Below are 72,089 nucleotides of genomic sequence, written 5' to 3' on the forward strand. Positions count from 1 at the left end.
GTAAGATTGAGGGAGGAAAAATTCCTCGGCAGTTTGCTCAGCCAACATTCACCATGTATAATAGCAAAACGGACTCTGTAGAGCACGTTAGCCACTTCAACTAGAGGATGACTGTTCACTCAAAGAATGAGGCCTTGATGTGCAAGGTGTTCCTATCCAGTTTGGGGCCCGTGGCAATAAGATGGTTCGATGGTCTAAGGGAGGGTTCTATTTACTCCTTTAAGGAACTCACAAGAGCCTTTGGTTCTCGTTTCATAACTTGTAGCAGAGTCCCTTGGCCTTTGGACTCCCTGTTGTCCATGGCCATGCGAAAAGGGGAAACCTTAAAGACGTATTTCGACAGATACTAGGGGATGTTTAATGAGATAGATGAGAATTTCAATGACGTGATTATAAGGGCATTCAAGGTTGGCTTACCTGCTGAGCACGATTTGAGAAAATTTTTGACTGGGAAACCTATTGAGAGTGTATGCTAGCTCATGGACCGTATTGACAAGTAGAAGTGGGTTCAGGAAGATCAACAACAAGGTAAAGGGAAAGCTAAATTTGTCCCTCAAGATAGAAGGGATTTTAGGTCGAACCGATACAACAATAACCATCCTAGGAGAGATTTTGTTAAGCAATCTGGGTCTATCGCTGCTCAAGCGGTCAACAAGGTGTTTCGAGAGCTAGTACGTCAGATCTTGGAAAAAATTAAGAATGAGTCATACTTTGAGCGGCCAAATAAGATGGGAGGAGATCTCGCAAAGCGCAACCAAAGCCTTCATTTCCAATACCACCAGTAGCGAGGACACACCACAAAATATTGCAGGATTTTGTGGAATCACTTGGAGCAGTTGGTCTAAGGTGGAAAGTTAAGGCAATTCTTGTACCAACCCAGCGGGCTTGGTGGCCAGACTGGGTCAGGGGCTCAGAGAAATGCTTCTGCAAGACCACCTTTGGGTACAATCAGTGTTATCCTGGCTGCCACAGGGAGGACTAATTCTCAGCCATCCAGGGTGATGTCCGTAGCTCGGTTATCCATACGGGAATCTCCCCTTAGTTCGAAGAGGGTTAAATTGGAGGGCCGACTAGCTTTGAGCTTTTTTGATGAGGATAAAATTGGAACCTTGCAGCCACACGATGATGCCCTGGTAGTTACTCTCATAGGGTACGACGTTTAGAGGATGCTGGTAGATTAAGGTAGCGGGGTTGAGATCATGTACCCCAACCTGTATAAGGGGTTGAAGCTGAGGCTTGAGCCAGCTATGACTCCCCTCTGATAGGGTTCGATGGAAAATTTGTCTTTTCGAATGGCCAAATCAGGCTACCTGTTCAGACTGGGTTAGAGGTCGTGGAAGTGAACTTTATTGTGGTAGACGCATACTCCCCTTATACTGCTATTGTGGCAAGACCTTGGCTCCATGCCATGAGGGCCGTGCCTTCCACCCTGCACTTAAAGGTGAAGTATCTATTAGGGGATCAAGTCAAGGAACTTGTAGGAAGCCAGTCCGTAGCTAGGCAGTGCTTGGTGGCTACAGTGAGGCATCAGGCTGAAAGTGAGTCCTCGGCTACTACCGACCAGGGTTTATAGCAATCAAAAGTGTTAGTATGGTCCGCAAACATGGTAGTAGGAGAGGCAGAATGTGAGAAGCTAGAAAGAATTATTGTTGGTGATGACGAGAGTAAGTTCTTTCAAATCGAATTTCAACTGCTTCCTTGAGAGAATGAGGAACTAGTAATGTTTCTTAGGAAAAACCTCAATGTGTTTGTGTGGAATGCCTATGAAGCTCCTAGGGTGGATCCAAGCTTCATTTTCCATCACTTGAACGTCAATCCATCCACCGTGCCCAAGAAGCAACCACCTCGGCGACCATCTCAAGAACATTCTGATGTCGTTAGAGAGGAAGTGACCAAGCTTAAGCGGGCAAAGGTTATTAAAGAGGTGTTTTACTCTGAGTGGTTGGCCAATACAATGGTGATGAAGAAGAAAAGCGGGAAGTGGCGAGTATGTGTAGATTTCACAAATTTAAATAAGGCCTGCCCAAAGGATCCCTTCCCCATGCCTCGGATAGACCAGTTGGTGAATGCGATGGTGGGCCATCCTCGAATGAGCTTCCTAGATGCCTTTCAAGGGTACCATCAAATACCAATAGCCTTGGAAGACTAGGAGAAGACAACTTTTGTTACGCCTAGAGACTACCATTACAAGATGGTGCCCTTTGGGCTGAAGAATGCAGGGTCTACTTACCAAAGGATGATGACCAGGATGTTTAAGCCACAGTTAGGAAAAAAATATTGAGGTTTATATAAATGATATGGTGATAAAAAGTAAGGTAGTATCCAAGCACGTGAGTGACCTTGGGAGTGTCTTTGAAATACTTAGGGGGCACAAACAACGTCTCAATGCTTCCAAGTGTTCATTTGGCATTAGCTCATGTAAATTTCTGGGCTACATGGTCACCCACCGTGGAATTAAAGTCAACCCTAACCAGATTAGGGCAATTAACGATCTGCAACCTCCTTAGAATCCCAAAAAGGTCCAAAAGTTGACAGGAATGACTTTTGCTCTACACCGATTCATCTCTCGGTCGGTAGACAAGTGTAAGCCTTTCTTCAAGTTGTTGCACAAGTGGAAAGGGTTTGAATGGACTGAGGAATGTGTCCTAGCCTTCCAGCGGCTGAAAGAATACCTTTCTCAGCCACCGATTATGTCCAGGCCCAAGGAGGAGGAAGTCCTTTTTTTGCGTACATTACAGTAGCCTCCTATGCAGTGAGCCTAGTACTGATACAAATTGACAACGGAGTGCAAAGACCAGTCTATTCTGTGAGCAAGTCATTGCATGAGGCAAAATTTCGCTACCTACCACTGGAGAAGGCCATTTTAGTAGTGGTTTATGTTACGCGTAAGCTCCCTCATTACTTCCAAGCCCACATGGTCGTAGTTTTAACCCAACTTCCCCTTCAATCCTTACTTCAAAGAGTTGATTACACGGGAAGGATTGCCAATTAGGGTACGATCCTTGGGGATTTTGATATCAAGTATATGACTCGTACCTCTGTTAAGGGACAAGTCCTTGCGGATGGCTGAGTTTGCTGAATCCCCACTAGAAAGGGAAGGAGAAAAGCAAAGCATGGATGGAAAATCAGTTAGGGTGGTGTCCTTGTAAGAATCTCTGACCTAAAAGGTATACGTTGATGGTGTAGCCAATAAAAGGGGATCCGAAGTGGGGCTAGTTGTGATATCTCCTGAGAAGATTACTATTAAAAAATCCTTGAGGTTGGGCTTCTCAGCCACAAACAATGAGGCCAAGTATGAGGCTTTGCTAGTTGGAATGGATATGGTTTAGAAAATGGGAGGAATAATAGTAGAGTTGTTTTCAGATTCAAGGTTGGTTGTTGGCCAGGTAAATGGAGAGTTGGAAGCCAGGGATGCGAGGATGCAAGGATATTTAGGTCAAGTTATGCACCTGCAATCAGGGTTCAAGTCTTTCGCCTTACAGAAAATCCCTAGAAGTAGAAACACACATGCAGACTCTCTTGCCACTCTCGCAATCTCCTTGGCGCAGAGCTTACCTTTGATTATCCTAGTCGAGGGTTTGTGTAAACCCACTGATTTGAAGAGGGAGAAGGCCCAGATTCATCAAGTTAGAGTAGGGCCTAGTTGGATGGATCCTATCATGCTATTCCTTAAGAATGACATCTTGCCCGAGGAAAGAATGGAGGCCGATAAGGTGCAGAGAAAAGCTCCTCGCTTTTGAGGATTTATGTAAATCCACTGATTCAAAGAAGGGGAAGGCCCAGATCCATCAGGTCCGAGTAGGGCCTAATTGGATGGATCTTATTGTGTTGTTCCTCAAGAATGATGTCTTGCCTAAGGAAAGAGTGGAGGCCGATAAGGTGTAGAGAAAAGCTCCTCGCTTTTGGTTGTCTAAGGACCAGAAGTTGTACAAGCTCTCTTTCTTTAGACCATATTTGCTGTGCATCCACCCCGACGCAATGGAACCACTCTTGAAAGAGCTACATGAGGGGATTTGTGGGAGCCATATGGGAGGCAGGTCGTTGTCTCACAAGGCCCTCACTCAGGGATATTGGTGGCCAAACATGTAAAGGGAAGCACAAGAGTACGTGAAGAAGTGTGACCAATGCCAAAGATTTGCTCCACACATTCATCAGCTGAGGGGTATGTTTAACCCTCTATCTAGTCCCTGACCTTTCACTTAACGAGGCCTGGATATTGTAGAGCCCTTCTCTAAAGCAGCAGGGAATATGAGATGGCTTTTGGTCAGCACTAAGTACTTCACCAAATGGGTTAAAGCGGAGCCACTGGCGAATATTAGGGACGTAGATGCCAAGAGGTTTGAGCAAAAGAATATTGTCACTCGATTCGGGATTCCCCATACCCTCATCTCGGACAATGGATTTCAGTTCGACAGCAAAACGTTCAGAATGTATTGCTGTGAATTGAAGATTAAGAATAGGTACTCAACTCCGACTTACCCACAAGGGAATGGATAGGCTGAGGCCGTCAATAAAGTCATAGTAAATGGACTCAAGAAGAGGTTGGATAACGCAAAAGGTAAATGGGTGGAAGAGCTGCCACATGTTCTTTGGATTACCCCTCGTAGGTCCACAGGAGAAACACCCTTCTCAATGACATTTGAGGTCGAGGCTGTGATTCCTCTTGAGACTAGATTCCCAATGCTAAGGACAAGCTTATTCACTTCATGGTTCAATTGGCATACTATCAGCAAAAGCTCAAGCAGGAGTATGACTCCAGTGTGAAGTTAAGACCATTAACCCCTAGGGACCTGGTATTAAGAAAGGTTATGGGTACTGCAAAAAACCCAGGGTAGCAAAAGTTAGGGCCCAATTGGGAAGGGTCATATTGTATCACCTCGGTAATTGGTATAGGTGCATACTTCTTAGAAGATCTGGACGAACATGTTGTACCACACCCCTGGAATGTAAATAATCTGCGAAGGTATTATTATTAATGAAAGACAATTCTGCCATGTTTTTGTTAAAGTTATATGTCATCTTGATTATTTGTTTGAATATTAAACAGAACCTTGGTCCTGCCTAGCTCCTCAAATCACATACTTTGAATAAATTAATATTCTTGGTTATTTGCTTAAGTGTTAAACAAAACCTTGGTTATGTCAGGTCCCTCAGACCATATGCCTTGGGTAAATTAATACTCTCCATTACTTGTTTGAATATTAAACTGAACATTGGTCATGCCCAGCTCCTCGGATCACATACTTTGGGTAAATTAATATTCTTGGTTATTTGCTTAAGTGTTAAACAGAACATTGGTTATGCCAGGTCCCTTGGACCACATGCCTTGGGTAAACTAATACTATCCATTACTTGTTTGAATATTAAACAGAACCTTCGTCATGCATGGCTCCTTGGACCACATAACTTGGGTAAATTAATATTCTTGATCATTTGCTTAAGTGTTAAACAGATTCTTAGTTATGCTAGGTCCCTTGAATCACATGCATTAGGTAAATTAATACTCTCCATTACTTGTTTGAATATTAAACAAAATCTTGGTCATGCCTGGCTCCTCGGACCACATACCTTGGGTAAATCAATATTCTTGGTTTTTTGCTTAAGTGTTAAATAGGACCTTGGTTATGCCTGGTCCTTCAGACCATATAACTTGGATAAATTAATACTCTTCGTTATTTGTTTGAATATTAAACAGAACATTAGTCATGCTTGGCTCCTCGGACCACATACTTTGGATAAATTAATATTCTTGGTTATTTGTTTAAGTGTTAAACGAAACATTAGTCATGCTTGGTTCCTTGGACCACGTGCCTTGAGTAAAATAACACTTAGTAATTTCACCAAGGATGGGACCTCGGCATGTGCATCACCAAGAAAAAACGGGGACTCGCCTTGGATTTTGGTCCAAAGACTCTGAAGGTACACTCATAAAGTACTTTTAACATTAGAAACCTCAAACACTCCTTTCTCTGCTAAATGTTTTATTATAGAGATTTCAATACCAACACTTAGTTATTTTTCTCACTATCTACGTGGGCTTAATTAGTTGATTTAACATCAGTTCATTGTTGTTAGCTTTTTGTCAAGATATGGGTTTTCACCCTTAGAAGCTTCACTAATTTAAGCTCTCAGCAAAAGGCAGAACTACAGCCGATCAAAGATAAATATTGCAGGAAAAACAAAAATTTCATAAAGCAAAAACTGATGTCTTTTCATTAATCGATAAGAAATATACATCACCAACCATGGCAAACTGCTGCAACAAAAAGAAAAGTATAGAGAAAGAAAGAAAAATCCTAAGCTAGGCCTTGGTTAAAGGTGGGTCTTCTTTGCTGCCTGACTGAGGGACAAGAGGGTTAGTGGCCTTAGGATCAGCTTCCTTGGATTTGGGATCAACCTTCTTTGCCTTGAAAGTAGCATCCTTGGCCTTGGGAGTGGCATCCTTGGGCTTGGAAGCAATCTTTGGACCCTTGGCCTCTGGCAGGGGCTTGGTCTCCTTACCTTTGCCCTTATCCTTTGGCCAAGAACCACCTTGACCAGCCCCCTTACCTTTGGTCACCTCCACCTCTTGGCTTTGGTCACCAGCCTTACCAGGCGCTTTGGAGATCTCAGGAGGAGAAAGAGAGACCTGGGTGGTAGAAAGCAGCTTAGGGGCAGTTGGCGCAGGGGCAACATCTGCTCCAGGGCCCATAAGTACTGCTGGAGCTTCGGATGTCGGGGGGGTAGTAGATATTTTCAGCTTCCCTCCACTCCGAAGCAATAGGGACTCCAGCCAGGTTGAGTGCCTCTGTCCACACCTCCTGGCAGTAATCCTTGCAAAACTCGGGCAACTCCTTTACCAAACGAACCTCAGTCTCCTGCACCCAGAGGGCGTAGGATTTCTGCTCCGAGGGCTCCGCAGCTTCCTTAACTACCCAAGCAGCCTCCTTGGCCTTCTCCAATTCTACCTTCAGATCTAGGACCTGCTGCTTGGCCATGGCCAACTCTATCCCAACATAATGGAGCTTTTTGCGCTGCTCCTCAGCTTAGTCCTAAGCGTTCTTCAGGCCAGCCTCAGCACTTTTCCACCCCCTTTCCTCAACGGTCAACTTCGTAGTGAGCTCCTAGTTCTTCTACTCAGCAACGCCCAAGGCCTTGCTGATCTTGACGCGGAGGTTGGCCTCGACCCTGGCCTCATTCCAGGCATCTTTCACGTACTCCTCGGCCACAAATACCTCTTGGATGGCCTGCACAAAAACAACAGAGGAATACGTTACTAAATAAGAGAAATGTGGCCTAACATGATGCCCGTAAGGCATGCCAAGAAACTTACCAAGGCCAAATCCCTCTTTAGGGACAGAATGAAGTCTGGCTGCCTCACATTCTTCAACGCAGCCATATCCTTTAACAACAAGAGGGGCTGCTCCAAGGCTTCGGCAAGGTAATGGGCGTGCCCTTTCTAGAACTCCCTAATGGTGGAGTTCCATGGTATAACTATCCCATTCAACTCCAGCTAAGGGTCCCATATCTGATTCTAAAGGCGCACCTCAGCCACATTCTGGTCCTTCTTGCTTTTGATCGAGGAGGCCCTCCCATTGCCCTTGGCCGTCTTTTGCTGCTTGGGGGGAACCCCCTCCTTTTGAGAGACCAACTCCCCCTCCTCAACCACCTCCTTCTCCTTCTTCCTCTTCTTCAGGTTGACAGGAGCAAATGGGTTAACTAGAGGAGGAGGAGGAGGGGTAAGAGTCAGAAGAGGCTGAGACCCCGAGGTGTCATTGGGCATCAACCCTTTGGCCTTGTCCGCGAGGAGATCACGCAAACCTCTCTTCCTAATCAAAGACATTTCCTTCTTTTCTTCCACTGAGTTGATAACTGCGCGCACAACAACGAATCCGAAGGTACAAACACCTAAAGATCTATTAAGCTTGTCCTCCGAATCTGAAACTTGAATCTCTCCCTTCTTCTCTCTCTCTTCCTCGAGCTGGAACTGGTCTATCTCTGCCTCGAGTGACAGGCGCAAGGAAGCAGTCTCTTCTTTCAGAGCTGCTACTTCAAGGGGAGAGTGATGGGATGGCAGCTCAACTTGCACAACATCTTCTCGAGCCAAGATCTGGGTGTTGAGACGTTAATTCAAGCCAGCCGAGGATCACCCGCCCTAATCATGTTGCCTACGTCCTGGAACGTCTCGGACAGAGGCTTGAAGTCAAGAATGAGATGGATAGCTCTCAATGGTTTGTCCTTACTTACGAACACTTCGAATCTCAAGACTCTATTGAGGTCTGGGACGTTGACGAAATTAAGGTTGTGAGCCACGTATCTTTTATTTGCAAAAAGAAAAAAGAAAAAAGGAGCCGAGAAACAAAACCGCAGTTAGAAAAACGAATCATCAGACAAGAAGAAGCTAAATACAAGACTAATACTTGTGCTAAAGGACCTAAATCTAGGGTACCCCACCTGGTGCTTTCTCCTAAGTTGGGTAGTGAAGACCATCATGCCATTCACCTGAGATGATTAAAAAGTCATCCTTCATGCCCTTGTTGGACTTGGAGAGACACGAGATGAGCCTAACCACAGAAGATCTAGACTTAAGGTAATAGCTCGCATCTGCAAGCAGATGGCACTCGTACATCCAAACCACGTCGTGCCAAGTGAGACCCAACCCCATATGCTCGTTGAGAGCATCCACGCTACCTAGAACCCTGAACAGGTTGGGTGTGCATTGGTGGGGGCATATCCTATGGTCGATCAGGTAGTCCCTAGTCACTTTACCCGTGGGAAGCCTCATTCCCCCCTCTATGAATGCGATCATTGGAATCACGACCTCTCCCTCCCCTATGAGGTCGTGCCAACCACCTTGAGGGCATTACCGCAAGGAGACCCCTTGAGGAATGTGATATAGGGCCCTAAACCCCTCCATGCCTACGGAAGTATTTACCAAATGAGCGAGCCTACCCATCGAAATAGACTAAGGAGCAGAGAAAGAAACTTTTGTGAGGAAAGAAACGGAAGATGGAGGGCCGAGGAGACTGGCCAAGGAGAAGAGAAACCTAAAAATGAGGGAACTTACGAAAATAATGGCAAAAGTCACTTTAGGAGCTTCTTGAAGGTCTGAAGATTTGGAGAGTCTTGGAAGTTCGAAGATTTGGAAAGTGGGAGAAATAAATCCCCTAAACACCTTATATAGGAGGTAGAGTTGGGCGGGAGTAATCCTGCCCCAAATTTCGAGAAGAAATCCCAGCCATAGGATCTCCATCTCATCGTAAGATGTGGGAGACACAGCACTACTTGGAGCATTAAATGAAACGTTGCGGACTCTGAAGCGCTAGAAGTGGTTACAGGGCATGCGAATTGACAATCTCACGTGGGAAATTCAAAGAAGCATGTGGAAGCAATTACTCAAGGTTAAAACCCCATTTTTCTCCTTGGACAAAAGGGAAAAAATTGGAGTTTTGAGTGGCCATTGTGGGGTACAACAATTTAATAAGATAGCAATGCCACATGTCGTACCCACAGCCGAGGAGTCTAGTGCAGTTCCGAGGAGACCATCCCCTCGGACAGTGCGGCTAGGAAGGCGAGCCATGGCCACGTCACTGGCACACCATTAGAGGGGGCCACACTGTAGGGGAAAGACTTCAGAGAGGGGGCTAAGCTTGTTGTATCTGAAGGGACGGAAGGCACTACAACATTAATTGCACCCTACCAAACCCTCTGGCTGCATTTATGTGGAGAAAACCCTTGAATAGTGCTATCTTGGTTGCCATAACTCATAGAAGATTTAGGGGAACGTCTGATGGGACAAGCACTAGGGTGATGGCCTGCGTGATCAACAAATGGAGGGTCAAGATCAACGGAAAGAGGCTATATAACGTAAGAAACCCACCAAAACAGGGGGATCGAAAAAATTGTGGAAGAAGACACTGTAGCATCCTGGAACATAAATTATAACCAAGTCTGTAGAAATATATTCAAGAACTACTCTTCTTGGACTTTGTTGAGGAGTGATTTTCTTCACATATAGCTCAATTTTCTTTACTTTCCTACTATCCTTAATTCACTGTGTGCATTGGTCCTTCCATTGAAGCCCAGGCTATAAGCCCACTTTCTACAAATTTATTGTATTGAGCTCTCTAGGCTCTAACCCTGTTGCTTTTTGGGCTTAGGATCCAAATCTATCCTTACCATTTTTAAGAAGGTTAGATTCTCGAATAGTTTTGAAACACTTTCAATTTAAATAATTATCATTAGAATAATATTATCTTTACAAATTTTGCTTACATAAAAGCTGGTTTTGCTATGTTTTTTGTACCTATGATCTACATTTTTTTCACTGCAAAAAATTTTAGGGATTGGAAACATCTTGAATGCTACTTCAGGTGTGTTCCAGGAGTCTATGGCAATGGTTTCGTCTATGTATGTTGGAAACATCAAACTTACCGTTTTCATTTTCAGATAAAATCAAACAAGAATAATCAGCACCAGTCTCAGTTGTTTAACTAAAAGACTTATCTAAGGTATGCATAGAATTTAAGGCTAAGCATTAATGCTTTCTGAACGATAACAATAAGTCAGAGAGATTGATGACTAATTGGTAGATTTCAAATCCTTATACAGACTTTATTAGACAAGAAAAGACAACTATACATTCCAAAGCTAGAGCAAATGCTAATATAGAAAGACAAACTACCCATAAAAACAAAGCCATTTCTGCCACAAATCCCCACTCTACTAACGACTTTTATCACTTATCACATACTCAGGTATTTACATGGCCCCTCATGCACACCTAGCCATATAAAAGACCCTTCTCTCCCAAATAGATATACATTTTGTTTGTCCACAAGAGAAGGAAAATCTCTACTCTGTGGCTGCAACAACTGCTGGCCCTTCCACCTGAAATTCCATCCCAACAAATTGACCAATCAATACAACATAATAATGTAATAATAGTGTGTGGCTAAGTAAATTCCATGGAACTTAACACACTTAAATCCATGCCACAAAAAAATTATGTAAAAATAAAAAAGCATCATCATTCATATAAAAAATTACTTGCACAAAATATGGAAATTTTGCATATTATATTCAAAAATAAGATTATGATATTGGATTTTATAATTTTCAAATAACTCCAAGAGTTGAGTCATCTAATTTGTTGGGTGACATTTGGAAATATCTAAGTTCAACCTATGGGACTAAATAATAAGACAACAAATAGGTGCTTTTTACATTTGGTTAAAAAGGAAAGAGAGAAGAAACAAAACAACACAAGAAACTCATACTTCATCAACACACTCCATCTCCAAAAGAAAGAAAGTGACTTCATTTGTTATTCTCAGTATCTTAAGTGAATACGTTTCTTTTGAAGAGGACATCAAATGTCCATATTTAATTCACACCATAGTTGCAACTTTTCAAGGACATATCTTACCATGGTTAGAATCATATCATGACACATCATTTTAATATTCACAGTAGTCTCTGTTACTAAAAACTTACATTATAGTTTATAGAGACAAATTCCATTATTTTTATGTGTATAAAAGCGACAGCGTACAAGTGACATAATTAATACTTTCCTTTATGTTGGTGAATTATTATAATATGTTATTGAAAATAGATTGTTATGTCCATTCAATAAAATAATAGCACTTGAAATATTTACTAACAACACCCTCCTGCACTATTAAAAGTCTAGTATGATAATACTGATGCTATGGTTAGGACATCAAACACAAGAGGAGTCACGGAGATTCACAGAGAATGATCTGGAACAGAAAATAAACTTGTTTTGTATATAAAAATTTGTCACTACCTTGAATGTTGCACCCCAGATCTCTTCATCAGTAGCAGGAACTGCAGTGATCTTGTTCTTAGGATTCTCATAGCTCATTAGTCCTCCTGCTGCTGTTGAGAAGAAACATCCTACAGAATCCAAAGTAGAATTGTCAATAAATTGAATAAAATACTGATGATGGAGCAAATGCAAAATCAAATTGACTGGATTGGGTTCAAAAGGATGTTAAGAAAATTTTGTTCCAAAAGAATAAGGAGTAGGAAATTAGCAAGATCATTGGGTGACCATGATAACAATCCTATTTTATTGTACTCCAACATCCTCCATGTTTATCCCTTCTATATAAGATTTTTATCCTATGGCATTTGCTATATGATTATTGCTTGTTACCATCAAGTCAAGACACCCATAGGGTTCTTTTTGGTGTAAGCAGGATTCGATCCTCGGTAACGACAAGAGATTATACTAGTTGAGCTAATTAGAAGCCACCTCTATTATCTTTATTAAATCATCAATAGTATGATTCGAATCATATGTAGTCACGGTTTTTTGGATACACAAACACATATATATTGTTCACCCACCTTGAGGAAAAGAAGCAAGTGACTTGCCACAAGAACCTTTAAGCAAATCTGCATCATCAGCGAAGGCCACATATCCATCAGCAGTGATTCCCCAATACAGAGGAACCTTACCATATTGGTCCTGTCACAATTAACACCAACCCAATTGATGTTAGAAATAAACCAAATCTATTAACCTTACTAAGGCATTCGGTAGGTGAGCTAACTTACAGAAGCAACAAACAAGGTAGAGGTAGACTTGTCAAAGACTATGAAAGCAAAATTCCCACTAAGGTGGCCAACAACATGGTTGGCAGGATAAGGTGCACGGTCACGGAGTGCCTTGTAAGCCTCAATGACCAAAACCACCTCATTTGCAGATTTTGCAAGCCCATACTGCTGCCTCAAACTTCCCAAGTTGTCTAGGGCTCCCTCGAACAAGCAGAATATCTCATCCTTCACTGCAAACGACCTGCCATTCCCATCCACAATTGTTAGATTTCCATATGGTTAGCATGAAACTCAAAGCAATGAAATAACAATTTTTTTGGTTAAAAGTATATAAGGGGATTCAACTAGAAACTAAACCTCTATAAAAGGAACTGGATCCTCACTATTTCAAGCGTGGAGAGATTAAAGAATCCATTCATAATTAAGATTTTATTTCTTGGATTTGACAGTATATAGAGTGGTATGTCTTTTGAAATTTTAAATGGCGTGACATTTAATACGTCTTTAGATTTATAATATTTAATTTGAACCATGAAATTAATCCATTTCAAATAGAGAAGATCCTAATACGTATATGGAACGGAATCCAACAGCCATATCCACTAGCCCATACCATGTTTATTGATTATCATCACAAGACGCCATGCCCAACATATGAGCCTTGCGAAATACATGTGCCACATGAAGCATGAAAAATTGACAATAGTTATAGTCCCATACATAACATAAACATGATTTCAAGTCACACTTGTAACTTGGTTGTCAGACCAAAGTCCATGACGAAACATGGTATCCCCGTGATTAGAGGCTGAACAAAAGTTACAACACAATAATAGATTGTGACTCACACTCATTTTTTACACCATTCATTGAATATCCTGAGGGGCTTAGGATTAGATATCCCTTTTTTTCGGGTCCACCCCCAACTTAGAAGTCATGTAATCCTTATCCTCAATTCCTCATTCCAAGTCTCAACCACTTTTTCCAGTCCAAGTCCAAAAGAGCTTTTATTTTATGGGCACATGGCCCTGGCCATGGCCATCATGTCCCATCCAACTTCATCCTAAATAAGTAAATATAAGTTTGTCATTAACCTAAAAAACGAGAACTAAAAATGCTCGCATACAACACAATAGTCAATGGTTTTATTCATTGCTATTTGATGGCAACCAAATATGAACCCACGAATAATTCAAACCTCTATACCAACAATGATTTAGAAAGATTGGTTGTGACTTGTAAGTCTATTATGACCATATGTATACGATAATTGGTGGGTGAGACCACCATAAAGTGGCAGTTGATGTGTATGATATGACAAGATATAGTTAATTGCATCCACATGCATATGCATATGATATGCATTCCTCTTGTATAAATATTAGATCTCATGTACATTATTATTTGGAAAAAGAAAGTATATGGTCCAAGTGAATCTTTAAAAGGGCAAAAAAAAAAAAAAAAAATTCTGACCATCAAATTCTATTATATAATAAATTATTTTAAGAGTTTAATTATTAATAAGCATTCAATAGAAATAGTACAAGCAACGTATCCATTAAAAAAGTAATAAAAAATATGATCTCAGGTAAAATAATATGACAAAAAATACGTATGACTAATCCCAACTATTTTGTTGAAAATCCATATTCAACTACAAAATTTTGAAACTATAGTTTCATTGTTGTTGTTGTTAAATTATCAATAAATAAAATATTTTTAAGAATACAAGAAATAATATTTTTCATAGCAATTTTAGTGTATTGACTTGTTAAATTAATGGCACCGCATTTCATGATACATGTTCTTTGTCATCATCCAAAAATCAATAAATTTCCTTATATTTCGACATTAACATTTTTTTATTTTTTATTTTGAAAACTATCTTCTTTTTTTTATAGGGTTTAAAAAAAAAAAAAAAACTATCTTATTTTTCAAATGTTTGATAACAACCTTAAAATAAATTTTATTACTATCTTTTGTTCACTTTTTTTTTTTTTTTTTTTCTCTCTTAACAGACGAGTGACCAGATTCAGCTTATTTCATAAAACAAAAATTGGTTTCATAAATCATAAACACAACGACAAGAAGTCATATGGTAGTCAATGTCATCTCACGCAAACTACCATCCCGACCGTCCACGTGTTGGAGATTCAAACAAAAAAAAATCCTTAATTAACGAGATCTAACGTGTTGTAGAAGCCTAGTTGTACACTGTACACACAGAATCTAACTTCAGTTCACCACGCGGTAGACCATGGCGAAATCTTAACCGCTCATCACTCAAATATGATTGATTGTAATAAAATCATGACTGTCTGATCTCCACACCCAAGACGTGTCAAATAATTTTTCCACTTTTTTAAAAAAATAAAAAAATAAAAGGAATTTTGCTTTCTCTTTTTTATCAATTGATTTGATTTGATTTAATTGAACCTGATAATCAGACTTTTGTATTAATCATACGACAGTTACAATCGTAGTTAAGCCGTTAAAAAGAAAAAAGAAAAATATTCCACAGATCAGACGGTCCAGATCATTTAATCAGAGACTAATTTAGTCTACCCAATTTTTTCCCGTGTTTATTATCGGTGACGCAGTTTGTAACTGTAACTGTAACTGTAACCGTAACTGTAACTGTAACTGTAAGCCTTTATTTTTGTTAATTTGATATATTTACCTGGGGAGCAAGGGAGACTCTTTGTGGTGAGTGAAGGCCAATTGCACTTGGTCTCCGGCTTGTATGGACACCGTGGATGCATTGGTCTCCACGAACCGGTTCACCAGCGCTGCCGAAGTTGTCTTCGGCGACGGAGTCCGGCTACCGGCAGCCACCAGCTCCTCCGGCGGCGACACAATCGAGCCACTGAAAACTCCTAGCATCTTCACCAACAAAAACTAAAACAAAAACAAAAACAAAAATAAAAATAAAATGAAAATGAAAATGCGCTCTCTCTATCTGTGAATTGTTAGAAAAGTTCAGAAGCTAGAACATGGGATCAGAAATAATTCGCTGGGCTGCAATTTATAGCGAAACAAATAAAATGAGTGAGGGTGTTTTCGTCTTTTCAACCTTGTGCGTGTGGGGTCCTTTTATTTTGGGCGATGATTTTTGAGGCTCGGGATAAGGACGAGATGACGTGCTAGGATTCTGGGGCCCACCGGAAACTTTTGTCTTTTTTTGAGAGTAATGTTATGGACAAATAATTTCGCAACTTTAGTAGGTTTGAATAATACTTATTTTGTTGGAATATAAAATTTTATTATTGAAAATATTATAGTAAAATAATTTTTAAACTAATGGGACCTAAGATTTACTGTTTATTGCTGTGTTTTTTTAATACTTGGCTAGTCTGTGAACAATTGTATGGGACCCAGTAAAAAAAATGCAAATGGACGCTTTATGTTTGACAAAAATTAAAAAGTTATCTTATTTTACTATTTAGTTTATTTTTACTATTATTTATAAGTTCTATTACACTTTTTGGTACTAATCATGGACTTTAATATACTATTTCAGCTAACTTTTACCTTTATCTACAGTATTTTCAAAAAAAAGTTTTTTGTTTTAGTAAAATAAACGGATATCAAAAGACCTTTTGTGCGTTTAGCTTCAAATTAAAAAGACAGCTTATTTTATTATATAATTTATTTTTGCTATTATTCATGGGTCTCACTGTACTATTTTAGCTAACTTTTATCTTTATCTACAGTACTTTCAGTAAAAAGTTTTAATTTCAGCAAAATTAACAAATTTCAAATAAGTCCTTCATATCGTAACTCGCCATGTAATAAGTTATAATTGGTAAAAGTGTATCCTCACATTAGTAAAAATATAAAGAAGGGCTATGTGAGGATATACTTTTACCAACCATAATTTATCACATGGCGAGTTGTAGTACAAAATTCTGCCAAATTATACTTTCCTAACATTACTCTTTTATTTCTATTTTTTAATAGGGATGCTTGATTGTTTTGTGAGACTTTACTCTTTTAGAGGGAGTATTTGTCAAGCCAGTCAAGCGACACCAAATTTCGCTATTAAATTATCTTTTTCCTATGTAAAATGAATCGATAATAAATTGTGATAAGTGACGTGTAAAATAAAACTATAAAAAAAATGAGACAAATAATTTGTATTTTAATTTTATAAAAATAAAAATTATATGTAATATATAAGATTTTTAAATTTAAACTTTTGTTGTTAAATTTAATTCTCCTAAAAGAAATAATATTATTTATATTTTATTAGTTAGTGCAAGCAAGCGGTGAAATTCAGTTTGAGAACCTAATGTCTCTAAATTTATCATTTCACAATTTGTTGATTTATGTAATTATAAGTAATAGTTGGTTAATAAAATGTGGTAAGTATATAGGAAAATGTTAATCAGTGTCCTTAAAGCATTGATTTAGAAACATTTTATTGGGAAAATAATAACACAATAAATATTATTAATAGCTTTTACATTATCTATGAAAGTGGAATCAAAAATTTTCTTTTATAATTTATTAACAATTGCCCTTAACATCTATTAACATGACCCTAAATAAATAAAATAGTTCATCATTCATCATCCCACAAATCAATAAATTGAGATTAGAATTATTTCAATGGCTATGGGCTATAAAGGGTTTCAAATTGGCTGTGAAAGTAGAGTAGTTTTAGGATCATAAATTATTTTATAATTTTTTTATCACAATTTTAATATGACAAATTGTTAGTGGTTAACTATCACTTATACATAAACAAATTATTTTTTATTTACCAATCACATAAAAATTATATAGTTTTAAACTTTTCAGTGAAAGAATCCAGATAGTACTGACTACAAGGGTTTTAAATTAACTGCGAGCTTCTGACATGTCAGCAAAATGATTACATTGGCCCCGCTTGTTGCTTTCGTGGCCCTGCTGAAGTCACTTTTACTCCTTGTCTTATTACGTGGTGCAATTTTATTGGCACATGTTGACTCATGACTGCGTGAAAAATGCAAATGCACATTGTTTGATAATTAAATTTTATTTTTTAACTGCTATGACTATGGGCTAATTCAATATTTTACTTAATTGAGACGACTTTTGAGATTGATGGAGAAGATGCTAGTAAACTACGGAAAGTGAATTGCAATTCTGAGTTAACGAGTATGAGATTAAAGGCAGCTGTGGAAGAGATTTTTAGTAATGTTATTATTGTGTTGTAAAAATATGTTTGTTGTGAAAAAATGTATAGAAGTACGTGTAATATTGTTTAAATATTAAAAACTGTTGTTTAAATAACAATAACAAACCATTCCTAAAATTTCTAGCTTTTATTTTACTATACTTTAATTTACACTTTTTTCTTTTTGAATTATTAAAATGCATGATGGACTTCAAAAGTAATAGTTTTGTAATACTTATTCCTATGTCATCAATTATTAGGTTAAATTTAACGAAATTTAGCATTAAAAGACTAATCCACGCATCTATCCAAAATAGACGATAGAGAATAAATTGGTTTTGTTAATAAGACATTTTATTAGATTTAATTGAGAAAGTGACGAGAGAGGGAAAATATCACATCTATTTTAGTTTAAGGGCATGTATAATCATGCATTATTGTAATTCAAGATGTAAATATAAAATGAGATGTAGTTTATGATGGAAAAATGCAAATTTTCCTAAATTTTATCGTGATTCAATGTTATCCAATTCCAAGAAGCTAGGTAATTCATTATTATGTTGACTAAACAAGTTGATGCCCAAACAATCTTAGTAGTAAACAAATTGATGCCTTAATTAGCAACACGCGAAACATCTGATGAAATCTGTAAGTACACAATTGCACCTGGACCCAAAGAAAATCACGGGCTCAGGCCCAATGAGCCTTAAACAATGAAATTTGTAGAGTGTAGGCTTGAAATTTAGATTAGAAGTACTGAGAACTTAATAACAGGCTAAGATGTGCAAACAATTGTAAATAACAAATGATAATTACAAATAGACCTCCTCGGACGTGAGCCGATGACTACTTCTGTATTATTTCTCTTTCTTTCTCAAAAGTTACAATTCTTCCTCTCCTTTTTAGTTACAGACACCCCCTTAAATACTTCATTTTCTGATGCTTTATCCACATGTTTGCTCAAACCCCTTCCTCCCGAGATATTTCTTCCCTTAGTGCCTTTGAATAGTGACCAAAAGTTTCAGCCTTACTGTTCAGGGGTCACTTCCCCATTAATGCGGCCAGGGAGGTAGGTGCAGAGTCTTTAATGTGAAGGTGGCAGCCTTTGCTCTTGGTGTTTCTCAAACACTGGTGTATCTAGAAGGTTCAAGGTTTCCCCCTTTTAACCAACAGTCTTTCCAGAATTCTGTCTTGGCCTTCGTACTGAATTTACGAGTTTTCTTGGGTCTGTCCGAAGAGAAACTCACCCTCGAATGTGTCCTCGGACCCTCAACGTATGGGCCGATCCGCAGTACTAACAAGTTCTTAACCCAAGAACAGATTGACCCTCTTTGCTAGAGCCCAAGGGCCCAAATGCCCACTTGGGTCCTTTTACGCCCCACAAAATCAATAATGATGCATTTAGGGTCAAATAAATTTTAATTTAAAACCAATACCCACACAATTGCTCTCAATGCAATTTTGATTTATATTTTTCGCATATTTTCTACACTTGCATTTGCTCTCAAAGCAATTTTGATTTCCATTTTTGGACCCGTATTATGCTCATATTGCATCCATTGCACAAAATTTTTTGAGGGAGCCAAACTCTTTTACTATTTCCGTTTCTTTAATTTTTAAAAGGTACAAACTACATCAAGAACTATTAGTTGAATGTTTTTACCTTGGAAGTTTCAGCTTGGTATTTTTCTTTTCTTTTTTTGTGGGTAGTTCGAACTGGAGCTGAATTGAATTGACCTATTTAAGTTTGGTTTGAATATTAAATTATTCATTGAATTCGAGCTTGCTAAATTTGGTGATATCTAGCTTAACAGGCGGTTACATTGATAGAAAATGTCAAAATTATTACTTATTTTATTATTTATTTTTTTTAAAAAGATCAATACATGTGTTTAGTTTCATGATATAATAAATATACATAATTTTATTTTCAAGCATCACTCAACATGATTTGGTGCTCATAAATAATTAATTGTGAAATGATCATGTGATCAAATATTATCCAAACGTGTAATTTTCAAGTTTTGGTCCGAGTCATTGGTGATTTTCTAAGTGTATGACATTTTTTCAAAAAGGAATTCAATCATAAAGAATTAAGAACAGATAAATTATTGATGGACATTTTAAAAAATGATTACAATAAGTGAGTGAGGGAAATTCAAATCATATTTCTTCTTTCATAGTAAAATGGTTACAATAAATGAGTGAGAAAAATTCAAATCATATTTCTTCTCTCATAGTACGCCACGTTACTACGTAATCACAATATTCACCTTTTATTTTTTGGAAGAATAAATAATAATACAAATATTCACTTTTAACGGATAAAGCTTATGTCCAACGCCTTTTTACACCGAAAACGATACGATTTGGACACGTGTTCAGTTTTGGACATGTATTTACATTGTAGCGTATTTAGTGCAAAAAAGCAGTAGACAAAAGCTGTATCCCACTTTAACAGTGTTTTATTTTGGCAAAAAATTAATGTCACTAAAGTTCCAAGAAAAATTATTTTGATGAGAACCACAATCAAATTTGGCCATAATAGCCTTGTCATATGAGTTATAATCGAAGGAAGCTACCTCCATAGCATTTTTGGCTTTGCCTCTGCGGTCCTATGCAATATGCATAGGGGACAGTGGGACACAATATGCAATCCTCTCTCAACTTGCCACAACATGCCACCTTCATCACGTTGAAAGCTTAGTACCATTTTTTTTTTTTTTTGAAAGCTTAGTATCATTATACTATTAATATGCTACAATATAGTGCTCAAATATAATCTTTAAAAGTGGAATTAAAAGGGAAAAAAGCTCAACTGGTTTTCAATGTTTTATATAGTCTAGCCCCTGAACTAAGAACTTTGGATGGTGGCTTGATTCATTCAATCATATTTTTAAATTAGTTGGGTCTAAGTTTCTCACATTCAAAACCATGGGTGGGTCCAAGGTTTCTGTGTTCTGATTGCAACTTGGACCTAAATTAAGGGTCCGAGCACCAAACAAATAGTATACTAGAAGACATATAGTGCGGCTGAGTATCAAAATGTCCATAGGAATAAGATGTTAAATTAAACTTGTTAGAGATCTTATGCCAATTACATAGGACAGGCAGAGCTGACACCAGAGATTCTATATGTTGGGTTTGATAATTACAAATATTATAGATGTTAATGTTAAGTGCTTTTCCAGGTCATAAGCAAGGCGATAGGGTAATTATATTCTTCCTTAATTAAGTACTTTGAACTTTAATAAATTCTGGTTTATTGATGCTTCAAATATATGCCAATTTTGAAATACAGTTTGAAAAAATGAACATGTAGTGTTGTGTACGATATTTTCTATGAACTTTTCAAGATGGGGTTGGAATAAAAGCTGGAAATTTCTGTATTATATTATTTATATATGCTCACGTAGAAAGATTAGGGGGGGGGGGAAATAAAAAATTCCTCCCCAACTTATATAGTAATTATTATTATTTTTTTAATAGATAAACTTATATTGACTCATTGTCATTGATATATAAAGGGTGTCACCGTGTCAGCCCTGAAAGGTCAGGATCGAAGGAAGATGGTGATGGAGTAAATATCCCAATAGATTGAATAAGAATCTTGTGCTTTGTTTCTTCCAAAAACGAAAAAGGAAAAGAAAAGAAAAAAAGAAAAAGAAAAAAAGGAATCTTGTGCTTTCAGTCCTCCTCAGTGGCAGTAGCAGGTGTGTGTGTGTGTGTGTTTTTTTTTTTAAATATATATATATATATATATATATATAATAAAAAGTTTTTGGTGTGGACTCGTCCTATTTACAACAGGTGACGGTAAGAGTACTTTGATGAGATTATTATACTGAGTACAATATATTCATTGAAGCGTAACTACTTGAACCACTCAATTTGAAATGACAAGGTGTTGATAATCATATTTAAAAGTCTTTCACATGTTAGTTATTTTCCTATCCGTTGAAAAAGAAAAATAAGAATTTTGTTGAAAAAGAAAAATAAGAATTTTGTTCTTGACATGATTTTTAATAATATAATTTACTATCTTGCTGAAATACATTTTTGTCTTATATGATTTTAGGGTGGTTGTCATTATAATCTCTGAAAGTATTAAAATTTATAATGAATTTTATTAATATGTGCTCTAATGGCACACAATAGTATATAATTTTTGAAAAAAAATTTATCGCAAATTGAAATTTTTTTACAATTTTTTTAATTTCTCATAAAATATTTCAAAAAATGAATGGTTTAATGTATGCCCTTAGGGCACACATTAACCTGACTCATTTATAATTACCAATCCAAGAATAAAATCACTATTAATGTGGTTCTTATGTCAAGACTGGATTAAAGACCCTAAAATGATTTTTTTAATTGCAATATTTATGAAAGAATGACATAATTTTAAGATATTTGAGGGCATTAATGATGAAAGGATTACATTTTTTTTATTATATACAAAATAGAATTTCTACTCTAAGCTAATCTAAGTGTATATGTGTGTAAAACTCATTTATGAAAACTTGAATTTTGACCCTTACCTCCACACTCTACAAACACTAATACTTGTCGTTATAAATTATACATTTTGACATTCATTAACGTACATAACAGTCCAAAACTAAAAAATTTAAAAGAGCCCAAAGGTATTATAGGTCTATAGCCTTTTTTTTCCCAGAAAAAAAAATTGTATATAGAAAATTCATATTAAAAAAAAAATCAAGATAGGGAGTGCAAGGAAAATTGTGGTGGTATTGGGATCGACCAAGTAGAAAGGATTTTTGGACCTGCATTAATATGATTAACTTGTGATGTAGTTTTAGGTGGAATTTCTATGTTTGGTGTGCAGTAGAACAGTAGATACAACGGGGACTGGCTTGTCCAAGTGGTGAAAAATCTAGATCCCAATCGCATCTTCAAAAAAAAAAAAAAGAAAAAAAAAGAAAAAGAAAAAGGAGTAAAAGGAAGAATATTAATGAAAGTTAAAGAAATGACGTGTAGATTCATTGTGGATAAGTTTCATACCAGGGACTGTGATGGGAGGACAAGTGAGCGTGGTGCCCATGGTTTTGTTGATGGCCCATTGTTTGAGAATGATTGGTTCCGTGTTATTATTTCATACATCGAATACATTATACATGCATGTTTACTCATACTCGTATGAGACAAATAGCTTATGAGAGACTAATCTCTACTTATTGAAAAAATTGAGAACATTGATTGTGATCGTCCGCTTGTATGTGTGACAAGAATGTGTAGAAAATATGATTATAAAAAAGGGTCAGGCTGACAAGTGCCCTTAAGCCTTAAGGTATTGGTTAACAATTTATTTTAGAAAAATTTTGATATCACTTTTATGGGAAATGAAAAAAGCTGTCAAAATATTAATTACTTTTCTTTTTTCCTCCATAAAAATTTTCTTTAAATGAATTATTAAACAATGCCCTAAGGGCATTCATTAGCATTTCTCTAATAAAAAATTTAGAACTTCAATTTACAGTAAACTTGACAATTAATAGGTTAGAGAAAAAGTATTTTGTATTAAATGATACCACGTCATACGTATCAAAATTCAATAAATAATAGATATGTATGAAAATAATTACTTATTAACATATGTCTTTCATTTGTTAGTGAGGTAGTTAGTTTTTGCTAATATGTCATATACTTATTAAATTTTGATATAGCTAACATAGTATCATTTGATACTAAATACCTTCTCATAGGTTAGAACTCAAATAAATCGAATTTAGGTTTAATTTGAACATGGTTATATCCAATCGTGTTAAAAACAAGTTGTCCTAAACTGATTACAAAGTTTATACCTCTTACCTAATTTTATAAGGGTTAGGTCAACTTGGTACATCTTGTATTTTTTTTCATCTGCCCCCCCTCCCCCCCAAAATAAAAGAAAGAAACTTGATCATTTGTTGTTTGTCATTAATTCTTTCAATATAAATAAAAGAAAAAATAAACGAAACACTCAAAAATAGAAGTTATATAATACATAAATTATTAAGTTTATATATTCCAAGGTTTATTAATCTTATTATCATAAAAAAAAAAACTAGGTGCACTTGTCACATGTAAATAATGACATAAAGATAAATAATCTACAAAGATAACTTAATATATAAAAATTTTATGAGTAAAATATAGTAGGTTAAGTAAAGAAAAATAAGTAAATATTTAGTATAAATTAAACCTTAATCTACTAGAAATATTCATATTTAAGAATTGCATCGTAAGTTGGTGAATAATTTTGTTAATATTTTCATTTACAATATATAATTTTAATATAACTTTATTATACAATAAAAATGGGTCAATAAATTACTATAACTATTCTATAAATGGATTATATGTTACTTAAAATGAATTTTCAAGAGATTGCCTGCAATTAAATAGAACTCAAAAAAATAATTGTAATTCTTTTTTTTTTTTTTAATCGAAAGATAACATCCAACTTTATATGTAGCTTGTGGTTAAGTTTAGACTCTTCCAAACTTATCTTTCTCTTTAACAAAAAAGTTTTGACTCTTTCAAATACACTGTGTCAAGTGTCAACTTCAAATTCCTAATACAATTACACAAAATTAGAAAAAAAGAAAAGAAAAAAGTCTACCAGTGTTACCCATAAGTTGATTCACCCTAACTCGCCATTTAAACAAGTCAAGTATGGCACCAATTTGTTACGGGACAGTTTTAGATTTATATATGATATATTAATCTTTATTTGGGGTGTGGTCTGTATGTCCAAATAATATAATGATGCTTAGAGTGAATTTGGTTAGCTTATACTTTGATAATTTGCTTGTTTAAAGGCAAGGTAGAAAATGATTTTAAAGTTTAAACAAATAAATTAACTTATGTGCTTAAAGTCAGCTTAAAACTGTTGTCTACTTCAGTCTTAAGCAAATAAATTCTCCACAACATAAGTCTAGCCCAATGCCTACTTAATTTCCTTTGATTAATGATTAGTAATTGAATATAATTTTGAAGAACGCGATACATGATTAGTTTTCAGCTAGTTCTCAAGAATCTTATAGAAATTGTTTGTGTTCTAATTAAAATGTCTTTGCACAATTAGGTGGCCGGCTTAACAACTTTGAAGGTCTTAGGCGAAAATTTTAAGTGGAGTCTTTTTTATATTAAATATTTATTAAAAATTTTTTATTTAAAATCTATTTTCCTTACTTTTTGAGACGCAAAATTACCGATTGGTTATTGCAAATTTTCTAAAGCCATGATCACTTTATACTTTAAAGTCTAAAAACTCTAAACCTCCACAGATAAAAATTAATTTATTACATGGTTCAATAAATTAGTATCACTATAATACAATTGACATGATATGATATACATCAAACTATTAGTTAGTGTGATAATTTATAATAATCCATAAAGTAAAAGCTTGAATAAAAAAAAAAATTTAATTTGAGTGGGTATACATTGGGTGTGGGTGTGGCCCATGTGGGTGGGTTACTGGGTTAGTGTATGTGTAGGCCGTGTAGCTGTGTGAGTGGAGGCTAGCTAATAGCTATATGCAGAGATCTCTTGCACTTGCATAGTAGCTATGAAATTTTTTTTCAACTTGTTTAGATTATAAAATATTATATACTCATTCTATCAAGTTGTATGCAATGTGCACTGTCACTGTGGAGTGTGACAGTGAGCAGATTGTGCATTGTTTTTTTTTTCTTTTTTAATCTTCTACAATTTAAGATAAAATGAGACATTTTTAATGAATTTTATTGACCAATAAAAAGATTAAAAAAATTTATTTTTGTAATTAAATATATAGATAAATATTATATATATATATATATATATATATTTTTTACAAATGGGGACCTTAGGTGATTGCATCAATTGTATTTATTGTTCAGCCGGCTCTGTGTACAATAGATACAGAGAGGAAATAAAGATTGACAAGGTGAGAAAATTATTATACCTTTATTTGTCAAACAGACTAAATTAGGGTATAATTATTTTATAAAAAATAAAAAATTCACAGTCATGGAATCCATATAAATAAATAAATAAAAATCCATTTTTCCATAGAAATCCATTGTTAAAATCGGAATGCCTTGGGTAATTCCCGCTAGTCAGAGATTAATAAAATAAGAATCTTAAAAAGTCTGGCACTCAAAAAAAAAAAGGTCAGTATTAAAATGTCCAAAATATTGAAACTAAGATGTCGTGAATCAAACGGCATGATAACAAAATCGACCGGAGTACTCAAATTAAAAGGACCAACAAATTAATGAACTGAAATTGATGGCAACACTGGAGGATATATTAAATAAATAAATAAATAAGAAAGTTTCAACCTATATATTAAATAAATATATAAATAAGAAAGTTTCAACCTATATATTAAATAAATAAATAAATAAGTCCCATCGAAAAAAAAAAGGAGTAATTATTGTGTACTCTGGAGTATCATAAATGCATACTCATACTTCTCACATAATTACAGGTTCCACTAATTAAATTTATTGTGAGACTTACAATTTATATGAGAGTGGGGAGTACACATTTATGGTACTCCCAGAATATTCAATAATTTTTCTATATATATATATGAGAGGTGCTACGTCCACAACATTTTTACAACATTTTTACAACAAATCATAGGTGGTTAGTTATTATTGGTTCAAATTTGAACCTAACACTAAGATTACTTTTTTGCTCCAACAATAACAACCAGTAACATCCTGCCACTTAAGATTTGTTGTAAATGTGTTGTGGACATATCATTTCTCTATATATATATATATATATATATATTTATGAGTAATACTATCAATACAAACTATTTTACAATATTTTTACAAATTGCTGATGTGACTTTAACATTTTCCAAATAGTTATTGTAAATAAAAATGTGATGTTAGTAATTAACCCATATTAGAACTAGTAAAAATTTGTCACATCAGTAGTTTGTAAAAATATTATAAAATAATTTGTGTGTGTAGCATTACTTTATATTTATTGTATAATATAATGTAAATTTACATTGTAGGTCGGTAAAAGATAACAAATATTATATATATATATATATATATATATATGTATATATTCTAAAAATTGTACAATCACTTTTTGTGTGTCTACTCGTATAAGTTTACATTGCAAGTATATAAAAAAAACACAAAATAATTAATATATATTTATTTATTGTACAGTATAAAGTAAATTTATATTGTTGACTCGCAAAAGATGGCAAACATTATATATATTTGCAAACAATTGTACAATCAATTTTTGTGTGTCTACTCCTATAAGTCTATTGTAAGTATAATGTAAGCATACAAAGATAATTAATTAACATATATATATATATTTTTTTTACAGAGAAAAGTTGTGCCAAAAACTTAGAAGCATTTCTTTATTTATTCAATAAAAAATTAGCAAGAGAGCATTTCTTGCAAGCTGATTGCTGACAGAATTTGTGACACATTTATTAGCACCATATTTACGAGTTGAGTTTTTAGGTAGAGAAGAAATCTAGCGAGAGAGAGAGAGAGAGACTAATTAACAATAAATATGGCGAGTAATAAATGGTGAACAGTCAACGTCTTCACCAATAATTACAGGGATTTAACTAAGCAATCTGCTACATGGTGACGTTTTGGCTGGGTTCCCCTAGACATGATTAGGTTTTATATCTTGTTCTTGTGCTTTGTGGTTCAAGATAAGTAGCTAACCTTTGAAGTATATTAGAATCATTAACATGCCCTGATATTATATTAGCAAAATTTTAGTAAATTTTGGAAATACTACTGTAATCAAAATTCTATTACTAAGAGTTTTTAGTATGTAATTTAAAGAACTTTTATTATTTATTTTATACTATATTAATAATATATATAATTTTTAGTTTTGATAGAAAGTTAGAAACCCGAACTCATACTATTTGCCTTCATTACGTGTCTTTTTTTTTTTGAGAAATCCTTCAACTTAACTTTATTCAATTAACTAGTAGATCAACTGGCACAATATTGAAAATGTTTGGAGGAACATTCTCTATCCAAACTTCATTACATAAGTTAAAGTAATATTTATTCTTTTATATTAATATCTTTTTATTGTTAATTTTCAATAATGTCATCAAAATATTTTATTCAGTTTAAATATGATTTTTAATCTATTTTCATAGTAGGAGAATAGTGGGAGGATAGAAAAGATTAGTCTCATTGGGCCTGATCCAAGGAGTCTAAAGGCCCAACCTTCACCAAACACAAGTGGACCTGACCTGACCATAAAGAAAATATTTTCGAAGAGTGTCTAGCTCGAGGAAGGTTCTCGAACAAAGACAATCCGAAGAGATTGGAAAGAAGACCGCACAAAGCCGAGGGTGCTAATTCAAAGAAGGAAGCAACCGTCATTGTGGATAAGAAGAGGGGGAAACTTCTCTGAAAAGTTGTCATCACCTTCGTATTAAATGCACTACACCAATCAGGTCAGCCGCATTAATGATTGAATTACACCTGAATAGTGCCAACACAGCCTGTTACTTACTCAGCATGGCTTCAAAAGGGAGGATGAGACAAGTATCCCAATGAAGAATCAACAATCCTCTAAGTGGAAGGTTAGGATCAAAGCAAGACTAATATAAAAGAGAAGAGATTCCCAGTGAACAAGGATTGGAGGGGAGACAAAAGCGAGTAAGATTATTAAATTGAGAGAGAAGAATATTCATACTTGTATTTTCCTAAGTGTAAAAGGTTCTTCAGCCATTTCGAAGAAGATAAGATAATTAAATTTACCCTTTGTGACCAATCCTTATACAAATCTCTTGTCATATTTTTACGTTTGAATAAGAATTATTATAAAAAGATTCAACTATTGGTCCAAATTTCCATCTCTATAAATTAATTATGGGGGATCTTGATCCAACCCCAATTCCTTTTTAGGTCGTCGGATTTCTGACCCATACAAGAATAATGCTAGTCATCTACAGAATAGTTATATAATACAAGAGAGGGAATGATACTAGGGTAGCATTAATTTTATTACATACCCTTAAAAAAACCAACGTGTCAACCTTCAAACACAAAAAAAAAAAAAAAGTTAAGAAATTTATTTATTATTTTGTTGATATGTCCCATCACATGAGTTAGCAAATTAGTTTGTGAGTTATATATAAAGTAGGAGAAAAGTTAATGAATGCTATAAAAATATTAGTTTACGAAGTATTTTTAAAAACTTATTTTGGGAAAAGAAAAAAAAATTAATTTTTTTTTATTTTTTTATTTCCCATAAAAGTTGTATTAAAATTTTCCTAAATGACTTTATAGGGACACAATTTTCAGACCAAGCCCAAAATGTAAGGGATTTTGGCCCAGTGAATTCAGTATAATAAATTTGTAGAGAGTGGGTCAAAGAGTTAGGCTTTAGTGCATGGATAACAGTTAATATGGTTTTGGATGATGAGCCAACAAGAATTGAATCCGGTTTGTGCGAGAAAGTTTGTCCTCGGCACAGTCCGAGGAACTTTGTTCTAGTATATATTGGATAACAATGGTTACAGGAGTTGTTGAGATTGCTACAGTGATTTCTCTTCCTCCTTTTTCCAACCCCTTTTCATGAAGTGTCTCTTCCATTATATAGTTCCTTTTGGATGATCTTATCCTACACTTATTGATCTTTTGAGCCACCACTTGAGTGCTTATCCCATCAGACACTCTTTCTGGCATTTTGTGAGTTGTGGTTGCTGAGGTAACACTGTTCAGGGGTTTTTTCCACATAAATGCGGTCAGATAGTTAGCTGCAGGGCATTTAATGCGATGTAGCAGCTTTCCCCTAGATATTTTTGAATTCTTATCCCTTTTGTACGTTCATGATGCTCGTTCCTATCATTAAAAATTCTTGGAAGGTCACTTTGATCATTAGGATCTATACTCGATTTGGGTTTAGCTTATCCGAGAAGATATTCTTTCTCGGACTCGGACTACTCACAATCTCAGCTAAAACCTCATGCTCTCGGCCGAAGCCCAAGACTCCACAAACTTATTTACAATTTCTCGGAAGGCCTTATTAACAACATAACATAATCCATAAACAATTGGAAGTACCTTTTTTGCCTTTATCTACGAGAGAAGAAAGCCAAATTGAGTACTTGCATGCATAAGTTGCATGTTAAAACTAGACTAGATTCATAGTCGTAATCATTTGATCATGCTGAAAAAGCCCAATCCTATGTTGCATATATGCCTGCTCTTGCTGGTGGTTTGCCAAATTTCTATTTCTCTCTTTCTCTGGGTGCATGGGAATTGGGGAGAAAATAAAATAAAAAACTATCATTTTAAAGATGTAGTAGCATTTGACATGTAGCAAGCATGTCATACATGTTGTGCTTCCATTAGTTGCTAACCTGCTGGTCGGTTTGGTGCAGAGAGGTTGGTGTTAATCGATGCCAATTGAAGATTGAATAACCCTACTCACAGTGATGGACAGGAGGAATATTTTGAAAATGATCTCAATTATGAGGGATTAAAAAATTTTAAACTTTCGTGAAAAAAATAAATAAATAAAACTGTAAATTTAAAAGGACAAAACTACAATTTAATCCTAAAGGGCAAAATTTACATAACAGTACTTTTTTAGAAAAAAATTGGTTGAATAGTATATGTTTGAAGTTATTTAGTTAGATTGTTTTTGGAAGTCGAGTTTGGCCAATTCAAGTTTGGGTTGGAAGTCGAGTTTGACAAACTCGACTTCCAAGCAATATTGATGCATCCTGCTTGGTCATGCTTGGAAGTCAAGTTTGTCGGACTCGACTTTCAGCCCAAACTCAAGTTTGTCAAATTTGACTTCCAAAAACAGTCTAATTAACTAAATAACTTCTTTCATGTACTGTTTTCTTAATTTTTTTTTTTAAAACATACTATTTGGCAAATTTTGTCTAAATACTTATTGTTGTATTTTTTTTTTTTTTTTTATATATGAGAAAATGTTTATTAACTAGGTGTAATCTTCCTTTCAATCTCATACACGAGTGCTCTAGACCCACTTATAATTAGAGGAGGAATATTGTGCTAAAATATGTTAAGAAATACATTAAATTTAGGGACATAATTGTCGTTACAACTTGTTCAAGTAATTGACAATTGATTGTGAGGAGGGAAATTACTTTTACGGAACCAATCGTTATTTTTATTTTTATTTTTTATTATTCATAATCGACTTTTTCAATAAGCGTCCACAAACTTATCGTAGAAATGGATGATTTTTGAAGATAAAGGACTGCTCTGACTTGTCAGCCCTCGTTTTTACAAATGCCCTTTGGTAGGAAAAATCAAAAGGTTGTGGTTCATTTTGAGATTCCAGTCATGAATCAATTTTTAACAGGATGTGACTGTTGATAGTTGATACTGCTCGGCTGAGACCAGAAAGCCGAAAATCATGGACCCTCAAATTGATCCCGCATAACAAGGCACAATAATCTCATCAGCAATAATTGTGAAAGAATTAAACCATGCATTAAAAGTTGAGTTTGAAAAGGCTAGAAATGAAAAGAAAATATGAAAGACAGATAAATAAAAGAAGTGGAATGGTTGGTGCTTGTTGGTCCTGGATGGGGACCTGATGCAATGGGCAATGTGTAGGAGATGCCTTAAATCCAAACAAAAGAAGGTTGGATTTGACAAGGAAGAGCGATTCCACCAAAGATAAGAGGCCTAAAGAGACTTAAGCACAACCACCACCACCGACGATTAAGACCTACGCAAAAATTTTAGTTTTTAAATATTTTGCTGATGCAAAGTTTAGCCACAACTTCTTCCATTTCCTTTGACCTTGGGGTACCTTCCAAATGAGAACATGCGAGATAGCTATCCGCTAGATACTTACACTACAAACCAGTTGGTATCAAATGTGTTTGTGATACCATAGGTTAAAATAATGAGACCTCTTTAAACATCATTACATGTTATATCCATTTGAAATAGGGTTGTGTTAACGAGCATCGCACGGTGCCCGTTAAGTACAATTTTTTTTTTTTTTTTCCTGACACAATTGGTCTTTTTTTCAATTTATATCAATTTTTCAGTTTTGTAGGTACTATTTGAGATTTTTTTTTGACTTTTTTTGACAACTTTTTTTTTATATTTTCTGCACTTAATCAGCATTGAGCGGTGCTGGTTAACATTCTCCTTTGAAATATTGATTAAATTCAATATGTCCCAATCCTGGCACAATTTATCTAGCTTGTATGTCACTTTTGGGGGGGGGGGGGGGTGTTTGGTTTGACTTATGAGGTTCCTTCTTGATTTGAATGTATTGTTTTTAGAGAGAGAAATCAGTGACTGTATATAAAATAAGAACAGGTTAAGGAGCCAAGTAAAGGGATCTTGTTGGGCTACTTATAGCACACCCAAGGTGTTTGGATTGGAGGAGAGTGGATGGCTTGTCTGCCTCTTTGTTTGGAGCTTAATGCGAGGCTTATGTTTGTTCCAATATCTGCCTCCTTGTTTCTTCAGGAAAATTTATCTTTTCAAATATATTATTGTTCATTGTTTAGTGTAACAAATCATTGTCGTTGAGATGAGAGCTATGGTTATGATAAAATAAAAACTTTTAGCTTACCTTAAAAATCATCATATTTGGTCCTTAAACTTTATAAATTTTTTTTTCGTCTCTAAATTTTAAAAAATTCTCTTTTCATCTCTAAACTTTGTAAAGAGTTTTTTCAATATTTTAGAGACAAAAACAAGGATTAAAAAAGAAGCTTTTTTTTTAATAGTTTAAAAATGAAAAACAAACTTTTGGTAAAGTTTAAGGACATATAAAATATTTTCAATAATTTAAGAATTGAAAGATGAACTTTTTTAATAGCTTAAGGATAAAAAATGAACTTCTCAAAGTTTAAAGATGTATTTTTTTTTTGGATAAAATTTAAGTACTAAAATAATATTTTACCAAAAAAAATAAAATAGAGAAGGGTTTAGTTGCTCCGTTGGTTCTTTTGTCTGACGTGGGAATCATGGACATCTTGCACTTATGATGTGTCAGAATCTCGTGTTGTGCTCAATTTAATTGGATGCTTGATTGGGATGTGAAATTTTACTTTATGCGAATTAGATAATTATTTTGGAATCTGATAAATCATAAATTCATGTAATCAAGTGGGATATATGGTACTGAAGGGTTGTTTGTCAAATTGATAACATGGAGGCCCCTTCACACTCTTTCAATAATGATCCATCTTTAATCTTCGGCCATGGAATAGATTTATCATCCATGGTTCTGCCACTTACTAGGCTACTAGCACAGCACTGGGGTCCAGGAGAGGAAAATCTATCGTGTTTCTCTTACATACCGTTACATGCATCTGTCCTCTCAAATGAGGGTGAATACATCGTACATGTAACAGAAACATGTAAAATCGATGAAGTTAATGTATGGATACATTTTTTTCTAGAGGAGGATTTGGATACATTTTCTTATTATATAAAATCGATGAAGTTAATGTATGGATTAAAATCTTATTCAGACATAGATTTGAATTAATTAGAATTAACATGTCATGCCAAATTCATAACAAGTATCTTCGCAAAAAACAAAAAATCATAACAAGTAGTTTTGTTGGAGTAAAATCTTTTTAAGCTTGAATCTATCATGTGTTGTTCAAATTCATATCAAGCAATTATTCTTCAAATCACTTAATTTTAAATCCTTAAATCAAAGTGCAGCCTAAAAAAAGATCCATCAGACCCTCAAGATTATAGACCATTCACTAGTAGCAGCTTTTCATGATAATGAACTACTTGACGGTCATCATACAAGGAAACTAAATCCCTCATAACAAAATTTCACTAATTTCAGGGTCCTTCGTTCATTTTTGAGATAATCCAAACTCAAATACACCTCATGTAACAAAGATTAGAGTTGCATTAAAATTCCAATAGAGGCTATCCTTATCTATATTCCTCTGGCAGACGGTATCCAGTCATAACTATTTTGTCAGCAAACATCTTGCCAGTTTTGGGCATGACATGCCAGTGCAGAGTCAAGTTAAACTCCTTACCCTGCAGATTGCTTCCCTGAAAGTTAAAAAAAGGAAGAAGACAGATCACCAGTCATACTCAGTAAAATGTAAGCCTTGGTTTTCTATGTTAAAAACAGACTTAAAAGTTGGACTATATTTATAATCACTGTCCTGCTGGATAAGCACAGTGACTACCACCAAATGAGAAGCACAGTTACTATGAAATTTTGAAAAAGGTATCTGATATGGATACAAGGAGTCAAAGTATGCTTGTTACATAGGCCAGCCAGTTCTGGTCTGTACATGGAAAGTGCTAAATACCAAACGCTTACCTGATCAATAAAGCGATACTTATTTGTGGTGTGAATCAAAAACTTTGCGTGTTCTTTAGACGGTATAATACCATCCCAAAGGGAAACCTGTTCCATAACAATAAGATGCAACCAACCCATCAAATTATGCAGGAGGGACCGGATTAAGACAATAAGCATGCACAAGAAATCATCTTAAAGAACTATAGCCCAGACTTATATAATATGTAATACGTTTTTTATTATTTATATATATATATATATATATATAAAATATGTTTTTGGAGGAATGGGAACCACATCGCCTTGTGTTGTCTGTCTTTTGCAGCTAATATCCATGAAGTGGAAAAGTGCGTAGAATTGGACATGAAAAGGCGTCCCATGGCAGGGTGAGATACCACTTGAATGGAGTCCATGAAGAGTCATGAATGGGTCTGAAATTTAGAGTTTCCTATTGCAGTGTACAAAGAATCCTATTAAAAGCAAGATTGTGAAGAGCCACTGGTGGAGGATTTAAGGCTGTTGGGCCAAACGGTGGGAAAGCCGGGAATGGAGACTATCAAAAACTTCTCTGGTCTACGAAAAGTTTTCATACTCTCCTTGGAAGAGGGAGTCTGGGCTTCTCCAGCTCTAGTGGAACTTTCCTCTGGACCTGTGCAGTCATGGATTGATATATAGCCACAGAACACTTGACCACGAGGAATTGTAACACTTTTAGAGCATGTGCCATGGGCAAATAGATGCACAATCAGTCACTTGTCCTAAACATGAGGCATCCAATTTTAATGGACAATCTCCTTAGGCAACTTAGAATTCAGTGGCTATGCTAACATAAACTTCGATAAGCGGCTGTTCTAACATTATTTGTTGCTTACTTAGCAAAATCAGGGCAAAAGTCATGGACAGGAAACGTACTACCCTACAGAAGACTGCTTATTGTCTCCCATCAAAACCCAATTTTGCCAAAAGCTAAATAAGTATACAGAATTTGTTTCCAAATAGTGCAATTAAGTAGCTATGGTGAGATAAAAAGTATATTTTAATAAGTAATATGGCCCCAAGGGGATGGGGATCAGGACATTCAAGCTAGCAACCTCCATTTCATATTATCCCAAGCTGATTGTCCTAGTCCATATTATCCAGCAACATAAATGTTAGGCATCCCTTTTAAACAAAACAAAATAAGAACAGAATAAAAAAATAGCACTGTTATAGTAGTGCATCATAATGCACTAGAGCATACCTGATTCAAAGAATTCTTTGGGGTTTCATACTCAGCTGCTAGAAAGACAAAGACCTGCAGCACTAAAGTAATGGTGAGATAAAATGCAAACTTCAACTGTTACTCAAATTCATTAGACAGTGAGTAGTAATATAGAGAATAGGACAGTTAGCAGAAAAATAGAAAATGGAGCCCTGTGACCAGTGTGTTCAATGTATATAGGGTAGTTAATGGTTACTCAAAAATTTGACCCTAACATAAACTATTTAAAACATAGAAAAAATCAACATTTCAGGAGATCTTGAATCAATGTAAGGTTTCATTGATTATAATGACTTTAGAATTTATGTAGAATTTATCAACCATGGATTCAGATTTATATGGTCTTAAAGTCAATGTAATAAAAAGAAAATCTAGAGCTCTCCTGCCAGACTTAGTTGTCCAGCATAGAGAGATGCTAGTAAATAAATCCTTAAGAAATAGGAGGAATATAAAGCAGTGAATCAGAAACGAATTGGTAGTAATCAATGCATAACTGGTTGAACTGTGCATAAGAAGGATCTACTAATTTGGCCTTATGAAACGTCCAATAGTAAAAACACTCTGGTGGCTGGACTACATTATAATGACTATTCATGATATGTTTGTGCTACATTGCTAGTGATATTTGTGATATCATTTCTGAAGGTCCACAGTAAGCCATTCAAGCTTCAATCACTTTTGATCTAGTACTGAAGTCACCCATATTGATAGGATAATAGCTTAATGGCAAAAAGTATAATTTCCAAATCTAGGAAAAGAGGAAGTGTAAGAATGCTACAAAACTTCAAACGCTAACAAAAGAGATCGTAAAAGCTCTGTGAAAATAACTAAATCTATAATTCCAATCAAACACTAAGGTTGAGTTTGGATAGCTTATTTTTTGCCAACTTATTTTACTATTTAGCTTATTTTTGCTACTATTGATGGCCCCATTGCACTTTTTGGTACTATTCATGAGTTCCACTGTACTATTTTAGCTAACTTTTACTTTTATCTATATTACTTTAAGCAAAAAGTTTTCAGTTTCAGCAAAATAAATAGATCCCAAACAAATCCTAAATGGGAGACAAGACATAAACAGCAGGTTTCATAATTGGTTGATTGATTAACCTGTTTAGTGTTCCACGTGAACATCGACTGCAAATCAGCCGAGATATTCAATGTCAAGCTAACCTGTATCAAACAAAATTTTAAATTCATAAGAAAGGTTTCAAAATAAGACAGAGAGCATGGTTCTTATAGAATCTACACACATAAAAACATCAAAACACAATAACAGAACAAATACGTGATCATCCAAAAAGTTACCTACTATACACAGCTTCAAAAGAAAAAAAAATTGATCACAAACATTTTCATTTTCATAAATTATAACCATATACTTACTGATGCTTGGTTTCACTGATACCAATAATTACATACATATAAAGTACATTATTGGTCCCTAAACCTTAGCGCATAAGCAATTTTATTCCTTCAAGTTTTTAGTGACCAATTTTAGTCCCCGAAAAACATAAAGTGATCACTCCCTATGGAGTGATGGCATGTCAATTTTTAGTTCGGCCATGTCATATCTAAGGGACCTAAAGCTACACTTTCGAGACAAACAGTACATTTAAGCCTTTAATCTACATAGATTATTGTCATAATCATTACACATTACAAGCACAAATATTTCGAATTTGGGTCAAAACCAATTGAAATTTTAATTTTTTTTTGTACAATCTAAAAGCCCATAACACAATGAACACATTATAATATAAATGTCCAAAATCCAGAAAACGTAACGAAATTAAAAAAAAAAAAAAAAAACATATCGATTACCTCCTCGTTTCCATTGCGTTGCTTCTGAAACCAATTAACATTGAGTACCTAAAATTACAGGACAAACAAACACATAGGATCAGACAATCAAATTCCCAAAATTTTGAAAAAAAACAAAACAAAATTGAGACTGCTAGAGAGAGAGAGAGAGAGAGACCTGGACTTGGGCAGAGGGAGTGGGGAAATTGAGGTTGTCGGAGAGAGAAGCCATGGCGCACATGAGGGCAAGTACGGTAACCCCCAACGTTATCAGAGCGTTGGCTCTGTACCCAAACGAATGCATTTTTTTTTCAACCTAAACAAACTAAGATCTAATATACTAAGTAATAATCTTAATTACTCCTATTTATCAAACACAGTCTCTCTCTCTCACACTCTTTTGTCTCTCTGTCTGTGTTTAAGGTCGGAGATTTACAAATCTTTCTCCGACGAATCGAAGATTTTCTGAATTTAAAGACTCAGCTTCAACATCTTTACTTACGTTACTTTTTTGTATTTACCAACGGTGAGGGTGGACTACAACTTCAACAGTTTGGGCTGGGCCCGGAAGTTTAAAAAAACTGTCGTTTTACCGTATGAGCCCAAGCCCATAATTTTTTTTTTAATGGTGTCTCTTTTTTTATGATAACTTTTTATCGTCGTATCAAGACTAGAAGAAAATTGAACTCTAAATCTCACGTTCAACTATAAAAAACTTTACCCTCTTATATAATATAAAGGTAAACTCTAAAAACATTAGACCCGCTCCTATGAGAGATATTGGTTACATATGTTGAATGCCTTATACATCTTCTCAAACTAAGAAAGAGGCAAAAATGTCAATCATCTAGCCAGAATTCCATTGGCATTTTCTTTTTCTCTTATCTTATTGTAACTCCATGTTTTTTAATAAAATAAAACTGAGTTTCTATGGCCCAATAATATATGATAAATCTAGAGACAAATTTTTTTTATTTATATTATAATTGCTAAGATTGGAGGTTGTTATTGATAGGTAAAAAAAGGATATTAATGGTGGGCCGATGAAAATTAGAAATAAAAAATTGACAAATTAATTGTGAAAAATGTTGTCTGTAGCATTACTTCTGCAAAATATGGTTACTTTAGATGATATGGCTTCCATATCTATGTATAAACTACTTTGATGGGCATGGAGAAACAATAAAGATGCCCCATTAAGTATACTAATTTTTATTCTAGCCTATCCCTAAACAAAAAGTTGGGAGCTGTTATGCAGTTCAAGGAGATCAAGCAGTTGGAAATGGGAGGTGTCAAAACTTCTGGGGTTGGTTAAAACACCTTGTGTGGTAACCTGATTTTAACGGGTTTAATTGGACTTAGGCTTGGGTGTAGCATTTGTCCCTGTTTTCAAGCCAAATCAAATCACATACAAATAGGAAATAAAAAGGAGTCAAGAAACCGCCCCTTATGTTTCTAGTACATTAACATGTGCTAAGAATAGTTCTGCTTTTGCCATTTGAGTTCAAGAAATGGCAATAAGAAAGAAAAAAACTTATGAGCATCAGTACATCACAAAGTTTAGGGACCAACTCAATTTTATCAATGCTTATTTACTTCATTATATTTACTGTATTTTGAGGCATTTAGCATGTTGCATTTTCAAGAAACTAGATGAAGCTGTTATTCTCAACACATACAAGAGTTCAACTTTGTCTTATTGACCCCATTCACCGCAGAAAATAAGAAGAAAAAAAAAATTGTAAAAGAATAATTCAAAGAACTTTAAAATGTGGTTGCAACTGAATCTTCTGCTCCTGCATTAGTTTGGCTATAAGCATCCATAAAAGATGTCTAATCAAATACATTTTTCTTGTGCACTAACTTGAACCAAATTCCATGGAATGTTTAACTAGATGGATTAGGAATTGAACTACATGGCTGGCATTGAAGACGCAGAACACGAAACAGTAGAGCACCTGTAACAGCTCCAATGACTGGGGCAGTTACATATATCCATAAGTCATTGAACTTCCATGAAATGATTGCAGGCCCTAATGACCTTGCAGGATTCATTGATCCTCCTGAAACTGGCCTGATATGCAAAGCCAGAGAAGTTTATACAAGAAAAATAATAGTAAGAAAAGAAAATGAAATTCAAATCAATTGCAAACAAGTTTAAGGTTTGAACCTACCCTGTGATTAACACAGCTAGTGCAATGGCTATTCCAACAGCAAAGCCAGACAAGTGGCCTACCTGCAAAATGTTCAATTTAACTAATGGAAATTATAAACTCTTCATTAATGCTGTTAAAGGTATCTTGGACCCTCTTGGGTCCATGTACTTCTAAAGCAAGCAAAATCCTAGTCCTAATTGTAGTACAAGCTGAACCAACACACAGTAAAGGTAGAAAATTCTTACCGATTGAGCTTGGTATGTCAGTGATGCAGCTAGGAACATGATTATAAAACTTGCAATGAGCTCCACCCAGAAGGCAGAATTGCTACCTTGTAGTGGCCTGGTGGTCATAATTTCTGGTTTAACACCATAAACTGACTGTCCAACATATGTTGCCAATACAGAACCCAATATTTGTGCTATTATATAGAGTGGAACCTGTTACACAGTTATGCAAAAAGGGACAACTTCAATTTTAGTACCTACACTGCTACACATTGTACATATCCAAAAACTAAAATTATATACCTTGGACCATGGAAAATGACCAAAGCTTGCAAAAGCAATTGTGATAGCAGGATTAACATGCGCACAGGATATAGGCCCTATTGAAAAAATCACAACCACCACTGTCAATCCTGCTGTGGCTGCATACTCCAGGAGACCCACTTCGCCTTTCAACAGCTGGGTGCATGCTATGATCCCACATACCGAAAACATCAAAATGAAAGTCCCTACCATCTCTGCTAAAGCCTGCATATATTATAGATCAAACTCACATGTATGATTACCAAAATAATCTTTAGTGAAGGAGTCACAGCCTTCCAATCAAACTTTAGACAACTTTTTATATGCTAAAATTTTGCTTATAGTGTATAGAAAGTTTTAGAGCTTCTAGCTTTTGCTGAAATGATTAGCATATTGAGCATATGATTACTTTTGAATTTGAAAACTGGAACTTATTTAAAGCATTTTCTTGCTTTAGAAAGAAAAGGAAATTATGTCTACATTGTTGATTGAGCAAAGCATTACACTACCCTTTCATAAAATTCCATTCTAACAACTCCTAATTCCTAAGCTAGGCCTGTTTATTAGAGTTCAGCCCCTCTCTGTCTTGTGCTTTCTTTACTATACACAAGGGATCCAGATTTGAATATTGTTAATTTACTTCTCCTCAGTTGTTGCTTAAATGAGTCTGTATGCTTGGTTTCCCATGCTGAACCAACATCTTATAAGTCCATATCATGACTAATCTAAGATTTAGCAAATGATCAAGTAATTGGATGAGTAAGTAGTAAAGCCAGGCCATTTTTGCTAAATAATTTTTAAAAATTAAATTTAGGGTTAAAATTAGCAATGTTTGAAAGTTATTTGATAAGATAGTCTTTGAAAACATGAAATTACTCTTTCCAAAAGACCATTTCCATTTGAACATGATGTCTAGTATGGAGGTGAACCTCGTCTTTTGAAGAGACTTCAATACTAATCTCTACAAATACAAGAGTCAAAACATCAAAAGGGCTAATTTCTTAAACGTTTTTATTAATGGGTGTCCTTGTGTCCCGGTTAAGGAGGCTTGACAAGGGTTCCACCTTCATTGGAAAATAGCAAAAATGAATAAAAATATGTTTTTTAAACTAAAAGCGTCTTGACCCCTTTAAAAAAAACCAATTGACTACGTCATAAAATTTTTCCTTGATAAGGGCATCCACTAACAGAACCCTTTATTTAATAACTTTCAAACATCAAGCAAATGTTTTAAAAAATTATTATTTAGCAAAAATGGCCAGTAAAGGCAGCATATGGTGTGCAAGTAGTTTGAATCGCCATTAAGAACAAAAGCATTGCCTCAATCCTTGTGTGGGTTGTAATTTGCGAATGATATCACAAGCTCATTTAGGAAAATTAAGTAGCAAGCCAATTATTCTAAGCTCATTAGAGACTCAAGACTGTGAAAAGAACTTAATCTTTCTTACCACACGTCCAAGATTTAGATCCATTTCTCGTGGAAACCAGCTAAAGCCTGAGTTGCTGAAGACATTTCCACTCTTTGACATGGCACCAGAGCCCATTTCTTGATCATCTTTAGACTGGTCACAAGTTGATGCATGGTTTGAAGTGTGATGAGGTAGTTGCTCTTCCAACAAGCCTTTCACGATCAACTTTGACATTCGCTCTCAAAGAACACAGAGTTTTGTAAGTTCAAACAAGCATGTAACTGAGTCTTTAATGATGTTTCAGAATTCTAGAGGTGCAAAGAACATGTAGAATAGAAAAGCATCAGTTTTTTACGTGCAATGGGAATATGGTTAGTCAATGGTCTAAAAAAGGATGGGTTAAATATAGTAGAGTTGTTTGTTGTTCACACAATTTTGGCTCTTTAGGAGTTGGAGGGTTGAAGTTTGAGAGGAAAATGAAATTGGGGTTGCAACACAATTCATGTGTCTCTTTCAAAAGGAGGAAGAGAATAATCCACGCTTCTTAGCTATCTCAATTTAAGACGTCAACCATCTTTTCCCCAACAATCTTAATTTGGTTCTTCGAACACAAGCATTTTGATGATTTTGTACACTGAAAGTTTTTTTTGTTTTGCTCATTTAATTTTTACAATGGGATGTGGGTCTTAAAGAGTTTGTAGATAGCCACTCACTCCCAATTAATTTGTGTTAGTATTTGGACCCAACCTGACTCAATTGGAATTAGTCACAAGCACAACTTAGTTGTTTATCAATCATTGTAATGTTACCTCTTTTACGTATTTGATATACACATGATTTCCAACAGTTTCACCAACTTTATTTGCCGAAAGCACAGCTTGGTAAATTGGTTTGCTTGATATATGGTATCATTTTCATTTTCATTTGGCCACAAATAGTTTCAAGTTTTTAATTTTGTGCACTGCTCTCAGATGGTTTACACCTCACAATTTCGATGTGAACTTGAGATTGACCTTATTCTCACATATTTGTCTCCACAATCCCTCATATTTGTTTATTTATTTTCGTTTACTCTAGTATTTAGTTATTTGTTTGTTAAAAAAAAAAATTACAGTTACTCTTGCTGGGATTTGGGAAATTACATAATTCGTATTAAGAATTACTTCATAGAAAGTACCAGGATAAAAGAGAGGAACTATATATTGAACATTGCTTGATGTCTTTTGAAGTGGGCTAACAAAATCATGTCTAGGGGTGTCCACGGGTCAGTCTGGATCGGGTTTGTGCCCAATCCGTGACCGACCTGACAGAATCGGGTGGAGGACTTTCAGACCCGCCACCGACCGGCGAGCCTGTCGGATCGGAGCGGTCGGATAGGCATTGGAAAGCGGTCGGTTTCGGTCGGGTCATCCATAGTGGAAAAGTCCATCGAAATTGATTTTTTCAGGCGAAAATTCGCCAGATTCGGCGGCGATCTCACCGGATCTGGTGAGATCTCGCTAGATCCGGTGAGATTTCCACCAGATCTGGCTGAGATCTCCCCAAATCAGGCATAAATCTAATTGGATCTAGAGTAATATGACCAAAAATGCGCCGGAAAATCGTTGAATCGCCAGATTTTGTAAGCTCTCTGGTCGGGTCAGTTGAGGCAGGTTTTAGAGGAGAGAACCCGCCAACTGACCCGTCGGACTCAGTTCTCGGGATTCGCAACCCGCCGCCGACCGCCGGAGCTCACGGGTCGGTCGCGGGTTGGTCGGTTGCTGCCGGGTCTATAATATTGAACCTTGTTTGATGTCTTTTGAAGTGGGCCAAGGAAATCATGCCATAGTGGTCAGAACATAAGATATCATTCTAACACTGACTGTTTGAAATTGTTTATCCATTATTTTGAACTGACTCATTTGGACTTCTTATTGAAAAGTTTAGAAGTGTGCCAAGAATTCTTGCAATAAAAGTCTCAAAAACAACAAATATTCCAACCTCTAGGATCCCAAAGAATCAGATTTAGATATGCTTCACTGACCATTTCCAATGCACGTAAAGTTTTAGATGGGCAGGGCTCCTAGCCAAGACATTAATGGGTCAAAACTCGCCAATCCAACCTGAACCTATTTTTTTTTACCTGCAGCAAAAACAAATTGACATATGATTCAAATCTTTTTTTACAGGCCAACCCAACCCTATCCGGCTAATATGTGACCCGACGTGTTTTTTTTTTAATAAATTTTTTTGGTAAAAAACATAAAATAAACTAATAAAGTAAAATAAATACATTATTGGTTTAATTATTTATTGTGAGTTTTATAATGCACAAATCAAACTTACTTGATTATTATTATTATTATTTAAAAAATTATCAATTTTTTTTATACATTTTTTTAATAACCACACACACACACACACACACACACACACAATGGCCTTAAAAAAAAAACAATTGAAACCTTTACATAACTGCATGTAAATGAATTAAAAAATGAACGGTTGAAACATTTTATATTAAGTAAAAAATTTTAGATATCAAATAATAAAGTTGTCAAGATAATATGATTACAGTAGAGTTAAAATATATATTAAAATTATAGACATGTATGAGAAACATTCATAAGTGTGAACAGAGAAAAGCCAAAGTATATCAATGAAATTAACATAAATTATGGATACTTAAGCCTATTTTTTAACAATTCATGTCCAAAATAAATGCCTTTAAAAAATAAAATATGATATCTTTTGGAATATGTATTGTTATGTTTAACAATGACATAATATTCATAAAAGATGCAAAGTAAACAATCAAAATTTAATATATATTCTTAAATTGAAATAGAGTGTCAAGTGCCAACCACCGTTTATATAAGATTATAAAATTAGTTTTCAAGATTATAATTTCTTATATGTTTTTATTCTTTGTTAAATAAGCTATCCAATAAGGCATTTGTAATTTTGTTTTATGTTTTGGGATGTTAATATTGTATAGAAATGAAACTTCTATGATTGTTTTAATTATCCTTTGTGCTATTTTGTTTTGGTAAGTAATGTTGGTAAGTAATAATTTGTTTAGCTGTGCTCATTCTTCATGTGAGTGATGAATTCGAAGTAATGCATTTTACATAAATTAATTTGCCGCATGACTTTCTAAATAGCAAATACATTTTTCTTTAAACCACATGCACTTTCCATATATTGTGTAGGTATTAAATTGGGAACGTTATATAGATGAACCACAACAATTGTTTAAATTAAAAAATTTATGTTACTTAAGATTGTAACTTCATAAAATCATCACTTGACACGTTCAATTGCAATGTTTCCAATTTTTTTTTGCAAGTTTGAGGCCTTATCTTGCTAATATACAAATTGGCTTTTTATCGTTTTTTTTTTTTTTATCAAACTTTTATTTGATAAACTTGTAATTTTTGTATTAGTTTCTATATTGCTTGGGAGTACTTTTTGTTTCAAATATTTTAGAAACATATAATCGTTTCAGTTAATTAATGATTTTAATTACTATTAAAATTAACTTCATAATACAATTATATTAAAAAAAAATAAACATAACCATATACATATGTTTCTATACATATATTTCTTCTAAAAAAAAAAAATATATGTTTCTATAAGTAATATTTACTTCTTATGGTGAAAGGCATTGTTGTGAATAGGGGCGTATCCAGGAATTTTCTTATGGGGGATCGAATTATGTATTCATATGTTAGCAGTAATTTATAAATATATTGTATATAAAATTATCAAATTAAAAAATTATAATATTTCTAAACTCAAATGAATATAAAAAAAATATTTATTTTGCTATAAAGATGTATAAAATATATTGATGGAATCAATATAATAATATGAAAAAATGGAACAACACCATATACATATGTTTCTATAAGTAAAATTTACTTTTTAAGGTGAAAGGCATTGTTGTAATTAGGGGCGTAGCCAGGAATTTTCCTATGGGAGGTTGAATCAAGTATTCATATATTAGTAGTAATTTATAAATATATTGTATATAAAATTATCAATTTAAAAAATTATAATATTTCTAAACTCAAATGAATATATATATAAAAAATATTTCTTTTGCTATAAAGATGTATAAAATATATTGATGAAATCAATATAATAATATGCAAAACATGGAACATCACCATATACATATGTTTCTATAAGTAATATTTACTTCTCAAGGTGAAGAAATTGTTGTAATTGGGGGCCCAGGAGGTGGGCTTGGAAGCAGCCATCCTTTGAAGAATGCGTAATAGCTCACTGGTCTAGCTCCATGGCATCGAAAATGTATCAGGGCTCAAGTGATTCACCGAAGCGACGAGACCTTGAAAGCTACTTTTTCAAGTGTCAGTAGTGGAATGTTCTGTTAATCGGGGAAGGTTTTTGGTGATAACACCTGGAGATATCAGAAGTGAGAATGCAGAGATGAATAACTCGAATTCCTGTCAGAAATCTTGTGAAAAATATGATCGCTTGCTAGTGGAAGGCTTTCTACGTTCGGTTAATCTACGTAGAGTGAATCAATCCCTAAGGAACCTTCGAAAGGGCTGTCGTCCGATGGGAACATAAAAGTGACGAAGTTGCTTTGACTACAGAACCATGGTAAGCTTCATAGCTCCAACCTATACAAGGGGCAAGCCAAAACCAGCTGAAGGAAGGGCTTCATAGCCTTACTTTATTATTAGAGAAAGGGGAGCTTCTAATTATTATAAATATATATATATATAAGAATTAGAAGCTAAGGGGGCTGGGAATCGCAAGAATTTAGAAGTCCTCCATTGAATGGAATGGGGTGGGAAAGACAGACAGGTTTTGAAATTAGCCAGGAATTTTCCTATGGGGGACCAAATTATGCATTCGTATACTAGCAGTAATTTATAAATATATTGTATATAAAATTTTCATATTAAAAAAATTATAACATTTCTAAACTCAAGTGAAAGTGTGTAGCATGGCTATCAAAAAGAAAAAAAAAAAAAAAGGTTTGTTGTTGTATAGTGCAGGTTTTCAAACTTGGACACAGTTTAGAGAAACGTAGAAAAAAGTAAGAAAATCAAATGATTTATGGTATGGTATAAATGTAAAAGTGTCATTTGGGTGGGGCTACTTCAGCAAACAAGAAATGAACTATGTAAATTTAAATTCCAGACTTGTCAAAAGATTATTTTGGGGGAGGGGCGGAACCGATTATATTCTGGAGTGGCCAACTATATATTAAAATTTAAAAGCCTAATTAATGTTTTAGCCCATTGTAGAAAAATATTTTGGCCCCCACCCCCCCCCCCCCCCCCTAACATGCCTCCGCTCTTGGTTGTGATAGCATCCAAATCTCGAAAGGATGTGGTATGTACGACTGCTGTAATTATCAACGGCGTTACCAACACATATGATGCAAACCACGTCACCCACTATTCTAAGCATATTGATAAAACTGAAGAATTAAGCTTCTCATCCCGCAGGCTTAGCTTATAATAAGTTACGTATTTGAGTGTGCCTAGTTGTTGTATTATGTGGAGGAATGTTTTATAAATGATTATTATTTTTCAATTCTTTAATATTCTATCCTCAAATATATCTCTTAAGTCATTCTATGAGAAGTTTAGTATTTAAATACTTGCACGTTTTAAGCCTTATGTTGCCAAAATACAAATTGGCTTAAGCTTATAATTTTTTGTATTTGTTTTTATGGTGCTTGGGATTATCTTTTTGTTTCAAATTTAATTCATGATTTAAATTAGTATGAAAATTAATTTCACAATATATAGGATATGAAAAACATAAACATTACCATATAGTATATACATATGTTTATATTCGTAATGTTTTGATTTTTAGAATGAAAGCCATTTGACACTTTAATTGTAATATTATGAATTTAACTTGTCAAAGCATCAATATGGAAACAATAAAGAGGTGCATTAAGAGGGTTGTATCCATTAGTTAGTGACCAAGTTTTGTTTTGTAAGCTTAATAATTTGTATTTTTCTTATTTTGTATATGAGTATATTTTGTATCAAACATTAAAAAAAAAAAAAAAATCTTTTTCAATTGAAACAAAATTTTTATTAGTATGATAGGAAAAACTCTTTGTAAAAAATAAACACACACACACATACATATGTATATATATATGTATGTATATGTGAGATGGGTACAAGTTATACTTGGTATAACTCTTAAAAAGTTAACACATTTTTTACACTATAAATTTTTTAAAAAAAATCTAACGATTGAAAAAATTAGATCAGTAATAGAACTTAATGACGACATGTCCATCGTGGAAAATTAAAGGTACTATACCAGTTGGGTTTGTAACGATGGTTTAGTGCTTAGTTCTAGTTGGGGTTTTTAAAAGGGGTAGGTCTCAATTTGCATAAAATAAACAAAAAATTTCATTAAAAATTTCTGGTGTCTTTCTTTGCTGAAACGGGAGGTTTGGTTGTGGTGGGGACTGGGGTGCTCTTTATAGTGGAGATGAATATGATTTGAAGGGTATTGAAACTGGTGGTGTGTGCTTCAATAAGGGGAAACCAATTAAATATGGAGAGAGAGAATAAAAATGCTAATATTAATTAGGCAATGAAATAGAAAGTAATAACATTTAATGATGTTTTTTTAACTGCTAAATATTTTAGAGATCTATTGTGTAAAAAAGTTATAACTTTTTAGGAGATACACTAGGTGTAACTTGACTTTATTCATATACAATTCGTCTTAAAAGTTTTTTCTAAGTAAGTAATTGTTGTTCAAATATTTTGTAGATTTATAATTTAAAATATAATCCATATTTTTTAGTATAAAAATTTGTTTCACATGCAATATGATGAGAAGAGCATAAAGATAACCATTCACATATGTATATAAAAGTATAAACACTTGTAAATTTAAATTTCATAGCCATGATTGGAAATGTCTTTTTTTATTTTTATTTTTTTTATTTAAGGAAAATGATTGGAAATGTCTTGGTAAATGACCATTCTTGTTTAATTGTTCCTTATAGTAAGCATTTACATATTCGTATATATATTTTGTTATTGGAAATATCCCCCAAGTGGTTCTAAAAGCATATGAATATTTTGAATTTTTTTTATGAAGTCTTCATTTTTTTCACCTAATTAATGTTGCTTCATATATATATAGAGTCCGTTTGGATAGAACTTATTGCTGAAAACTGAAAACTGAAAACTGAAAATACTGTACAAAAATAATTTTTTAATGTGTAAAAATTACTGTTCATCCCAAAAAGTACTGTTCATTGGCCTAAAATCACTGTTCATGGCCAATGAACAGTGACACATGCGCGTGGAAAAAAAAAAAAAAAAAAAAAAACTGGCCAGACGCCCAGACGTGGACGCAGCCCTCCTATCCAAACGCATTCATAGTTTCTAATAAATTTAGATACAAGTTTTTTATGCATGTCTTAATCTTATCTTGTCAAGCATACAATTGGTTTGTAATTTATTTTTTCAAATTTTTATTATCCAAACTTTTAGTTATTTTTTTATTTTTTATTTTGTAGGTGATTACTTTTTGTTTCTAAGTAATCGTGACAACTTATGCGATTATGCAAAGTTTCTTCAACAGTTGTGCCTAATCAAGAAAGGCTCTACTGGAATTCTACGTACTTATTTTAAATGAAGGGCAAACACTTTCCACTTTGATTGGTGAGTTGTGAAACTGAGTAATTTACGTGGACACACCACAACGATTGTCTAAATTAAAAACAAATTTTTATCCAATAATCATTAATTTGAGAGGTTCAATGACAAAATTTTGAATTTTTAAGCGTGTTTTAAGCCTTATCTTGCCAACATACAAATTGGCTTTCTTATTATCTTTTCAAACTTTGATTTGATAAGCTTATAGTTTTTATGTTGCATGTGAGTACTTTTTGTCTCAAATATTTAAGAAAAACTTATCCTTTTAAGTTAATTCATGATTTTAATTAGGATGAAAATTAACTTTATAATAAATAAGATTTACAATAAAGGAATACAATGACCTCCTTCATTTGATCTCCAATAAGCTTTACGATCCAAAGAGACTATGAAACATGATCTTGAATCGTACATTGATGTCTCCAAGTTGGATGTGAGATTAGATGTATTGGATTTGAAGACGAGTGTCATTACTTGATCTCGAAATAAATTAAAGGAAAATTCATACTTTGATTTGAAGAAGTAGGAATGAGCTTTGATTTTGAGGGAGCAAGGGTGCTCTTTTGGACTTAGAGATGACTCTCTATTTTGACTGAGTGTCAGTAGGGTTTTTCTCTCTAAGTTTCTCCCTCTTTCTTATATGAGAAACTTCTATTTATAAGTGACTCAATAGAAATTGATTAAGAATTTTCTCTCAGCATTTATTGAGAGTTAATTATGAATTATGAATTTTAAATTCAAATTTAAATTTGAATTTAATTTGGTCTTTTGTTTATTAAAAAAAAATTTCCATATGAGTTTTTTTCTTTTGACATGCCCAATGGTTTTCTTCATTTGATGTTGCCATGTGGCTTGGATATGTGTCCTTTCTATGTGAGTGGCGGTAACTTGAAGTCTTGACATGTGGCTTGATTTCATTTGCTAATTGTCCACATCATTAGTTTGAAATTAATTTGATCAAATATATTTAATAATAATCAATTGGACGGTTGTAAATAAATCATAAAATTTTGATGCATATACCAAGATTGTCGCGAATTAATAACTTGTTGAGTCCGAAGTCAAATCCACTAGAAAAAGGGAATTGATTAACAAACCATAAGAGGATAAAACTAAAACAATATAATTTAATTGAAGAGAAAATATGATGGGTTAATAGAGAAAATTTGAATTAAGAGAAAATAACAATATATTAAGGTACTGAGGTTTAGGGATCTATATACACAACACATCTATTGGTAATCTTAATAAATTTATTTGATAATTATACTAAAATTCAAAGAAAGGATGATCTTAGTTAGATGATTGAGCAATAAGAATTCAAGAATTAGTTTTCCAAGATAGTTTCATGAAATTGACTAATTTTAAGTAAGACAAACTAGTGAAATAATTTGCAAAAAATCCTAAACATTTTATGTGCCCATATTCTACGCAATTTAAAAATTATACAGAACTAAATATTTTTTTGGAGAGGTAATTAATAAAAAAAAATACAAGAACATAAGCATTAAAACATATTATTTTTAAGAACATATCAATAAACGGTTGAATTTCACGCATTACCTTAACAAGGCTCCAAGCAAACCATTAAAGTAAATAAAATTGTTAAAAATTGTAAACAAACTTTAAGAAAACCTAATTTTTGTTCTAACTATCCTCTTAATTTTTCCATACAAAGCCTTTAAATAGAGCAAGAAATCCTATTATAAGTTGGATTCATGTTTGAATAAAATTCCTAGTTTTCAGGCTTCATTTAACCATTTTTTTTTTTTTTTGCCAATTTAAAGTCAAAATTCAGAGTTTTGATGAACTACAAAGTTGTAGCCCTTTAAGTTAAATGTCCTTCTTGGCTTAAATCCTCACAATTAATATCTTAGCAAAAGTTATGCCCAAAATACTAATGTGTGGGCAACTTAAGTCCTAATTTGAATTGGACTTGAATTTTTATGCAAATTGCCGGAAAATATGATACCTTAGCGACATATGGTATTGTTATATAACAGATTGGCCGGAAACATCAAGGCATATACATTGCCTGGTGTCATATTAGTGGATCCTTTTTTTTTTTTCTTTTAACAAAGAATTGATTTTTTTTATTTTATAGAATTGAACTTAAATTCAAAATTTAATGTACTGACAAATATTGGTAATTAAGGCAGTAAAGAGAATTTAAGACAACTTTTTTTGGATAAAAGTAGTAGTTTTTAATTATGTTAGCGGAGTACATGGTCAATTCCCACCGACACAACAAACCACCAAAATTATTTCTTGTGATGAAAACAAAAACCCTTTCACGCATTAGTGGTAAAGTTGAAGTTGGCGCAAGTTGTTCGTTGAAACAATAGTGAAGAGCTGAAGCCAAGTCTCGATGTAGCTAAATCAAATTGTAGAAGATTGTCCTCAATTTGATACCCTCCAATCACAATAGAAGTCCTTGGCTTTGACCCTCCATCCACGAACCCCAAACACAGCACATCATTGCTAACCTGAACCATAGAATTTGAGCCAAATACCGTCCAAAACACACTCTCACTTTGTAGAACAAAATCAATCTGAGGCACAGCTGGGCCAACACGTGTGCTACCAATGTTTTTGGAGCTAAAGCATGCCCCAAATGGTGCCACTGATGCCGCTCTAGGAACATTCGCGAGCGCCTTGATGAAAGCTTTAAGGACAGCATTGTAGATGCTTGTTTCCATGATGGTATAAGGATTAACAGTGCTGATTTTCGTTCCTCCAAAGCCTTTGTGATCAATAGACAACAGTGTTTGGTTTAATGGTACAACTTTTCCATTAATATTGATGGATTTTACACCAATGAAGTATTCGGCTGAAGGGTCACCTTGTGTGTAAGCTGAGGCTGTGCTTACAGGGTTTTTGATAAGTGGGGTGTAAATGAGAGACTTAGATACATCATTGTTAGGAAGCAAAACATATGGGCCATCTCCAAAGAACATAACACCATCAAAACTCGTTGAAGAACTTAAGCAGATGGCAAACTTTCTATGAAAGCTAAAAGCTGTAGAGAATTGCGAAGGAACTGAAATTCTTGTTCTTCCAAGGCCAGCCATACCCTTTACACCACTAGCAAGGCCTTTTAAGAGAAATGTTGGACCACAAGTAAAGATGAAGCTAGACACTGAAACTACCCTCCCTGGATTTAATCCATTTGTGGATTGAATAGAAACAACATCTTGGGCAAGCTCACCACCTGTGGCTGTGTGTGTGACAGTGTTATCTGGGAATTGAGAGCATGTATTATTATTGCACCCTAGCTTGGGTGAAGAATAGCACTCTCCACAACCATTGCCATTAGCAAGCGAGCACTGGGCTGAGTGGCAACGTATAGGCTTGTAGGTAGATGAGGCATAGTGTTGTTCACAATCTACCCAAAGGAATTGGCCACCAAGGTCAAGAGTTAGTTTAATAGGGACAAGAGGGGTCCTTTGGTTAAGTTGAGCAATGTATTGGAGTGATGAGGCATCCTTGGAGATTGGAAGAACAAGATCTTTGGGTAGAAATGATGTTTGGGCTAGGGAGGAGGGGGAGATGATAAGGAAAAGGAGGGTACACAAGGGAAGGAAATGAAATGTGGAAGTCATTGGAGCTAATGCTTGGTGTTGATTGAAAAAACAAAGAGTGGTTTTGTATATGAAAAAGGGGTGGAGGGCACGTCTTATATATAGATAGTAATGGGAATTTCTTTGACATTTGTGTCTCCTGGCTTTTATAAAATGCATTATTTAGTTGATAAATTAAATACTTTTTTTTTGGTAAAGGATAAATTGAATACTTTAATTAAGGCACATTGGGTTACCTCATTCATTGTGGAATATGATGAGGACGGAGAGCGCGACTGCAATATATAAAAGCCTGTCAACAAAGGCACCTGTCGGTGTGAGGCCCAAATTGGATAGGGATGGATGTGTTGACTGTTAAAGGTTTGACTTTGACTTTTCAAATTTTTTATCCTGTAATCTTTGTATAATAAAAGTGGCATATTCGTTGTGATAATTGATAAATCTGAAAAAAAGGGGTCAGTTGGGTTTTGGATTTGATCTCATGACTGGTTATGAATTAAATCTTTAAAACATGTCAGATTAAAATAGGTTACAAATTTGCAAAAATTATTTATTTATTTATTTTTATACAAAATAAAATTTTTATTCTAGCATAATGTAAGTGTATATGTGTGTGAAGCTTTCTCCTAGAGATTTGAACCCGGCCATTACCTCCTACACTCTATAAGCACTTATACCTGTAGGGTAATTATCGTATCAAGAATGTGCGGTGGTACAAAAATTATTTGTTACAACACTAAAAACTGAACAATAGAAATAAAAATTTCCAACCAAACGGCGGTTAAGTATTTTGTTTTTACAATAATTAAAGACTAAACTGATTAGTTTTAAAATATCTTAAATCTGTACAGCATTAACCCAAATGTCTGATTATTCTACCCAAACTTTGAACTAAGTACACTTAGTTCCTTATAATTATAGGATGCCACGTGTCAACACACGGTCAGAGAATCTAACTTGCAGTAGGCACGTTTGGTTCCTACATGGCTACATAATGTATAATTTGATTCTTATTAATAATTTAAAAATAAAAAGCTAAAATTTTTTACAGTAAGATAATACGTCTTTATCATAGAGGTGGGGCTTAATAACTATTGCAGCGATCGCCCATTAGATTGTCGTTTAGTACACATGCACATGGGCAAAATTAAGTACAAGTCATGTGGGGACACTACATGTGGGGACACTACACGTGTAGACAAAATGAAATCCAAGGGTTCAAAGAAGTCGCACACGTGCTGCTCTTGTCATTGCCCCTCACACCACGACACTTGGCGTAAAGACCGTGCGGCGATGCAGATGCACATTTTGGCTTGCCTTGTAGCTCTTGTCCAATACTAGCTCTGCACGTGTTCCGTCCACCACATTATACATTTAGCTGAGAGCTAAAAAAAATACATGGGTTTGAACTTGTTAAATAAAAACAATGTGTGTGTAATAGTTTCAACAAGGTAACCAATCTAGTTACGGCAACAATGTCAAGAAAAGAAAAACATAAAGGTCAGTTTCTTAAAGAAACTTATAGTGGTGTATATCTAAACGGGTCTTTTATATTCAACATCCTAGTTTTACAAACTTTTTTTTTTTTTTCTTTATACAAAATTCTTCATTCTTTTTTTTTTTCCCCAAGAAGGTAATAATTTATATTTATCATATCTCAGAATTGTTACATTTCCAATTACAAAATTACCTAAAAGGCGTGATGAGATTTATATATAAAAATTATTTGTCGAAACTACAATGTTGGTCCCTCAAGTTTACACTGTGTACATAATTGATCCATCAAGTTTGAAGCAAGCATAATTGGTCCCTTAAGTTTTAAAACTGAGTTGTTATATTTGATATCAATATGATTTATAAATTTTATTAAAATAATTAATTGTTTCCATGTTTTTGATCAGCATTCCATACAAACAATATTTGTACTTTCACACTAAAATGTTCAAAAAGAAATTTACCCTAACAGATCCACAAGGAACCCCATTAACAGAGCCCTTTAATTAATAACTTTCAAACATTACTATTGTAAGTGCACAAGTGCTCCTGGCCCCAAGAACAGTTATGGGCCCAGGCCCAATGAGCCTTAAACAATATGAATTTGTAGAGTGTGGGCTTGAAACCCAGGTTAGAAGTGTATGGGAATTAAATGACAAACTAAAGATTGCAAGTACTTGGAAACAACAAGGAATATTGTAAATCGGCCTCCTCGGATGTAAGCCAAGAGCTGTTCTTATATTATATCTTTCTCCTTGTCTTTTTTCTTTTTAGGTTACAAAAAGTCCGTCCGCTTTTCTGTCCCAGGTTCCTCTTTAAATACTCCTCTTTTTAATATTTTATACACGTGTTGCCCCAACTCCCCCTTAGCCTAGATATTTCTTTTCTTAGTGCCTTTGAACAGTAACCAGAAGTTTCCCTTCCACTGTTCAAGTGTCACTTCCCCATTAATGCGGCCAGGGTGGTAGGTGCAGGGTCTTTAATGTGGAGGTAGCAGCCTTTATCTTTGACATTTTTCCAACATCGGTGCTTCTAGGACATTCAAGGGTTCACCCCCTTTAACCATTGGTTTTGTCCGTGTCCTTTCCTAACTTTTACCATGAAGTCCCGGGTTCTTCGGTGTCAGGCCGAAGGAAAAAATCATCCTCGGCTGGATCCTCGGACCCTCGGCGTATGGGCCGACCCGTAGTACTAAGAAGTCCTAAACCCAAGAGCAGGTCGGCCTTCCTTAGCATGACCCAACAACCCATATTCCCATCAAGGTCTTTTCACTCCCCACAATAGCCCCTCAAAACTCTAATTTTCGACATCCGAGGAGAAAAATAGGGTTTTGATCTAACGAGGATCCACTCCACACACTTTATAAGTGATGGCACGTGTGGAAATCGTTTCGCGTCCCAGAAAATGCCACTTGGCGGTTTTATTTTAAAAAACGAGCGCATTTATTACTGTAAGTTACTCTTTGTCTCCCATGTTCAACGGTGAGATGGGCATCCAACGGTCCTCGTTACTCCACGAAATTTTTAGGCGGGACAAATATAATTTCGAGGCCGCCTTTTCGCACGTCGTGACGCTTCGGGAACCTGCGCCTTCATTTAATTCATCAGGGATCAATCCCATCAAAACACCAACAATCATTCTTTACCAGCAGAAAACCGTGGAAACCTGTACCTTTAACTTTGTAAGTTCTTGCTCTCTCTATTCTTAACCTTTTCTCCTCGGATACAGTCCTCGGCTGTCTTCGTAAATATTCTCCCTTTTAGAGTTTAGCCTTTCGTTCTTTTCTAATGGGTAGGTTTAAGTGTCTAGTTAATACCGCCGCTGGGATGGAAGGCTTTAGGGCCAAATTCCATATTCCCAGCGATGTAGGGTTAAAATATTGCCGGGCAGAAGCCGTGGCCGGTTCTAGGAAAGAGGGTGAGGTTATCATCCCAATGATAGCCTTTATAGAGGGTGGGATGACCCTCCCAATGAGACCTGTAACTAGGGAGTACCTTCGCAACCACCGGTTGTGTCCCGATTAGTGCCTCCCAAACGTTTTTAGAGTTTTGGGTAGTGTAGATGCTCTAAACGAGCAGATGGGTTTAAACCTCACATGGCATGATGTCGTGTTCCTATATGAATCCCATAAACTTTCTAAGGTAGGTTATTATATTAAGTCTCGGTCCAGCACCGTTAGGCTAATCTCCTGTCTGCCCAAATCCAACAAAGGCATGAAGGACGACTACTTGATTGTGTCTGGGAACTGGCACGACAGCCTCCACTGCCTAGTTGAGTGGGGGGATCCAGGTGCGATGCCGTAGGATTAATCTCCCCACAACACAACTTCTTCTAACACACACAGAAATGCGTATTCGTATTTACTTAAACTTGTTAAATATCTGTGTGAATCTGACCAGGTTTGTTTGTTTTGATGTCTTTTTTGCAGATAAGCAACACGTGCGTCCTCGTCTGAGTCACTGTAACGTCGCGGATCTAAACCGAGTACTTCGCTCCGAGGTGTTCGTCAGCGAGGACCTACAACTTAGAGCCGCCCATCTGATTTTAGGATACGATCCCATCTCCTCAGACTTCCAAGAAATAGAAAACGCCATTATTGCGGGTGACCGGAGACGAAGAAAAATAAACGTAGCCCGGCCAAACTTTTTAGACGACCGCGACCTCCTGGACGCTCCTAACACCGTTTTATACAACCAGCCTATAGCAGCAATTCCCCTTGCTATGCACTCACAAGCAACTGTCGTTCCAGAAGAGCAGGTGTCTTCTTCGCACACACTTGACGACGAAATAGATCAATTCCATCTCGAAGACACCGAGAGACCTTGCGGGAACCAGTTTGTGGTACTTTCCGACGAGGAGGAAGAAGCCACCGAGGCCTCTTGAATTGCAGGGTTTGTGGTTGCCCTACCCGAGGACGAATCCGAAGAAGATATGGGAAGAATGCAGGGTCTCCTCACTAATAGAGCTGCTAAGGTTGTAGAGAAAAAGACGGGGACGTCCCAAGTTCCCCCATCTTTACCACCTCCCCCTCCTCCAGTTGAGCCAAAACTTCCAGCCGAGGATCCCAAGAAGAAGAGGAAAGGGGATAACGAGGGGACGATTAATAAGGACCCCAAGAAACCGCGCCAACAACTCCCACCGGCCCAGCAGCAGAAGTAGGACAAAAGCAAGGGTAAGGCCCGCTCGGTTGAAATCGGGGAATTCAGGGACGAGGCTGAAGTGCGCCGAGCACCGACCACCTGGTCCCCCGATCTAAGACTGGACGGCGCACCCATCTCCTGCCAGTCTAGTATAAAGGCGGTTCAACAAGGCCATGCCCACCACCTGGCCGAGGTTTTGGAACGCCCTCTCCTGCTGCCCAAGGACATGGAGACCTTGGAAAAAATGGGCCAGCCACAACTATTCCTCTCACTAAAAAGAGACTTAGCGCTGGTAAGTTTTTCCCATTTTTTAGGAAGATTCCACTTTTAACAATATTTATAAGTAAGTTTGTTTTTTACTATTCCTAACTCCATCATCCTTTGTTACAGGCTATCCAGGAGATCTTTATAGCCGAGAAGTTTATAGAAGACACTCGGAAGGTAGCCAGAACTGAGCTCGAAATCAGGATGGAAACTGAGAAGTCCTTGGGCACAGCCCTTGCTGAGAATGAGAAGTTGACCTCAGAGGTGGCTGATCTGAGGAGAGAGAAAAATGGGGTCGAGTCAAACTTGAAGACCATGAAGACCCAGATAGAAGGACAGCGCAAGCTCCTTCGCGAAAGAGATGAAGAGCTCTCCCAAGCTCAAAGGGAGTGCTCGGATCTGAAGAAGGAACTTGCGTTGATGAAGGCAGAAGCCAGCTCCTTCCAACTCTCTCTTCAAGCTGCCAAGCAGGCGAGTTTCGAAGAAGGGGTAGCAACCACAGAGGAGCAGCTGATAGAGGAATTCGCGGCTTTATGCCGGGAATACTGTCAAAAAGTATGGGGGGAAGCTTTAAACGTAGCAGGAGTTCCTCCATCTTCGGATCTGAGGAAATCCGAGAACGTTTGGCTTCCCCTGGAAATACAGGAGATTGAAGAGGCTCCTGCTGCAATTCCTACCCCCGAGACAACTCTTCCTGCTCTTCCTCTGGTGGTCCCACAGCAAATTCCTGATCCTACAGAATCTTCTGGTTCCAACAAAGAGAAGGAAGGAGGAGGGGATGCAGAGAAGGACTTGAGCCAGACAGCGGAACCCAACGTCCTTCCAACGAAGACAGCAGATAAGGGAAAGCAAGTCTTGACTCCCTTTGAGCTGGAGTTGAGAAAGACCGAGGGCACCAGTACCTCTCAGCAAGATCCTCCTCCAAAAGCTTAGGACTTAGCTTAGGGCTTCTCTTTTTCCATTTTTGAATTATATATGTAATGTATATTTAAGTGATTAATGAAGAACAATTTCGTTTGCTTTTCACTTGGGTTGTATCTGTTTTTACTTTATTCTTTTTGTACTTATTACAAAAGTTTCCCATTAAGTCATAGCAAAAATTTCTCAGAGGACACAAATCTAACTCCAAGGATTGCACAATCATAACTTCCACATAATCATGCGCATATTATTAAAGATTTAATAAAAGGTGACATGGTTAATATATTTGAACAATGCCTCGATTAAAAAGAAGAGAGGACCTCATATAACGATTAAACCCTTGTAACGCATAGCACTGTTCTAGTAAGATGTAAAATCCGAGTTAATAAACAGTAACGCATTAACATCCAGACATAATAAGGAAATGACTTTGATAAAAGTTGTGGTCCGAAGATAAGACTTAACCAATTCTCCGTTTGATTCTTAAAGGTTATAACTTCAAATGTAAAATTTCCCAAAGCAGGAGGTCCGAGAACCCGGCATAGCTAAGGTACTGTTTAACAAATGACAAGACACCAATTTCCACAAGGTTTGTGGTCCGAGGACTGCACTTAACTAAGTTTCTGTTTGATTCTTTAAAATTGTAACTTCAAATGTTAATTTTCCCAAAGTAGGAGGTCCGAAGACCCGGCATAACTAAGGTTCTGTTTAACAAATGACAAGACATCAATTTCCACAAGGTTTGTGGTCCGAGGACTGCACTTAACCAAGTTTCTGTTTGATTCTTTAAAATTGTAACTTCAAATGTTAATTTTCTCAAAGTAGGAGGTCCGAAGACCCGGCATAACTAAGGTTCTGTTTAACAAATGACAAGACATCAATTTCCATAAGGTTTGTGGTCCGAGGACTGCACTTAACCAAGTTTCTGTTTGATTCTTTAAAATTGTAACTTCAAATGTTAATTTTCCCAAAGCAGGAGGTCCGAAGACCCGGCATAACTAAGGTTCTGTTTAACAAATGACAAGACATCAATTTCCACAAGGTTTGTGGTCCGAGGACTGCACTTAACCAAGTTTCTGTTTGATTCTTTAAAATTGTAACTTCAAATGTTAATTTTTCCAAAGCAGGAGGTCCGAAGACCCGGCATAACTAAGGTTCTGTTTAACAAATGATAAGACATCAATTTCCACAAGGTTTGTGGTCCGAGGACTGCACTTAACCAAGTTTCTGTTTGATTCTTTAAAATTGTAACTTTAAATGTTAATTTTCCCAAAGCAGGAGGTCCGAAGACCCGGCATAACTAATGTTCTGTTTAACAAATGACAAGACATCAATTTCCACAAGGTTTGTGGTTCGAGGACTGCACTTAACCAAGTTTCTGTCTGATTCTTTAAAATTGTAACTTCAAATGTTAATTTTCCCAAAGTAGGAGGTCCGAAGACCCGGCATAACTAAGGTTCTGTTTAACAAATGACTAGACATCAATTTCCACAAGGTTTGTGGTCCGAGGACTGCACTTAACCAAGTTTCTGTTTGATTCTTAAAAAATGATAACAGCGAGCATCAGAGCTACTCATAACTTTGAAATATAAACTGACAAAGCTCATTTCATTAATAATAATACATTCTAAGATTATTTACATTCCATGGACGTGGTACAATTCGTTCGTCTAGATCAGCTAGCCTATATGACCCTATGCCTACTATTGAAACAATGCGATAGGGGCCTTCTCAGTTAGGTCCCAGCTTACCCCAAGCTGGGTTCTTAGAAGTGCCTACAACTTTCCTTAATACAAGATCACCAGGTGCAAGTGGCCTTAGCTTCACGTGGGCATCATATCCTCGTTTTAGCTTCTGTTGATAATAAGCCATTTGGACCATAGCTGCCTCACGCCGTTCCTCAAGTAAATCAAGATCTTTCTCTAGAAGTCCCTTGTTATTCTCTGGGCTAAAAGAACTTGTCTTTAGAGTAGGAAAACCAGATTCCAGTGGTATCACCGCCTCGGCTCCATAAGTCATAGAGAATGGCGTTTCTCCAGTGGACCTGCGCGGAGTGGTCCGATACGTCCACAGGACATGAGGGAGCTCTTCTACCCATTTGCCTTTCGCATCATCCAACCTTTTCTTGAGCCCGTTGACTATGACCTTGTTAACGGCTTCGGCCTGCCCATTTCCTCGAGGATAAGCTGGGGTAGAATATCTATTTGTGATACCCATGTCACCACAATATTGCCTAAAGGCGTTGCTGTCAAATTGAACGCCATTATCTGAGATAAGTGTATGCGGTATACCAAATCTAGTAACAATATTTTTCCATATAAATTTCTTGGAATCAACATCTCGGATATTGGCTAAGGGCTCCGCTTCAACCCATTTAGTGAAATAGTCTGTTCCCACGAGCAGCCATCTTTTGTTGCCAGCAGCTCTCGGAAATGGCCCTACAATGTCCAAGCCCCACTGTGCGAAAGGCCAAGGGCTGGAGAGAGGGTTAAGAACCCCTCCAGGTTGGTGGATATTAGGGGTGAACCTTTGACATTGATCACATTTTCTAGCATAATCCTGAGCCTCCCTCTGCATATTAGGCCACCAGTAACCCTGAGTCAGGGCTCTATGGGCTAAGGATCTTCCCCCAGTGTGGCTCCCACAAATTCCCTCATGCAGTTCCTCCAATAATGTTTCTGTTGATTCAGGGTGCACACACAACAAATACGGTCCTGAAAAGGATCGTTTGTACAGCTTCTGGTCCTCGGACAACCAGAAACGAGGCGCCTTTCGACGTACCTTTTCTGCTTCAGCCCTGTCTTCGGGAAGAATGTCGTTTTTAAGAAAAGATATGATCGAATCCATCCAGCTAGGACCAGACCTTATTAGATGGATGCGAGGCGCGTTAGCAGTTACAAGAGAAGGTTCTACCAAATCCTGAACGAGGATAACCCTTGGTAAACCTTGAGCCGAGGATGTTGCCAACGTAGCCAAGGAATCTGCATGAGTGTTTCCACTCCTAGAGATGTGAGTTAAGGCAAAGGAGTCGAATTCAGCCTGCTGGCGTTTGACCTGGGCCAAATATTCCTGCATTTTAGGGTCTCTAGCCTCCATGGTCCCCATGACCTGGCCGACCACTAACTGAGAGTCTGAGAACACATGGATTTTCTTTCCACCCATCTTATGTACCATCTGCATGCCTACTAAAACTGCTTCATACTCGGCCTCATTGTTAGTAGCCGAGAAGGCCAATCTCAAAGATTTTTTGAAGACAATTCCTTCAGGGGACATCAGAACAAGTCCAACACCAGACCCTTTTTGATTAGCAGCCCCATCCACATAAACTCTCCAAGCCGAGGGCGATACGGCTGTGATTACACCAACTGATTTTTCACCCATGTGTGCTTCTTTTGAAGTTTCTTCTAACAATAGTTCAGTAAACTCTGCCACCAAATCAGCGAGGACCTGTCCCTTTACCGAAGTGCGAGGCTTGTATTTAACATCAAAGGCTCCCAAAATGGTTCCCCATTTTGCCACCCTGCCAGAATAATCAGCACTACGCAACACAGCCTTGAGAGGCAACTGGGTCAAAACAACCACAGTATGAGATTGGAAATAATGAGGAAGTTTGCGCGTGGCGTGGACTACGGCGAAGCGCTTTTTCCAAGGGCAGATAGCGCACTTCGGCCTCATTCAAGGACTTACTAACGTAGTAGATCGGTCTCTGCACTCCGTTTTCATTCCTTATAAGGACTAAGCTCACCGCGTGAATAGCCACGGCCAGATAAGCGAGTAAAACCTCGTCCACCTCAGGGCGAGATAAAATGGGTGGCCGAGAAAGATATTGCTTAAGCTGTTGGAAAGCTAACTCGCAGTCCTCGGTCCATTGAAACCCTTTCCACTTGTTCAACAACTGAAAGAAAGGACGGCACCGGTCAGCTGACCGAGAAATAAATCTATTCAACGCAGCAATCATTCCAGTCAATTTCTGAATCTCTTTTGGGTTCCTAGGCGGCTGCAAATTTTGAATAGCCTTAACCTGCACTGGGTTTACCTCTATGCCCCTATGAGTAATCATATATCCCAAGAACTTTCCAGACCCCACGCCAAAAGAACACTTGGAGGCGTTAAGGCGCAACTTATACTTCCTTAGCATCTGGAATGTGTCGGCCAAATCTGTCATGTGCGAAGGTACTGTCTTACTCTTCACCACCATATCATCCACATATACTTCTATGGTTTTCCCCAGTTGCTGTTCAAACATTCGGGTCATCATTCTTTGGTAAGTAGCCCCAACATTTTTTAACCCAAATGGCATGACCTTATAATGATAGTTCCCGGTTGGAGTAATGAAAGCAGTCTTCTCCTGATCCTCTAACGCCAAGGGAATTTGGTGGTAACCCTGGAAGGCGTCCAAGAAACTCATCCGAGGATGTCCGACAGTAGCATCTACCAGTTGATCAATCCGTGGCATTGGGAACGAATCTTTAGGACAGGCCTTGTTCAGATCAGTAAAGTCCACACATACTCTCCACTTGCCACTCTTCTTTTTAACAACAACAGTATGAGCCAACCATTCAGGGTAGAAAACTTCTTTGATAGCCCCTGCCCTTTTGAGTTTAAGAACCTCTTCCTTCACAGCCTCAGAATGTTCTCGAGAAGATCGCCGAGGTGGCTGCCTCCTCGGAACAATGGCAGGATTCACGTTTAAACGATGACAAATGAAGTTCGGATCTACACCTGGAGCCTCATAGGGGTCCCACGCAAAGACATCTAAATTATCCTTCAGAAATTTCAACAACTCCATCTTCTCTTGGTGTGGCAATCGTATGCCAACTTGGAAGAACCTCTCTGGATCATCTGTTATTACAAACTTCTCTAACTCCTCACAAACAGCCTCATCTCCTATCATCGCTCCAGGTGCCTCCGGAGCTGTTAATTGCTATGACTCCTGGATGGGCAAAGTTGATGACTCAATTTCTGACTGACGAAGCACCGCAGCCGATATGCATTGCCTGGCCACTATCTGGCTGCTAAGGATTTCCTCAACATGCTCCCCCGAGGGGAATTTAACCTTAACATGTAAGGTAGAGGAGATAGCTCCCAGTGCGTGCAGCCATGGCCTAGCGAGGATGGCTGTATATGGAGAGTACGCGTCAACCACAATGAAATCCACCTCAACCGTTTCGGTGTTGGATTGAACGGGTAAACGGATCTGTCCTTTCGGCATGACAGCTCTCCCTTCGAAGCTTATAAGTGGGGAGTCGTAAGGAGTTAGATCTTCCAGCTCCAACCTTAGCCCTTTAAATAGATCAGGGTACATGATATCTGCACCGCTGCCCTGATCTATCATCACCCTTCTCACATCATAATTCCCTATCCTGAGGGTAACCACAAGAGCATCGTCATGGGGCTGGATAGTCCCTACTTTATCCTCCTCGGAGAAACCCAAGACGGGTAAAGTGCCCTTTAATCTATTCGGCCTGCTATCCACATCCTCGGCCTGAGGATGGGAAACTGCCATCACCCTAGTGGAACCTGAACCGATCCTACCAGGTGCAGCGAAGATAACATTAATTGTTCCCAATGCTGGCCGAGATGAGTTGTTCCTCTGGTTGTTTGAACCAACTTGACTGACCTGCCCCGTGGGCTGACACAAGTGCTGCTTTAACTTTCCCTCACCGACGAGCTGCTCTAGATGGTTCCACAGGGTCCGACAGTTCTCGGTAGTGTGGCCCACATCCTGATGGTATTGACAAAAGAGATTTTGATTTCTTCTCGCAGGGTCCCCTGCCATCTTGCCGGGCCATCTGAAGAAGGGCTCTTTACGAACTTTTTCTAATAACTGATGCACTGGTTCTCGGAACACAGTACTTACAGCCTGAGGTGCTGCCGAGCCGGATTGTCCGAAGTAATCCCTCCTCGGCTTGTTGTTGTGATATCTGTCCGACCTGAAATCCCTTCTCTCCTGCGGGATAACCTTCTCCTTTCCTTTCCCCTGCTGCTGGTCTTCCTCTACCCTTTTGTACTCATCAATACGATCCATAAGGCGGCGTACGCTGCGGACGGGCTTTTTCGTCAAAGACTTTCTTAGGTCATGGTCAGTAGGAAGACCTACCTTAAAGGTGTTAAGCGCCACCTCATCAAAGTCACCATCTATCTCGTTAAACATCTCCCAGTATCGGTCGGAGTATGCTTTTAGTGTCTCCCCTTCCTTCATGGCCATGGATAGCAATGAATCCAATGGCCGAGGGACTCTGCTACAAGTAATGAACCGCGAAGCAAATGCCCTAGTTAGCTCCCCAAACGAGCCTACAGACCCCGATTTGAGACCGTTAAACCATCTCATAGCCACAGGTCCCAAGCTGGAGGGGAAGACTTTACACATCAGAGTCTCGTTATGAGAGTGCACTGCCATCCTTTGGTTGAAGTGACTCATATGTTCCACCGGATCAGTTCGGCCATTATAGATGGTAAAGGTGGGCTGGGTGAACCTCTTGGGAAGCCTCCCCCTCTCAATCCTCCGTGAAAACAGAGATTTAGAGAGTTGGTGCAACGCCCTACTCATGGTATCGTTGCCTAAGCCCCTAGAACGAAGCTTCTTACATCTGCGGGTTGGCTGGTCGTCCTCCTCACCAGAGGATGTTGCGCTGGTGGGGGAACATGACCTTGAACTGTAGCCAACTCCCCTATCCTTCTCTGAGGAAGAACTAGACGAGGACGGGGAAACCTTACGTTTAGCACGGCGTAACTTCCTCTTCAAACGATTGATTTCCTTCTGCATGGATTTAGAACCCTCATCGTGGGTAGTGCTACCCCCTCCATGAGTATGGCCAGCCCCTGGGTATTCTGTATGGACGCTTCCCTCACGATCCCTACGATGTTCAAGACGTTCGAAATGATCTTCCGGTTGTGATCCTTGTGACTCTGCATGGTGAGAGCCTAAGCCTGCCATAATATCCCTACCTCTTCTAGACTAAGTTCCCACAGACGGCGCCAATTGTAAGTGCACAAGTGCTCCTGGCCCCAAGAACAGTTATGGGCCCAGGCCCAATGAGCCTTAAACAATATGAATTTGTAGAGTGTGAGCTTGAAACCCAGGTTAGAAGTGTATGGGAATTAAATGACAAACTAAAGATTGCAAGTACTTGGAAACAACAAGGAATATTATAAATCGGCCTCCTCGGATGTAAGTCGAGAGCTGTTCTTATATTATATCTTTCTCCTTGTCTTTTTTCTTTTTAGGTTACAAAAAGTCCGTCCCTCTTTCTGTCCCAGGTTCCTCCTTAAATACTTCTCTTTTTAATATTTTGTACACGTGTTGCCCCAACTCCCCCTTAGCCTAGATATTTCTTTTCTTAGTGCCTTTAAACAGTAACCAGAAGTTTCCCTTCCACTGTTCAAGTGTCACTTCCCCATTAATGCGGCCAGGGTGGTAGGTGCAGGGTCTTTAATGTGGAGGTAGCAGCCTTTATCTTTGACATTTTTCCAACATCGGTGCTTCTAGGACATTCAAGGGTTCACCTCCTTTAACCATTGGTTTTGTCCGTGTCCTTTCCTAACTTTTACCATGAAGTCCCGGGTTCTTCGGTGTCAGTCCGAAGGGAAAAATCATCCTCGGCTGGATCCTCGGACCCTCGGCATATGGGCCGACCCGTAGTACTAACAAGTCCTAAACCCAAGAGCAGGTCGGCCTTCCTTAGCATGACCCAACGACCCATATTCCCATCAAGGTCTTTTCACTCCCCACAACTATTTTAGCAAATACTTTTTTAAAAATTATTATTTAACAATAATGGTAAGTAAAAGAAGCATATACCGTGCAAGTAGTTCGAATCACCATTAAGAACAAAAGTATTGCCTCAATCCATGTGTGGATTGTAATTTGTAAATGACATCACAAGTATATTTAGGAAAATCAAAGGGCAAGCCGATTATTCTAAGCTCATTAGAGACTCAAGAATGTGGAAGGGCCTAATCTCTCTTACCACATGTACATAACATCATTAAGGCATGGGAGAATGCATATGTGGTTGAATCTGGACTTTACACGTAGAACGGAGGTGAGCAAAGGAAGAGGAAGCGTTGGCTAAGGGATCTTGTTCTTGGTCCATGCTAAAGGTGTGACTGCCTTAGGAAGGAAGTAAGATATGCACTTAACATAGTACTTAAACACTCACCAAAAGGGATATAGTGACTTTCTAAGGTTAGAAGCTATGAGGACACCCTTTATTGGTTGAATACATGTTGGATCACCTCAAAGACACGTATATCAATCACAGTACTCTTGATATCCCTCTCAATGTCTAGGACTTGTTTCCCAAGCAATGGCAAAGTTACCTACCCACGGGTCCCAGTGTCCCATTGGTAAAGGCACTAGGTTACTTTCTGCATGTGTTCTTTATATATAACGGCATTTAAAATAAACCTTATATATGTCTAGAGTTGTGAGAAAAGAAACCCTACACATACATGTTAGCGTGAGCCAAAAATCAAATCTACAAATTCTGATTTCGTAGATCTCGACAGATTCAACTTCTGTCGAGCTTCATTCTTAAGTCTCAATAGATACTATTTCTGTCGAGATTTAATGAACAGCTTTTCTTCACTTGTTTCTTGGTCCAATCTTCATGGCTTTAATACTTGGCTTGAACAACATGTTTCTTGAAGTACTAAACTCATCCTAGATTTACTCAATTACAAATAAAGTGCATTTTGTCAAAGGATTAGCCAATTACATAAAATATTTACGAATTTAGGGGCCTATTTCAGGGCTTTGTAAAACTAAATAGACGAGAAAATATATTTTAAAATTAGTCATGACACCTAACAATATTATGACTTATTATGACTTAAGGGCTTTGTATGACAAGATTATTGATAATAATCTCCTTGGACTTCTGATTTACAAGTTTAGAAGTGGGCCAAGAAAATAAAAGTCTTAAAAACTATAAGGCCTTATTTGGGTGGTGAGTTATCTATCACTCATCACTCAAATATCATCACTCATCACCCTATAACTCATTTTTTATCACTTAAAAATTCTCAAATATCACCCTAGCGTTGTTTGGCACCTAAACCTGCTTTTGTTTTCAAATCCAAAAACTCAAAAATGTGGGACCCACACTCTGACCTAGGTTATGTTTGTACCTCCTTCCTTTGTCTTCGTCGTTGAAATGGAACCCAAAAAAAACCAAGAAAATGTGCTCTGCTTCTCAATCCTGTCGGTGGTGGTTGAAGAGATGAAGCAAATCGCATGACTGAGCTGTGTGGAGCTGTGGCCACTGCAGCTTGGTTTAGGTCAAATGGCTTGGTCGCTAGACATGGCTGGGATGAGGAGAAGGAAGGCAAGAAGTAGCTGTGCTGAGGAAGTGAAGAAAGCTAGAGTAATGGGTGTTAATGTGATGTGGCTGTGCAGAGGGGTAGGTGTTAGGGTGATGAAGCACTTAGAGTCATTGGAGGGGAGTATGAAAAAGGAGGTTGGATTTGACAATACTCTAATTGTGGGGCTCGCTATTGTGAGTGTATTTATGAAATTGCCACCATCACTTAGTTTTTGTAACTCAAAACACCTAAAACTTGTTTCCATTTTCAGTAACTCATTACTCACTTTGGTGAGAATTGTGTGATGGAATCAAATTCTGAAACCCCATCCAAACAAGCATTGCTTCCGTGGGACCCACTAGTTTTAGGTAATGAGTGATGGAAATAGAGTAATGAGTGATGGAAAACTACAAATCCAAACAATCCCTATATATCCCAACCACTAGAATCCAGTTTTAGATATGCTTCACACTTCACCTACCATGCCCTATGCACATTAAGTTTTAAATAGGCAGGGCCCCTAGCCAAGACATTAATGGGTCATAATTCGCCAATCCAACTTGAACCTAATTTTTTTTTTTATTTACCTAAAGTAAAAACATATTGACTTGTGATTTGACTTCTTTTTTTTTTTTTTTTTTTTTTTTCAGGTCAACCCGATCCTATCCGCCTAATTTGTGATGTGACCTATTTATATATATATATATATATATATATATATATATATATATATATATATCTGTAAAAAAAAAAAAAATGAAGACATTATTGGTTTATTTATTTGTTGTGAGTTTTACAGTGCACCAGTCAAACGTTATTGAGAATTTATAATGGACGTTGTTGTTGTTATTATTATTATTATTTTGAAAAAATATCAACATTTTTACACTTTTTGGATAACGACATTCATATATATATATATATATATATATATATATATATATATATATGTATGTATGTATATATATAACTTCATTTAGATACAATGGCCTTAAGAAAACAATTGAAACCTTTACAAAATTGTATGCAAATGAATTATAAGATGAATGGTTAAGGCATTTTGTAATGAGTAAGGATTTTTAGATATTGAATAACAAAGTACATGCCAATATAATCTGGATATAGTAGAGTTAAAAACATATATTTAAAATTATAGACATGTATGAGAAACATTCATAAGTGTAAAAAAAGTGAAGCCAAAGTATATCAATGAAATTAACATAAATTATGGATGCTTAGGCCTATTTTTTAACAATTCATGTCCAAAATAAATGGCTTTTTAAAATAAAATATGATATTTCTTGAAGTTTGTATTGTTTAACAATGACATGAAATTCATAAAAAGACAATATTTAAATAAGTAAATAATCAAACTTTAATGTATGTTCTCAAATTGAAATAGAGTGCTAAGTGCCAACCACAATTTATAATAAGATTATAAACTTAGTTTGCATGATTGTAAATTTTTTATATGTTTTTATTCTTTCTCAAATTAGTTATCCAATAAGGCATTTGTAATTTTGTTTTATGTTTTGGGATGTTAATATTATATAGAAATGAAACTTTTGTGTTTGTTTAATTATCCTTTTATGATATTTTGTTTTACTAGTAATGTTGAAATTTGAATAATTTCAAAATTATTGAACAAATAATAATTCGTTTAGTTGAGCTCATTCTTCATATGAGTGATGAATTCAAAATAATGCATTTTATTTAAAATAATTTGATACATGACTTTCCAAATGACAAATACATTTTTCTTTTAAACCACATATACTTTCCTTATAATTGGGTTAAGTTATATAGACGGACCACAACAATTGTTTAGATTAATAATATTGTTTCACTTTAGATTGTAACTTTATAAAATCATCACTTGACATGTTCAATTGCAATGTTTCCATTTTTTTTAGCATCTTTTAAGCCTTATCTTGTTAACATACTTTCCCTTAAAAAAAAAATCTTGCTAACATACAAATTGGCTTTTTATTTTTATTTTTTCAAACTTTTATTCGATAAACTTGTAATTTTTTGTATTTGTTTTAATGTTTCTTGGAAATAATTTTTGTTTCAAATATTTTAAAAAATATAATCTTTTAAGTTAATTAATGATTTTAATTATATGAAAATAAACTTCATAATATTAATATATGAAAAAAAACATCAGAATATACATATGTTTTTACAAGTAATATTTACTTCCTTTGTTTGTTTCGATGGAAAACCTCATATAAAGATAATTTTTCGTGTTTTTTAGTGTTTGGAAGTATTAGAAAAAATAAGTCAAAGGAGCACTATCTCTGGTTAACAAAAAAATGTCTTATTTTTAAAGATTGTTTTCAATTAATTTTTTTTTTTGGAAAACGATTCTATCTTGCAGCAAGCTAAATAAGGGAAGTCAGAAGATTATTTTTCAACTTATTTAAGGTTGCTACCAAATATAAGAAAATGAGATAGTTTTATAGAAAATACTTTTTGAAAAATAACTCATTTTTTAGAAAACATTATCGCTGAAACAAACAGAGCTTAAAGGTGAAAGGCTTTGTTATGATAGCACCCAAATCTCAAAAGGAAGTGTTGTATATGTCTGCGGTGATCACTCAAGGGAGTGACCCGAATCCTAGCTATGAAATAAAACAAATTGTATAGCTCAAATATAGTTAGCTTTAACAAGTTAAAACAAGCTACGCACCAATTACACATGCAGGAGATGGTAATTAGGCAAATAGTGATGCCAATGATAAACACGTTGAGAACAAATTTTTCGTCTCACGAGACAACACATATGATGCTATAGACACCATATTTTGTACCTCTTACGACTGGGGTCCCTGTTCCCCAATGATGCTCAAACTCTAAGGCCCAAGCTAATTTAGGGCCCAATCAAATATTAAATTGACTTGAGGAGTGTTAAAATGAAAAATATAACCTTTTAAATGAGCAAAAATCTATTTTTGGAAATAAAATTACTAAAGTAGCCCTTGGTCTGCATACATGGGTCGCGGCCTGCGTACGTGAGCTATGGCCTGCCTACGTGCTTTGTGGCCTGCATACACAAGCTATAGCACGCATACACAGGCACATTCCTTCGTATGCGAGCTATAGCATGTGTACGTAAGCACATTCCTACGTACGTAGCTGAAGTTTCAGAAACATAAGAAAGATAATTTTTTTTGCAATAATGGTTGAGGTTTGGAACGAATCTCACATTGTTTCGGAGCCGTTACAAACCCCATTTTTTTTCATTATATAAAGCTTTACATAGTACATTTTTAAAACACACAGAAATCCCACGGGAAAAACCTAAGATTCACTATAAAAAATAGTGAATCAAAAGGAAATTTTTCACAAAACACTCTTAAGTCATTTTTATTTGATTGGGACCTTTTCTGGCCCCAATCTTTTTGAGTTTAAGATTGCTAATCACTCTTTCATTGAATTGTGATAGATTTCACTAAGGGGAATGGTAAAAAATTAAGCCTAGGAGTTTTTGCTTTAAGGTATACTCTAAGAGCTTTTCTTTTTCTTTTCTGCTTTAATCTTCATTTTTAATCTGCTTTTTTTATTTTTTATTTTTAGTTTACATCTTTTATATGTTTGTTTAGCTTAGTTTTAGGTGTTTTTTTTTTTAAATGTCTTTGAGCATGCTAGGTTGCTAGATTTTGCGTTTTATGTCTTGTTTAGTTTCCGCTCTATTTTTGTGTTAGTTAAGGTTTTTGGGTAAAGATCTGCGTACGCAAGATCTAGCCTACGCACGCAAGTTGAACTCATGCTTATGTAGACCTATTCTAGCTTGCGTGATCCCATTACCTAGAAAACCCTAATTTTTGTTTGTTTTGTCTCTGCCGTCACGTGTTTGTTTGTATAGCCTCTTTTTCACATGTTTTTAAGCCTCATAAAATGTTTTCTCACCCCTTTCAACATGATTGTTTGTTATCACATGCTTAGACTAGGGTTTAGTCTAGGGTTTCTTCGTTTTAATGCCATTCATACACATTCATGCATCAATGCCATAGGTGCAATGCTGCTGAGAGGTAAGTAAATGGTAAGTCATGTATTAGCAATGTTCATCCATTTGTGTTAGGGCTTTTGAGACGCATGATTAGGCTTTTCTATGTGTTAACTTTTGTTTTTGATATGTTTTGTTTGATATGCTTGCTGGCATGTTTAAGTTACGACTTTGTGTTAGATGTATGATAGGGTTCTCACATATTAGATAATTGCTAGGGTTTCTTTTGTTTGGCTCTCCTTTGTTTGGATGGATGTATAAGTATGTGCTTAGGGTTAAAAATGTCATGTGTTGTTAGATGCATGTTAGTGTAAGTGTGTGAGTCTAGAGTACAAGTATTTAGACGGTTTTTAATAGGGTTGAGATATAGGACACAATGATGGGAGACCAACCATAGGGTTGAAAGATCTTGGGTGCCTAACACCTTCCAAGAGCATACCTAAACTCCGAACCCAAACTCTGGTAGTAAGACTAAAGGTCCTTCCTCGAAAGGAAGCTATATTTAT

At 36.1% G+C, this 72,089-nt stretch overlaps 4 protein-coding genes across 4 annotated transcripts; all 4 read right to left on the reverse strand.

Annotated features, from left to right (window-relative positions):
- Nucleotides 1–10,540: 10,540 nt before the first annotated feature.
- On the reverse strand, nucleotides 10,541–15,637 carry LOC142626206 (stem-specific protein TSJT1). The gene is made up of 5 exons (XM_075800000.1): nucleotides 15,248–15,637; nucleotides 12,568–12,808; nucleotides 12,358–12,478; nucleotides 11,792–11,901; nucleotides 10,541–10,869 (listed from the first exon to the last, which is right to left on the reverse strand). Exons 1-5 carry the CDS (start codon nucleotides 15,448–15,450, stop codon nucleotides 10,834–10,836), a joined length of 711 nt encoding a protein of 236 aa, XP_075656115.1. The 5' UTR covers nucleotides 15,451–15,637; the 3' UTR covers nucleotides 10,541–10,833.
- A 17,787-nt stretch (nucleotides 15,638–33,424) lies between these two features.
- On the reverse strand, nucleotides 33,425–37,618 carry LOC142626091 (signal peptidase complex subunit 3B-like). Its single transcript, XM_075799868.1, has 6 exons — nucleotides 37,282–37,618; nucleotides 37,125–37,172; nucleotides 36,411–36,473; nucleotides 35,280–35,333; nucleotides 34,058–34,144; nucleotides 33,425–33,780 (listed from the first exon to the last, which is right to left on the reverse strand). The coding sequence occupies exons 1-6, from the start codon at nucleotides 37,405–37,407 to the stop codon at nucleotides 33,655–33,657; spliced, it is 504 nt and encodes a 167-aa protein (XP_075655983.1). The 5' UTR covers nucleotides 37,408–37,618; the 3' UTR covers nucleotides 33,425–33,654.
- Nucleotides 37,619–38,990: 1,372 nt separating this feature from the next.
- LOC142624773 (putative aquaporin NIP7-1) lies at nucleotides 38,991–41,525 on the reverse strand. The gene is given in 5 exon segments (XM_075798529.1): nucleotides 38,991–39,177; nucleotides 39,278–39,339; nucleotides 39,505–39,699; nucleotides 39,790–40,014; nucleotides 41,238–41,525. Coding segments are annotated over 5 exon segments (957 nt in total).
- Nucleotides 41,526–51,047: 9,522 nt separating this feature from the next.
- On the reverse strand, nucleotides 51,048–52,523 carry LOC142623708 (putative aspartic proteinase GIP2). The gene has a single exon (XM_075797159.1). The coding sequence runs from the start codon at nucleotides 52,468–52,470 to the stop codon at nucleotides 51,160–51,162; it is 1,311 nt and encodes a 436-aa protein (XP_075653274.1). The 5' UTR covers nucleotides 52,471–52,523; the 3' UTR covers nucleotides 51,048–51,159.
- Between the last annotated feature and the right edge of the window lie 19,566 nt (nucleotides 52,524–72,089).

This window comes from Castanea sativa, chromosome 2 (genome assembly GCF_040712315.1).
Source record: "Castanea sativa cultivar Marrone di Chiusa Pesio chromosome 2, ASM4071231v1".
In the NCBI taxonomy this organism is placed as follows: Eukaryota; Viridiplantae; Streptophyta; class Magnoliopsida; order Fagales; family Fagaceae; genus Castanea; species Castanea sativa.

Coding starts and splice junctions, on each gene's coding strand:
- LOC142626091 (XM_075799868.1), bottom strand. CDS start 37,407: ATGCATTCGTTTGGGTACAGAGCCAACGCTCTGATAACGTTGGGGGTT. Junction 35,334..36,410: donor TCACGTGGAACACTAAACAG/GTTAATCAATCA, acceptor TTAGTGCTGCAG/GTCTTTGTCTTTCTAGCAGC. Junction 34,145..35,279: donor CAAAGAATTCTTTGAATCAG/GTATGCTCTAGT, acceptor GTTATGGAACAG/GTTTCCCTTTGGGATGGTAT.
- LOC142623708 (XM_075797159.1), bottom strand. CDS start 52,470: ATGACTTCCACATTTCATTTCCTTCCCTTGTGTACCCTCCTTTTCCTT.
- LOC142626206 (XM_075800000.1), bottom strand. CDS start 15,450: ATGCTAGGAGTTTTCAGTGGCTCGATTGTGTCGCCGCCGGAGGAGCTG. Junction 12,479..12,567: donor CTACCTTGTTTGTTGCTTCT/GTAAGTTAGCTC, acceptor TAATTGTGACAG/GACCAATATGGTAAGGTTCC. Junction 11,902..12,357: donor ACTTGCTTCTTTTCCTCAAG/GTGGGTGAACAA, acceptor TGGATTCTGTAG/GATGTTTCTTCTCAACAGCA.